The sequence below is a fragment of the Eleutherodactylus coqui genome, chromosome 1 (genome assembly GCF_035609145.1).
Source record: "Eleutherodactylus coqui strain aEleCoq1 chromosome 1, aEleCoq1.hap1, whole genome shotgun sequence".
Classification (NCBI taxonomy): Eukaryota; Metazoa; Chordata; class Amphibia; order Anura; family Eleutherodactylidae; genus Eleutherodactylus; species Eleutherodactylus coqui.
This window is the reverse complement of record NC_089837.1, coordinates 226276206-226348294: the sequence shown is the minus strand read 5'-3', so window position 1 is coordinate 226348294 and position 72089 is coordinate 226276206.

Genomic DNA, 72089 nt, shown 5'->3' with positions numbered 1-72089 from the left:
TTGACGTTCCATCTTCATTCCAATCCTGTGCCACTTCCGTCAGGAACTGCAAACATGGGCATAAAGGGGACTCAGCTGCCAGCCCAGCACTTCTACACATCTCCACAATGCAGCAATACTCGGTGTGGGAAGTATGTGAGCGGGCCCTGGGTCAGCCTCTGTCCCAGCATACACCTTGTGTGGCCCAAGGTGCTGCGAGTGACATAGCAATGGGGACTCCATGTGTCCACACACTATTCATTCTGTTTGGGTGTCGGATACCTCATCGACAACGCAAGGGGTAAACCATCTGCACTCTGCACCCTACCCAAGTCTGTCAGTGTTTTGGGGACAGACAGGTACAACTCCGCTATGACAAGTCTGTGTGCACCCACAGCATGGGTGGCTAGCAGGAACCCACAGACGGTACAGAAAGAAATCCCATTGCAGTGCCCCGGATAGCTGAGGTTACGTGAGAGGAAATACATGTTGGCTGAGGCCCACACGCCATGTCCTAGACATTCTGGTTTCTTTTAAAAGTGCCAGGCAGGTACAACTCCGGTATGGCAAGTCTGTGTGCACCCACAGCATGGGTGGCTAGCAGGAACACACAGACGGTACAGAAAGAAATCCCATTGCAGTGCCCCGGATAGCTGAGGTTATGTAAGAGAGAATACATGTTGGCTGCAGCCCACACGCCATGCCCTAGACATTCTGGGTTTTTTGGGGGGCCAGATAGGTAGAACACCGTGATGGGAAGACTTAGTGCACCTATAGTATACACAGACCCCTGTAATATTCCAGTAGCAAAGGTATAAGCTGACCCCAGTAACAGTTATGATGCAGAAGTCTAGGGAGACCCCAGCAACATTTTAGTAGCAGCAGTATAGGCAGACCCCTGTAACATTTATGTAGCAGCAGTATTGGCAGACCCCTGTAACATTTCAGTAGCAGCAGTATATGCAGACCCCTGTAACATTTCAGTAGCAGCAGTACAGGCAGAGTCCAGTATTTGTAACAGTATAGGCAGACCCCAGTAACGTTTCTGTAGCAGCAGTATAGGCAGACCCCTGTAACATTCTGTAGCAGCAGTATAAGCAGACCCCTGAAACATTAATGTAGCAGAAGCATAGGCAGACTCCTGTAACATTTGTGTAGCAGCAGTATAGACAGACCCCAGTACCATTTCTGTAGAAGTAAAGGCAGACCCCAGTAACATGTCTGTCGCCGCAGTATAAGCAGACCCCTGTAACATTTCTGTAGCAGAAGCATAGGCAGACCCCAGTACCATTTTTGTAGCAGAAGTATACGCAGACCCCTGTAACATTTACGTGGCAGAAGTATAGGCAGACTCCAGTAACATTATTGTAGCAGAAGTATAGGCAGACTCCTGTAACATTTAAGTGGCAGCAGTATAGGTAGACCCCAGTAACATTCTTGTAGCAGAAGTATAGGCAGACTCCTGTGACATTTAGGTGGCAGCAGTATAGGCAGACCCCTGTAACATTTATGTGGTAGACATATAGGCAGACTCCAGTAACAGTTATGTAGCAGCAGTATAGGCAGAGCCCTGTAACATTTCTGTAGCAGCAGTATAGGCAGACCCCACCACCATTTCTGTTGTTGAAGTATAGGCAGACCCCAGTAACATTTTTGTAGCAAAAGTATACGCAGACCCCTGTATCATTTCTGTAGTAACACTATAGACAGATCCCAGTAACATTTCTGTAGCAGAAGTATAGGCAGACCCCTGTAACATTCAAGTAGCAGCAGTATAGGCAGACCCCTGTAACATGTAAGTGGCAGCAGTATAGGCAGACCCCTGTAACTTTCTTGTAGCAGAAGTATAGGCAGGCAGGCAGACCCCAGTAAAATTTTCCGTAGTAATAGTATAGGCCAACCTCAGAAACATTGGGATACCATGAGCGTAGGCGAAGGCCGGAAAAATTAGTTGGATAAGAGTGTAGGCGTGGGCCTCAAAAATTAGCGTACCAAGAGTACAAGTGTACCTCTGAAAAATTTATCAACAGAGAGGGCAGGTGAAATCCATAAACATTTTTTTTAAAGATACAGCTCACTGTTGCCTAATTTGTAACAGAGCCTGGAGGCAGCCCTGTTAAAAAAAAATGGTTCATGTAACAGTCTCAATACTTTTGAGACTTAGAAAAATTGTAAAAACATTGGTAGATGCAATGAGCCTTTTTGGCTGCAGAAAAAGTGGCTGTTCAGCGCCATGACGTTGTTTCTGGGGGAGGAGTAGCAGGAGGAGGACTAATGTCAGAGACAGATTGACAAAGAGAAATGCCCCATTTTCCCGGTAATACATAAGAGTGCTTTTAGCTGCGGTTGCAGCGAAAAGATTCTTTAGGTTCCGCTGCTCTCTCCGCTGGTGGAGAAGAGAAGTCTGGGGGAAATCCAGGCTTTCTTCATTTTTATGAGTGTAAGCATGTTGGCACTGGCAGTTGACAGGCGGGTATGCTTGTCCGTGATGATTCCCCCAGCTGTACTAAACACCCTCTCTGACAAGACACTAGCGGCAGGGCAAGCAAGCAAGCACCTCCAGGGCATACAGCGCAAGCTCGTGCCACGTGTCCAGCTGTGACACCCAATAGTTGTATGGAGCTGAGGCATCACGGAGGATGGTGGTACGATCGGCTACGTACTCCCTCACCATCCTTTTACAGTGCTCCCTCCGACTCAGCCTTTACTGGGGAGTGGTGACGCAGTCTTGCTGGGGAGCCATAAAGCTGGCAAAGGCCTTGGAGAGTGCTCCCCTGCCTGCGCTGAACATGCTGTCCGATCTCCGCACCTCCCCTGCTACTTGGCCCTCGGAACTGCGCCTTCTGCGGCTACCGCTGTCAGAAGGTAAGTTTACCATCAATTTGTTCACCAGGGCCCTGTGGTATTGCATCACTCTCGAACCCCTTATCTCTTCGGGAATGAGAGTGGAAAGGTTCTCCTTATACCGGGGGTCGAGAATGGTGTACACTCAGTAATCTGTAGTGGCCAGAATACGTCTAACGCGAGGGTTACGAGAAAGGCAGCCTAATATGAAGTTAGCCATGTGTACCAGGGAGCCAGTACGCAAGACATGGCTGTCCTCACTAGGAAGATCACTTTCAGGATCCTCCTCCTCCTCCTCATCCACAGGCCATACACGCTGAACAGATGGGAGGCAAGCTGCATGGGTACCCTCTGCAGTGGGCCCAGCTGTCTCTTCCCCCTCCCCCTCCTCCAAAACGCGTTGAGATATAGACATGAGGGTGCTCTGACTATCAAGCGACATACTCTCTTCCCCCGTCTCCTGTTCCGACCGCAAAGCGTCAGCCTTTATGCTTTGCAGCGAACTTCTTAGCAGGCATAGCAGAGGAATCGTGACGCTAATGATTGCAGCATCGCCGCTCACCATCTGGGTAGACTCCTCAAAGTTTCTGAGGACCTGGCAGATGTCTGCCATCCAGGCCCACTCCTCGGTAAAGAATTGGGGAGGCTGACTACCACTACGCCGCCCATGTTGGAGTTGGTATTCCACTATTGCTTTACGCTGCTCATAGAGCCTGCCCAACATGTGGAACGTAGAATTCCACCATGTGGGCACGTCGTACAGTAGCCGGTGCTCTGGCAGATTAAACCGATGTTGCAGGGTCCGCAGGGTGGCAGCGTCCGTGGTGGACTTTCGGAAATGTGCGCAGACGCGGCGCACCTTGCCGAGCAGGTCAGACAAGTGCGGGTAGTTTTTCAGAAACCGCTGAACCACCAGATTAGAGACGTGGGCCAGGCATGGTACGTGTGTGAGCTGCCCAGCTGCAGAGCCGCCACCAGGTTACGGCTGTTGTCACACACGACCATGCCCGGTTGGAGGCTCAGCGGCGAAAGCCAGATGTCGGTCTGCTCAGTCAGACCTTGCAGCAGCTCGGGGGCCGTGTGCCTCTTGTCACCTAGGCTGAGTAGTTCAGCGCTGCCTGCTGACGCTTGCCCACCACTGTGCTGCCGTGCCACACCGCCTGCTGGCGACGTGCTGCTCACATTTTTTAATTGAGAGGTAGAGGTTGCGTAGGAGGAGGAGGAGGAGGGGAAGGGTTTAAAGGAGGTGGCATAGACCGCCGCAGATACCAGAACCAAGGAAGGACCCGCAATTCTGGGTGTGGGTAGGACGTGTGCGGTCCCAGGCTCTGACTCGGTCCCAGCCTCCACCAAATTCAGCCAATGTGCCGTCAGGGAGATATAGTGGGCACGATTGATGTTGCGGGAGACGTGCTGGTATAGGGCTGGGATTGCACACCGGGAAAAATAGTGGCGACTGGGGACCAAGTAGCATGGGACCGCCGCCACCATCATGGAATTAAGAGGAATTAAGCAGTAACAGTGATGCAGCAGAATTGGGATCACCAGCTCTGCACAGGAACACTGAAAGTAATCAAACAGTACAGTAGCTGTTTCTTCACTATAGTAGTGATTCAGCACAACTATATAGCTAGTGTGATGATAGCTGTTACCCACTTGATCCCAGCTAAGGTGAAGCAGCTCTCTGATATGTAGAAGGAATATTTGACTAGCTGCCCGCAGCAGCTCCCCCCTAGATCCCCATGTGCTGTGGAACTCAATGTCTCAACAATCCCCCTGTACCCCTTTTATAACAACCACCATTTGCATATAAGGTTTTTCCTCACCAGAGATTCAGGACAGAACCAACTTATTCAGACCCAGGTAGGGGGTGGGGCCAAATCCACTACACATACTTTTAAACCAATATAACAGCAAATTTCCACAACTACATAATGCTGTAATGCTGCAACAAACTTTTCATAGTCTTGTATCTCCAGCCTACCATTCAGACTGGAGGCGCTGCTTAACTCTTTTGTTATTGTCTTTTGATTTCTTTCTTTTTGTTATATTATTTGAGGTTTAGTATTAGCTTAGGTTTTTTAAACCAAATAGAAGAAATAGTTTAGGCACAGAAATTTTCCATTCTAATGTAAGCTAGGTCTGGGGTCCTCTGGGCTATTTAATAGGGGTTGCTCTCCAGTCCTATGGTCCTTCACAGTTGATATTCCTTGAGTGATTCCTACCACTCTACATACTTCTTTATCACTTGGGCTATTTTCTTACATTACATTAAGAGCATTATCAACAAACGTTTGTTGCGACTACTGTACTTAATGGGTTCCTGATAAGTTGTTTATTCAACATAAATGCGTTGAACCAAAACATACAAACAAACTCGCTTAAAACGAAAATTCTTTAATGAAATATCTTTATCTTACATGGATATACTAACAAAATTGAGATAGTTTATCTATAAATATCTTTGTAAGATGTTATACAGACAGGCATGGAGGCTCTAGTACCCTGTTGTATCACCTCTAGCTTGAATACAACATGTGATACGGGTGGGCATGGAGGCTCTAGTACCCTGTTGTACCGCCTCTAGCTTGGATGTAAGATGTAATATGGGCGGGTATGAAGGCATACAGCTTCTTTATGGTATCCTGTGGAATATCACTCCACATTTGCTGTAACTGAGCTTCAAGTTCATGTAAACTTGTAGGCTGCTAAAGCTGGCATCACAGATGGTCGCATATATGTTCTATTGGGGATAAATTTGTCAACAGAAGTGTGGTAGTGCTGTGGAGACATTCCTGTGACATTTTTTTTGCGTGCGACTGAGTATTATCCTGCTGAAAAATGCCTCTTGGAAGCCGCCATGAGAGGAACATATCACTGAGCTGTCAATGTCTGTTGTACCAATACTGTGGGTGACCAAATGTCATATGCGATGGCCCCCAAGACCATCATATCAGCAGTAAGGTCAGTGTGCCACTTCACATCAAAGGCAGAATTGAGGTGCTCACCCCTAGGTCTTAAGACACGAACACGGCAGTGCCATTTTAATGCATGGGACTGATGGGCAGTTGCCTGGGGGTCCCACAAGCACAGGGGCCCCATAGTAATCTACAGTACGTATGTTAACATTTCAATGCACCTTGTATCATATATGAAAATGGTGTGTGGCAGGATATGAACTTGGCTCCAATCTGTTCATGCCATGTGTGAAGACTTTAATTTTGTCACTTTCTGTTTCACTTTCAAATTACCCAGAATTCCTTTTGTAAATTATCCACAATTCCTATTGTAAATTACCAATAATTTGTTTTGTAAATTACCCAGAATTCTTATTGTGAATTATTAATAATCTCTATAATAACAATACAGATTTCCCGCCGAATGGATGTGTGGATCATCTTGTGAAGCGCAGTACATCATCTCGTTACCTTCTAGTGTAAAGTAGCCTGGCACTATGAACAAAGAGACGTCTACAGTGCAAGAGGAAAATGAACCCTAGAGACTTGGACTTCTGGTTCTCCGGTCTAGGTCACCGGTTACTAACTTGCTCGTCCTCCCGAGTTTTCTTGACTTCGTCCCATGCCTGCTGTATTCCCATATAATTTATATTTCCAGGTGAATAATCCTTTGATCATGTTGATTAGTTATCAATGCACAGTATGTTTTTAATGTTTCAACGCCTATTTTGTTGGAAGTGCCAATAAAATAATTATATGTCTCATTTTATCAACAATTTTATTTGTACACTGCTTTGTCCGGGGGCTCATAATGCTGTTAAGACGGCACTGGAACACAGCTGTCATTAGTAGTGATGGTGCCACCTGTCTTTGGATGGTGGACAACGCAACAGTTGTGGCTGCTTGTGCTAGTCGGACCGTCAGATGTTCTTCTCTATTATTGATCTGTCAAGGGTGTCCTGAGCCCGGTCACCTTGTGTACATGACCACACACATCCACTGGTCCCAACACCTGTCTAGGCCCAGGTGGCGGGCAATTTGTTGATACGACTATCCAGCTTCTCACATTCTAATATTGCCCCCTCTAAAACTCTGTTAACTGGGTGAAATCTCTTTGACTGCGTCGTAGAGGCGTCTAGCGGTCAACAAGCTCTACACAAGCCGAAAAAGAAGGCCGGTATGCACAAGAAGCCTCTGGGTGCCTTTATATGGGCCAAAGCTTGAACCACTTTTAGGTCTTCAGGTGGCAAAACCATTCATCTAACCACACCACAACTCCAATCATTTGTATATCTGCCTGAGATGGTATTACATGCCAAATTGTGCGGCAAAATCACAACTCCTCATATATATATCTATATATATATATATATATATATATATATATATGTGCTTATTTTGGACAAAGAGATAGATAGATAGATAGATAGATAGATAGATAGATAGATAGATAGATAGATAGATAGATCGATCACAATGATAAATATTGGCTCATGGGAAGTTTATATGCTTCCACTAGTTCGTATCTGCAAGTCTGTATGGGCAAGAGGCTGCATGAGGACATAACAATAAAGGCAGTCATACAATCATGATAGTCAAAGCTATTTTCATGTGTAAATTACTGTATTGTGATATCATTATGGGGTAAAAGACATAACAGATTCTGAATCCGTATCTAGAGTTTTAAAGCTTTCACCCTGGTAAACAAACAAAGTCAAATCCAAAATTGTGTTAACAATACACTCATAATACATTGCTATCTATGAAGCAATATTTGTATTTTGTTACTGGGTGCAAAGTTTAGAATATTGGGTCTGGTCTCTTAGAATTCCAGATGTGTCAGTATCTTGTCCATTCTCAGCATTGATTTCAGCATACCACAGCTGGTCCATGTAAATGTGCCATATTGCAAGCCATCTGCTCAGAGAGTGCACAGTGGTTCATCTCTTTCTGACGGTGGACCATTTTATAGAATACTATAAATATTGAAATTCAGAGGCATGAAGCAGCAGATTTTTAATGTTACTTGGAGAGTCATTTAAGCCACAACCTTTGGCAGCAGCTCACACTGTTAGAGTCTTAGTAAAATGTGCACCATTTGGTTCAGGCTCATGAACAACTTTTCCAGAGATTTCATGGCTCTCCAACCCCAGGTAAAATGAAGTACAGAGCCTGTGGGATCATATTTAGTGTGAATGTCACCCTGCATACAATGTGCATCAGGGATATGGACTTTCCAGCCCAGAGCTGTGTTAACCATATGTTAATGTTTTTATATTCAGAATAGATTGGATTAGGGACCAATAAAATTTCATAACTACAAATAATGGTCTTTCAGTTATAAAAAATGTAAGTTATTCCTTTGAATTATTCTTTCAAAAGCCTGTGCATTTTCCCAATTGAAAAGACAATAATGCAATGTGTTGCCAAATGTAATAGCATCTTATTTATATTTTATAAGATTGTGTCGGCTCATTTTCTGCTAACACGTAAACATCCTCATTAATAGCGCACTGTGGCCACATAGCACCGTCACATACTCCTCTACCGACTTCTCTTACATGGAAGTTAAAAACGGACCCCTTCTATAAAATGATAACTCTGCTATAACTCTGCTGATACATCTAGTCTATTTAAGTAAATCCTGAAAAATGTGTGCAGCGTGTTTCCCGATAATATTAAATATTGCACAAGGCTTGAAATCCACAGTTTAACGTATGCAGGCAGCAGATGGGAACTCATGATTTACATATAGAACTGTTTATGTTGTATCAATTGGATCTGAAACTGCCATTTTTATTTTAATTAGAAAGTTGCCGTATTAATCGGCAGAATGGGGGATTTACAAGTTTGCAGGGTTTTTTTTCGCAGTTATCAAAAACAAACAATCTCATTAATGTAGCAGAACCAAAGGCGAGAATTGAACTTGACAGATTAACCCCGTGCAGGTTTCTGCTTTTTCATTTCAGGAGGATAAACTTCTGCTAGGATAGAATATTCTGAGACGACAGCATTGTATATTACCTTAATGGATTTGCAGTCAGCTGACTTGTGCGAGGTGGCAGGTTAATCAATGCGACAAACTGAAATCATTTGTACCAGATTATCTCCCTTTCCAAACTCTGACAGATGCTAAGTCCAGCTGGTAAAAAAGTTTATAGGCGAGCTGGATCTGGGGTCTTCACACACTCTACAATGTTGGCTACCAATGCTTGTTTTAATGAGTCACGAATTGCCTGTTTATCTTCTGCTCCCTGCTGTTTCTGCATTTTCTCTTCCAGAACAATCCCAGAAACACATGCTGCTACAGACGCTGGAGCAATGTGTACAGGAATTTGAGCCAAATTATTACAAAGATCTTTTTTTGTCTTTGTGATATTAAAAAGGCAGAGAATTGCACATTGCCTAACAAATCGTTAAGTCAGATGTTTCCTGTGACATGATCAATATGGCTTAGGAGAGAAAGTTGGAGATGCCTGAAACCTTAACAACTCGGTGAAATTATACTGTAATTGTTGGGTTTGTTGTTCATGTCCTGGCTCTGATAGTTCTGTTCTAAACACTTTGGTTAATGATTTTACATTATGACAACACATGCCATCTACAGAGCAAGTCATCATGTTCTCACATGGACCACATAAAGGACAGATGGGCCGCCTGCAGTAGACACACATACTATGCAACTTTCATTGAAATGTGCTTTTCTGTATAATGCTTCATTTACAATCACACCCATAGAACTCGGTACTTGTATTATGATCAGCATACAGACATGTGTACTAACTACAAAGACCTATTGTGGCACTTACAGTAAGGTCAGGCTCACACGAGTGTATTTGAATTGCGCAATACGTTCGCAATGTATGCATGTATAATAAGCAGTGCATCGCGGCGATTCAAATACATTGATTGTCGCTGCTACACTTACACTAGCGTTTGTTTCATCGCATGAAAAATGTGATTAAAAAAAGAATGCAGCATGTTCTATTTTACTGTGTATTACGTGCAATAGTTCTCTATGGGTGCTTACAAAGTACTGTACATACGCAGTTGCAATTATACGCAATGTTGCAAAGCGACAGTGTGGGAAATTTAAAAAACATGAAATCAGGAAGCCTGTGCATGACAGCATATGTGAGATACACTGTCATGCACAGCCAAAAAATGCTGCTATACGTGGCGATACGTCCACATCGCGGTAAAATGCTGTGTTTTATACAGAGCATATTACCACATACTCGTGTGAGTCTGCCCTAACGCTATACAAATCAGCATTGAGATTGGTCTATTCAACATATTGAGTATACAGTATAGTTTTCTCACATTAAACTGCTTACATAATCTATTGCTGAACTTGTTACAAACATGGTCCAAATACCTGGTTTATAGAGAATTTGCACAACATGTTTAAGAATTTTTAAAGATTAAACTTTGACAGGAAGGACTAATTCATGAACTAGATCACCAGCACCATGTAAATGTCCATTATTTAAAAAAAATATGCAAGCACCTACCTAGCCTGTAATGGCTAATGAATGTATTGTGGGAGCTCCAGGAAGCTACCTCATATATATGCTTCAATGCTATGGGCGTTTTTCTCAGCCCAGGGCATGGCCACTACAATAGTGGAGTGGGCTGTTACAAATTCTGAAGGATCCTTGCTCTGTAACCTAATCTGATAGCTTATTTTATTAACCTTGACAAAGTGGGTTTAGATGCCTTCTTTCCTTTGTTTTTGGAAGAAAAAAGGACTAAAAGATTTTTTGACACCCTAACGTTCCTTGTTCTCTCCAGGTATATCCTATTGCATCTGGCTAAAGTGTTAAGGCTACACTCTTCTTCTGAAGAGGGTTGGGAATAAAATGTTGACAGAGAAATTACTTGTTTCATGTTTTTGAAAGTTTAGATATTGTGGTAGAAAGATACCTAAGTAAGATTTTGTCAGACAAAAATGTTAAATATAGCTTGGCATCTACCGGTGCTTAAAGTTCCCCTTGCTTCACTCATTAGGAGAGCTTTAAACCAGAACAATATGGGAAGTGAAAGGCCAGGTAAAAATATACAGCTAACTAAAACATTTGAGAACCTTGCTATTAGAAGTGGAAAGAAAGAACAGAGCCAAAAAAATTCAGAAGGAAAGTAGAGGAGTAAGAGACACCGATCACAAACTAAAATATTTAGACACAAATGCAAACAGCAGGGGAAACAAACAAGGAGAACTGGAGCTCCTAATGCAGGAAGAAAAATATAATGTCATAAGCATCACTGGAAACTTTGGTGGAATGATACACATGATTGGAATACGAGGCTTGAAGAATACAACATATTTATAAGAAACAGACTAAAAAAAAGGGGAGGAGGTATTGTGTTGTATGTTAGGAAAACATTAATCTCCACAGAGATTCAAGCTTCAGAGCATGGTAGTTCTGTAGAAACTGTTTGGGTAAGAATACAAAGAGAGAACAACAGAAATGACACTATTGTAGGCATTTAGTATAAGTCGCCTTGACAAGAAGAAGATATTGATTAACTCTTTCTACATCAGATGGTCAAGCTCTCAAAAACGTATCAGATAGTGATCATGGGAGATTTTAACTATCCAGACATTTGTTGGGAATCTTACTTTTGAGCGAACATCTTTGTCTCTAAATGCACCTTTAGTGAATCCTGCACTGAGCAGGGGGTTGGACCAGATGATCCTGGAGTTCCCATCCAACTCTACCATTCTGATTCTATGATTCTATTCTTTTTTCTGTAGTAATGGCCAGAAGAATGGTAACTTTTGCAGAAAGTAGAGTAGATTCTGCCTCTTGGAGAAATTCAATGGGGGGGAAGTGTCAATGCATTCAGGACTAGTGATAAATCCCATTTTAAGACTGGTCTTAACACAACTGGCTTTAGCCGGGTGATGCCTTTAAGGAATCTCTTTATAAGAGGTTCTTAAGACAGCTGTTTCTGCAAAAGAGCCAACATGGCTGCCAGCTGTACCCTTAGTGTAGAGATGCTTTTTCTGAGCCCTCTCATAGAAATTCCAAGATTTCTTCCAAGGCGTTTGTACTTTTAGTACACCAGGCTATAAATGTTCTCTCTATTCTATAATGGGTTAGTGTTTTAATTTCTGCCTCAGATAATCCTCTAGCTCTTAGTGCTCAATCTCAAGGCTGTCAGATTGAAGCTCTTCACATGAGTGCAGAGCTGAGTGCCCAGAGATATCAGGTTGTGCATTGAGGGAAGCCTCCAGTAATTGTCTTAACTCATGTATATGAGCTGAGTAAACCAGACCCTCTTTGGCAAGAATGGTATGATGGCTATTACTTGGTCCTGTATGATCTTTGCCAATATTCTTGGTATCATCGAGACTGGAGGGAATATATAGGCCAGTATGAACCTCCGTGGAATGGACAGAGCATCCACTGCCAGGGGACTGTCTTCCTGATATAGGGAACAAAACACCTTCACCATGGCATTGAACCAAGTTGCCATGAGATAGAACTATGGCTTGCCCCACCTGTCTGAGATCTGCTAGAATATCTTGTTTAGAGACCATTCTCCCACTACAGGGAGTCGTTTGCTCAACCAATTGGCAACTATATTGAGGGCACCACGGATGTCTACGTCTGACATATGGAATAGGTTCATCTCTGCCCATAATAGGATCCCTCTCCACTTCTGCTTGTTGATGTATAGGATCGATGCCATATTGTCCCTCCTTATCCTTACTGCCATCCCTGGAAGCTGTAATGAAAAATGCGTCAGGGACAGACAAACAGCTCTGAGTTTCCTCTGATTCGAAGACATGGCACTCTCTAGGGTCATCTAAGTACACCTGACTGGCACTTCATCCAGATGAGCCCCCCATCTTGTCTGTGATTCATCTGTAGTCAACAGAGTCCAGCAAGGCTGGCTACAGACTTCCCCTCTACTAGTTTTCTCCACCGCTTCAGGGAGTGATGGGTTTGCCAAGACATGGTGGCTATTAGATGTTACCCTCTCAGGGTTCAATCCCATTTCTCCAAGAGCTGGCCTTGTAATTAACATAGATGAAATAATCCCCAGGGAATGGCATCTACAGTAGTAGCCATAAGCCCACAACCTTCATTAAGGTCCTGATGAAGACCTTTCTGTGAATTTCCAGGAATGTAGTTGCTGCAAGAATTGTGTCTTTCCTCTCTATAAAGTAAAGATATAAAGTCAAAGCTCACCTCCACATCTGACATCTTGTTTTTCCTTTTTGAATTTTTCCTCAGCACTGATTAATCTCCATATGGTATGGAAGTGTCCTCAGTTCATTGCCATTCGATCCAGATGGCTATTTGTCCAACAATGTAAAGAATTTCAGGGAGCTTGAACTTGCTGAAGCAACTTCCATACTTTATTAAATACAGCTCAGTACATCACGGCAGGGATGTGCCCACAGAGGACACGTTGCAATCTTAACTTCGGATCTTACTCATCTCATCTCCATCATGCATTGTGCAACTTTAATAACCTTTTCTTAATGGCTCCCCCCACCTGATGTTTAACCCTTTGTGAAATTCATACGATTTGCATCAGTGCATACGAAACTCCCTTGTTACTCATATGATGCCAATTAGAGATGAGCGAGCATACTCGTCCAAGCTTGATGCTCGTTCGAGTATTAGGGTGCTCAAGATGCTCGTTACTCGAGACGAGCACCACGCGGTGCTCGTCTCGATTAAACGAGCACTGACCATTGAATTCAATGGAGCCGGCAATACAGCCGGCTCCATTGAAAGCAATGGGCTGCCGGCTAGCGCAGGATGAATTTTCGGGAAGGGCTTAAAAATATAAGCCCTTACCTGAAAATCATCCTAAAATGTGTAAAAAGTAAAAAAAAATATATACTCACCTTGTCCCGGCAGAACGATGTTAGCCCATTGAATTCAATGGAGTCGGCAATACAGCCGGCTCCATTGAAAGCAATGGGCTGCCGGCGATCACACAATGAATTTTCGGGAAGGGCTTAAATATAAAAGCCCTTCCGTGCAATTCATCCAGAAATGTGTAAAAATAAAAAAATATATATATACTCACCTGGTCCCGGCAGACGGAGTTCAGCTGCGGTCAGCTGGCAGTTCTCTGAACTGCTCTCTGTAGTATTCAGCAGCCGGGGATTTAAAATCCCCGCCTGCTGAATGAGCTGCCTCTGATTGGTCACAGCCTGACCAATCAGAGGCAGATCTCACTCACACCCATTCATGAATTCATGAATGGGTGAGTGACTGCTGCCTCTGATTGGCTCAGCGCAGCTCTCAGCTGAATGACAGCAGTTCAGCACCACAGTGCAGGGGACAGCAGGAGAAGAAGCGGCTGTGTCCCGGCAGCTGAAGGGAGGCGAGTATCTATTTTTTTTGTTTTTTAAATCACTTTTAATTCATTTCCAGGGAATGGCTTATATGTAAAGCCCTTCCCTGAAAAAGAATTCAGGTGTGCCAGCGGACCATTGTCTTCAATGGAGTCGCCGGCAGCAGCGGCTCCATTGAAGAGAATGCCTGCATTTTTATTCTTTTTTACACTAAAATCTTTCTTTTTCAGGTAAGGGCTTATATTTTTAAGCCCTTCCCGAAAATTCATCCCGCGCTCGCCGGCAGCTCATTGCTTTCAATGGAGCCGGCTGTATTGCCGGCTCCATTGAATTCAATGGGCTAACATCGTTCTTCTCTGCCACAGCTGTTACATTGTGGTTGTATGCCTGGACAGACTTAATAAATGTATTTATTCTCTCCAATGGAAAATAGAGCTTCCCAATATTTTCTTCTCCACCTTTAGATGATGATGCAGAGGAGTATACCTCATCCAAGACCTAAAGATTTTCAGAAGAGAATGCGAAAAATCTGGATTTTCTAGCTTGATGCCCAAATCTTTTAAGCTTATGATTGACAGAGTCCTTTAATTCTTGCATAGAATTGTGTATTTTAGGTTCGCCTGTTGGGTCTCTTGGACGGCACCCATGGCAGTTCTTATGCTCATGACTGTGAAGAAGCGGTGTCTCACAATCTCTGCATGCAAGATGCCTTCTTTAGTGATTGATTTGCATGCACTTGTTCTGCTGACCTCAGATACAACTCTTAACATTCTAAAGACAATAAACAATCATGTTAATTATCTGAGTTGCATGCTGCAATACTTTCCCTAGCAGGCTTACTACCTGGTATTAAATGTAAGCATGTTTAAAGAGAATTAAATAGGCCAAAAGAGAGCCATAGATATTCAATGCTGCTGCTGTTGCTCAGGGAGGAAGAGGAAGGGAAGCTAGCCTTCTTAAAAAGGGTGGACCAGAAGTCCCATTACTTTCCCACACCAATACCAGTGCTGGATTACTATCCTAAAGTATAATAAAGGCTCTCTAGCCTATGCAAACTCTTCCCTTACTTATCATATAAGTAGTGATTATCTTTACGATTTTCTCATACATGGTAAATTGATTTTAATATCATATTTTAATAGCCAATATAAACCACCTCCTGAAGAATGGTGGAGAAGAATGCAAGTCTTCCATTATTGGTCCTTCATTATACTATCATCGACCAAAGTAGAGATGAGTCGCATGGAAGCCATATGTAAATTCTGTCCCATTCATGACCCAGGCACCTTGCCTCACTTCTATAATATTTTGAATGGAATGTTACAAGATTCTTAGCTTCCCTTCATGCTTCAATAGGAGTCAGAATTGCACTCCTCTCTCTCATTAGACCATTTGCACCTCTGCTGTGAGACTGTAAGCAAAAGCAGCTGGCAAATCTCTTTGACTGAGACATCCTTAAAAGTGTTACACAGAGCTTATCTGGTACCCGAGAGGCTAAATGCTATCTACCCGGAGCTCTTCAATTTATGTTTTCGAGGCTGTGAGGACATAGGTTCACATCACCACGTTTGGTGGACATGCCCAATAGCACAGGCTTTTTGGAGAAGGGTCTCTCACCTCATAACTTCTGTGACTGGGAAGAGTCCTGGACTCAACCCCCATGTCTTACTGCTGGGAAACAAACCTGCGGGTATTTGCAACGCTCCCTTTAAACTGCTGTACTGTATTACCATGGCAGCATGTATTTTAAAAGCACAGCAGTGGAGAAAACTAACTCTCCCATTTGAACCTCTTATATCTTGCATAAATAAAATCCTCTTAGATGAAAAACTCATAGCTATACGTCAAGATAAAGATATGAAAGCCTTGGATAACCTTTGTTAATGTTCCCAACTTACATTATTTTGTGTAAATGAATCAGTAACATAATTGGAGATTATTGATAATATTTAAGTGGATCTGGGCCTTTATGCTTAATGTGATTTAAACACCACAAATAATGGAGACATTGGGATTTATCCCTTTAGTAGCAGCAGTTTGCATCTCATGGGCTGTTATAATCATATTAATCTTGACATTAGAGATACACAGTAAAAGAAATCTGATGTGTCAGTGATTTTTGGAGTTTCTGCAGATTAGTATGATTGCAAATTTCATCATATCACAAATCAGCTGTAAACGCTGCTAAAGTCTTTACATTACTATTCTATGCTATAGGCAATTATCACTTATAATCGTTGTGCTTCATTAAGGTTTTCAAATACATTCATAAAAAATGTTGGCAGTCTGTGACTTTTAAATAAGTTATTTAATAAAGATAAAAAATGAGGTTGGCAACCCCAGTGATAGGGGGCCTCAGTTAACATAAATCCCTTCCTTATTGTTCACAATGTAGGATGTTCTGATAGTCATCAGTTTGTTCAGACACATTTATCCTACCTGCCCTTCTTCCCCTGAATTGATAATGCTCCACGTGTTTCCAATGTGCCATAGATCACTAGCAGAGCTGAGTTCAGGTGATAAATATGGGGGTGGGTTTGTTGATGACAACAGACATTCACCAATCTATTTTACAATTATCAGAAAACAGATCTTGATTGATATGTGGTTTAAGGCCATGTTCCCACTTAATGTCTGAATAACAGTTATACCGTGTTTCTATTGTGTTTTCTAAGCCTTTTTGATGTGCATGCTGTTTGCTGATCAGGGTCGTGAAGGTTATCGTTTCTCCTTAGGGAGAGCTTCTAGAAGGTGTGTGAGGAGACTTATAAGACCTTCCATGCTCCACTGGGAAATATGCAAATATGAAGAAGGCACAATGCCTCTACAGCACCACCTATTGGAGGGCAGCATTCATACAAGTCACTGTCAGAACATTTAACCCTTCTCTCATCAGTATGCAGTATGTTTCTGGCTTGGCTAGTGAGAGGCCTATAGATGTAGGTCAGGAAGGGTTTTGTTTTTCCTTAGGGAGAGCACCTAGAAGGTGTGAGGAGACTTAGAAGACCATCCATGCTCCTTAGGAAATATGCAAATGGAAGATGGAACAGCGCCTACCCCTAAGGAGAAGCAATACCTTTCTCTACCCACATGTATAGGTGTCTCACTAGATAAGCCATAAACGTACTGAGCACTGATGAGGGGCAATAACCCTAAACAGCTGTATGTGCATGGTTATCTTTTCCTTCTGGAGAAGATCATGGCTTTGTCTCACAATTATTTGTCATTGTTACAAGGTTTATTAAAAGGTCTAACATTGACTTGTAGCAATGCTACCTTCCAATAGGTGGCGGTGCAGAGGCATCGTTCCATCTTCAATTGCAAATGAAGATCAAAAACAGCAAGCGTTTTACTGTGAAACATGGATTTTGTGATGCAATTCTCTGCCGATAGGTTTCTGTAGGTGAAGCACATAATTTCAACGTGCTTAATCTGTAGAAGCTGATTGCCAGAAAAAACAGATCACAAAACCAAGCTGTAAAATACATGCGCTTCTGACAGCATTTTTGATGTGCATGTTGATTGTAATTACATGCACATCAAAAACACTTAGAAAGCACCATAGAAACATGGTAAAACCGTGATTCTGATGCCATGTGGGAACACAGTCTAATTCCAGCTTCAGCAGGGGAATTATCCTGCTTCTGTAGCAGTTCTACTATTGCTTTATGTAAGAATGGTAGTAGCAATGAAAATATTGGACTTGCTACAGTGTATGCAAAATTACTGTTTTTTAAGTAATCAAGGTAACTGTCAAGAATGTAACAATATGGGCAGATTGTATAAGTAACATATCTTGTGTTTTCCTGTACAATATTGCTACTAGTTTGTTCCATTCCTAGTCCCCTCTTCATATATGCAAAAATATCACCAGATTCCAGACTACTTTATGCACAGTGTACTTCAGCACTGATGACGTCAGCAGTGTGTCCATCCTCTATCTTTCCTTGCAAGGGTCTTGCCTTAAAGGGGTTGTCCCGCGCCGAAACGGTTTTTTTTTTTCAACCCCCCCCCCCGTTCGGCGCGAGACAACCCCGATGCAGGGACTGAAAAAAAGAACAGCACAGCGCTTACCTGAATCCCGGCGCTCCGGTGACTTCTATACTTACCGGTGAAGATGGCCGCTGGGATCCTCTACCTCCGTGGACCGCAGCTCTTCTGTGCGGTCCATTGCCGATTCCAGCCTCCTGATTGGCTGGAATCGGCACGTGACGGGGCGGAGCTACACGGAGCTACACGGAGCCCCATAGAGAACAGCAGAAGACCCGGACTGCGCAAGCGCGGCTAATTTGGCCATCGGAGGGCGAAAATTAGTCGGCACCATGGAGACGAGGACGCCACCAACGGAGCAGGTAAGTATAAAACTTTTTATAACTTCAGTATGGCTCATAATTAATGCACAATGTACATTACAAAGTGCATTAATATGGCCATACAGAAGTGTATAGACCCACTTGCTGCCGCGGGACAACCCCTTTAAGAGCAAGCGGCAATGTCTCATACTACCAAAGTACCCTGTACATGGGGTAGTCTGAGACTCAGGCAGGTATTTTACACACATGAAGAGATGACTATAAGATGCATTATGGCAGCAACACTTAAAAGGTTCTTGTAACTTGAAACACGTAGGTATTCCACATCTCTAATGAGATCATGTTTTATAGGTTTTAAGAAGATTCAATAAAGATAACTTTATTTTATCTGGATGTGCCAGATATCCATTTTTCATGATTTTCTATCCGCACTGTTTGCTATTGGTGCATCATGCACCCAGCAACGTGTGAGTCGGGCACCTTCAGTGGTAACAGTAATGTTTCCTTTTGGAACTACTCTGCATGTATAGTGACATTTTTAATGTAAAGTGGAGGGTCACTTTAAGTACTGTTTAATCTATTATTGTATTTTTCGCTATTATTACTGGGTATTAAGGACACTCTCACACGCAGTGTCGGTAAAATGCTGCGATTTTGATCATGGCATTTTACTGCAATTTTTATCTGCATTCATTAGTGCTTTTTAACAGACCCCATCATTGCGATGAGTGATGAGGTGTGTTTAAAAGCGCAGAAAAATGCGCCAAAGTAGAGCAGACAGCGCTCAAAAATTGTGGGCTTAGAAAATGCTGCATTTGAGCACAAGTCTGTGAGGCCCCATTGAAATCAGACGCTGCGGTAATCGCGGTAAAATGCGCATGCGTGAGAGTAACCTAAAACTCATTCATTTGTAAAATAAATTAATTTAATTTCACATTAGTATTTAGATTAATTGTATTTGTCAATAATTTAAATAATCAATATATTTTACAGGGTCATTTCTTGGCAATAAGGCCCAATGTCCATGGGCAAATTTGAATTGTGGAATCTGCACGGGGCCCCCACGCAGATGATCCACAATTTAAGTCTCCCATGGGGAATCATGGACATCCGCTGTTGAATTTAAGCATGGGATTTGATTTGCGGATCTTTTGGTCCGAAAAACAAAATAGAGCATGCTGCATTTTGCTGCGGTTCCCTGACAGATGGCTTTAAGTCAATTCAATTGCAGACATACCGCGGATTCAGAGGGAAAGCAGGAGATTCTACTGCCCATGTGCAGCGGCGCATCCGCACGAATCCGCAAGAAGACGCAGGCAGGTACATGTGGAATCCGACCCCCCTGTGAACATGAGGCCTAAGGGAACAGTAAGTAATGACAAAACAGTAGCAAAGGTTATGATAACAGTTTGTGGAAGTACATGTTAGTATTTATTGCGACTATAAGAGCACAAGTGCAATAAGGCTGGGTTCACAATGGGTGGATTCCGGGCAGAAATCTCATGGTTTGGTCACAGTGAAAAAACGTGAGATTTCCCCTGGGAATCCGCTGCTTCAAAACCGGAGTTTTGAAGCGGCCTGGCCGCTCGCCTATCCACTGCGGCCAGCGCTGCTATAGAGGAGAGCGCCGGACGCAGCGGAAGAAAAAAAAATGAACATGCTGCGGCCGGCAAATTCATGCCGCAGTGCCAGCTTTTCCGCTGTGGATTCCCCGTCCCGTGTGGACAAGATTTTTGAGAAATCTCACATGACTGGCTAAACCCAGGAATAACGGCCGCAGGCAGATTTGCTGATTTCTGCGGCAAATCCTTCCAGTGTGAACCCAGCCTTAAGGCCCTTTTACACACAATGATTACCGCTCAAAATTCGTTCAAAAGCCATCTTTTAAGTGATAATCATTGCGTGTAAATGTGTGCTCATCATGCGCTTACCATGCACTTTTTGTCCAACGCTGAGTTCAGTTCAGCATAAAATCCGGTGTCCCTGATAAGAGGAACCGCAGGCTGAGTTCTCAGTGGGCAGCGCTGAAAACATTTCAGCTGCTGCTCTGCTGGAGAACAATAGTGATGTATTTAGAGAACAGACCACCCGCTGTTCTCTAAATACATCCAAATGAAGCTAGTTACCTACTAAAGGGCTGATTAGCCCATTGGCACCTATGCAAAATGATCGCTGAAAACTGTCAGTTTCTGATGAATTTTGAGTGATCATCTGTGTGTGTAAATGCACCTAAAGTATCTCCAAGTCCAGACTGTTTTATTTTGTTATAAATATACGATATTGTTTGTAAATAAAGTCCTGCTCCTTTTCTTCAAGCCAGTTCATCCTAATCATAATTTGGGAAGATGGAGATTTGTCTTTGTTGAATGCCATAGGCCAATCACATTTTTCCCTTAATATGGGCATGATAGAAATGGTAAAGCTAAAAGTAAAAATATAGTTACCCACAAATGTATAAATTAAAATAATTAATCTAAGCTACCCATTCTGCTTGTAATGTTTATTGTAGTAGGTTACATCAGTACGTATCATGGCTTAATGAAACTAACAATGGGTCATCCATATCCTATATGTAGTACAACCTTTCATTTCACTAACTTGTAATGTATGGAAACAAGGTTTTCAAATTAAACTGTGATCCCATGCCATTTACTTGGAGATGACAACTGAATGACAATGCATACATGTGTTTTATGGCTATGTTCTGTTGTCTTAACTGTTTTCAGGATATGCTAATGGCTGAAATAAACTATGGATATAAAGTACTTGACGCATAAGGAGTTAGTGTGGGCAGTTACTACTGTCTCCAAACCATGAAATCTCATTCTGTCGTTGCATCTATAATGGCGTCTCTATAGGTCATCAGTTCTGAATACTGTGAATTGTTTGAGGTCGCTCTTCCTGCATTGATACAGAAGAATAGAATCAGCCAAAAGAAATAAAGGCAAAAGTCACCCTTAGCTGCCCCATCTACTGTGCTGTGCAGTTCATTTCAGGGCTCCCCACCAAGATGTCACTCTCTGACCAGTTTACTTTAAAATGGCTTAATTAGCTGAAAGAAAAGCTGTGTCTGAGCATGTTTGTGTTGCAAAAAAGGCTTCTTCCTTTCAGATTACTCATGCTCCATCTTGTCGGAAATCTAAGGTTTTGAAATGAAACAACATTCCTTTCATGCAAAATTAGGTCCCTGACAACATATTTTCCTGCATTAGGATAACAACAGGTTTTAAAGAATTTATTGAATCTAATACAACCGGCACTCCGGACAACACCCGCTCTTCCATGGGTTTATGTTCGTGGACTTTTTTCTTCTCTGTGGTTGGCACTGTTTAACTTGTACAGAATTTTCAATAAACTGTATAGTTTTAATTGCACGTAGTTTGGCTTTTGGTGTAACAAATACTATATTGTTCACAAGAAAAACAAAGCTTATTTACTAATACTGGGGCTTATTTACTATTCAAAATATGACTGTTTTAATCGCAAACTATGCCAGCATTTGCTATGCGACACATTTACCAATGCTTCTACACCAGTTTCTAGTGTAGAAAAGTAGCAAGTTTTTACACAAGACTTTTGCTTGCATATAGATTTTGCAACTTTTCTTTCTCCTGCGCTTTTCAAAAAAGTGGGTGAGGCTTTTTGGGAAGTGGCATGGCCATGGACAGATATATTTACATACAATTTACACCAGAAACTGCCATATGTGTACATCTGGTTGGAAGCAGGCGTACATTTCTGAGAAGAATATAAGGAAGATGGAATAAATCCTCCACAGTGCCACCTACTGAAAGGCAGCATTCCTTCGAGTCAAAGTGGGACTTTTTATACAAGTCTTGCTACAATGACTGGGAATCAAAAGCAAAGCCAGACCCCATGTACATACAGCTGTTTCCGGGTTATTGCCCATCATCAGTGTACAGTAGGAGTCTGGCTTTTGCTAGTGAGAGGCCAGGGACAGGGGTCAGAAACGCTCTTTTCTCCTTAGGGAGAGCAACTATATACTATAAATAAGTGAGGAGACTCAAATGGCCACGCACGCTCCTCTGGGTAATATGCAAATAAGGGAGATGGAATAAATCCTCCACAGTGCCACCTACTGAAAGGCAGCATTCCAGAAAAGAGCGTTTCTGACCCCTGTCCCTGGCCTCTCACTAGCAAAAGCCAGACTCCTACTGTACACTGATGATGGGCAATAACCCGGAAACAGCTGTATGTACATGGGGTCTGGCTTTGCTTTTGATTCCCAGTCATTGTAGCAAGACTTGTATAAAAAGTCCCACTTTGACTCGAAGGAATGCTGCCTTTCAGTAGGTGGCACTGTGGAGGATTTATTCCATCTCCCTTATTTGCATATTACCCAGAGGAGCGTGCGTGGCCATTTGAGTCTCCTCACTTATTTATAGTATATAGTTGCTCTCCCTAAGGAGAAAAGAGCGTTTCTGACCCCTGTCCCTGGCCTCTCACTAGCAAAAGCCAGACTCCTACTGTACACTGATGATGGGCAATAACCCGGAAACAGCTGTATGTACATGGGGTCTGGCTTTGCTTTTGATTCCCAGTCATTGTAGCAAGACTTGTATAAAAAGTCCCACTTTGACTCGAAGGAATGCTGCCTTTCAGTAGGTGGCACTGTGGAGGATTTATTCCATCTCCCTTATTTGCATATTACCCAGAGGAGCGTGCGTGGCCATTTGAGTCTCCTCACTTATTTATAGTATATAGTTGCTCTCCCTAAGGAGAAAAGAGCGTTTCTGATTTCTGAGAAGATGCACGGAGGTGCCATGAATGCTCTGAATATATGAAGAGGTGGGCCATGGTCTATATTGCGCAAAAGATTGCACTACATTGGTGCAAATTTTAGCGCAATTATTGTTGGGTAAACTAACCCAGGTAATAAGTGGTTGAAACTTAGGGCTGACACTCACTGGCATTTTTTTTTCTCTTGTGCTTCTAGAGCGAGTGAAAACACTGACCTTGTAGCGCAAGAAAAACGCTGTAATATCGCCAGTGTCCTCAATGGGGCCAGCGGCAGCAGCGTTAGCCCCATTGAAAACATAGGGAGAATATCGCGGACTTCTGCCACAGCTGTCACAGCCCTAAGGCTGTATTCACAAATCCTCGCCACTACCACACTTAGAAAACATACTGCAGTGTTAAAAAAAATGTAGTTCTGTAGTGATCATTGTAGAGGACTGAAATGTTCCTAGGTCTACTTCTATTGGAATCTGCAAGTACAAATAGTCCATCGTGTTTCCCCAGGTTTCGTTATTTCCCCGTGAAATCCCATTTACTACTATGAAACGATATGTGGGCATTTTGAGGAGAATTTACCAAGCTACATGTGCTTTTTAGACACTTTCTACATATCACTTGTCTTGCATTTGTACTTTTAAAAAAAAAAAATTTTTAAGAATCATGATTTTGTTACTTTACATGGGATGTGTTGAGTGCACGAGCGCCCCACAGTCGTCTCAACGACTATCACTCTTGTACTTTCAGAGTGGAGCGATATTTGCTCAATGAATAGAGGCAGAGCGTGCCGGAGATTCCTTCTGGCTGCCTGCCTCCATTCAATGTGAACAGACAATCTTTCAAAGATGAACTGTTCACACTGAGCGAGAACTTGCTCACTAGTCGCTTTGTTTCAGTGAACTGAAATACAGCAACTAGTGACTACTAGAAATTGCACAGCACCTTGTCGGGTCCTGTTTGTACATGAGACAGCTACCACTGAATATCGCTCATTTGATATCATCGTCCTGAGTAAAGTGTAGTGTCCCAGATTTGGACACTACATAAGCAACGTAGTCACTTCTGATTAAATAGGTGTGTACGACCTAAAACTCAATGTTTGTCACTCAATGTATATTCTGCCTTATGACCGACTCTGTACCCTATTGGCTGATAGGACTCTCATCCCCAGTGGGCATTTCACCACCCAGCAGCAGCTCAGGAAAATGACTGACTGGGTAGTGGGGAGATAGCAGGCCTGTGATTGGAGGTTGAGCTTTCTGCACGGGTTGGTTGAGAGAAGTCAGTTAGAGAGAGAGGGAAGTGGCAGTTGAGGAGTTGGAGTTTACTCATTGAAGAAAGAGGGAGCAAGGAGAATAGCGCGAGATCGAACAGCCAGTGTGGTGAGAATGACGAGGTGTGAGTACACAAAAAGGGGTTACCACAAAAATAGACAGAGAAAAGAAAGAAGAATCAGTTTATATAACAATAGAGGAAGAAAGAGGTAGCGGAGAAAAAAGGAGATCTATATAAGGATACAAACTGAAAGGGTAAAGTAATGTGTACAGATGTGTGTTCCTGTACTTAGCTCTCGAATGCATACAGATGGGGTCCCTCTACTGACCTGTAAAACCTACTCCAAAGAAAATAATGCCAGTAAGATTATAGTTTATATATTGAAGATCCACCTCAGCAAATAAACTGTTTATTGATTTTAAAGTTGCTCCTACCCTTCTCACCACCCCACCATCTGCACTAAAGTGTATCACACCACACTTTAGGGGAAAGGACAATTCCCTATTTTTATTTTATTTTTTCATTTTTTTATTATTTTGCCTGGAACAGGTCTTGACCTGTATACAGGCTGGCAGTATGAACCTTGAGACAATAATACCACCATACCCTGCCCGACTGAAAAAGAGTAAACAACATACTAGAAATTTAACTTTAGATAACTCTCGCTGGGGATACTGTAAAGCCAACACCGCCATACCACAAACCCCTTCAGAATATGGTGTGCTGCAAAAGCCAACCTTACACGAATATAAAAATTTACCAGCGTTAGCTGCCAGGAACATGTAAGAGAAAAATTTTCAACATAGTTATTTTAAGAGTAAAATTAGACATAGCATGTGTTCATCAGCAGACCTGTTGAACAATGTTCCACTATATGCCATCTTACTAGATGACTGTTTTGTTGTAATGCACCATTCCATAGACTGCGTACTGTCAAACACACATCAGTATTAACCCTTTTCATTACATTTTACGCATAACACCTACATTACATAATTCGTACATCATGCATCAATATTCACATGCATTATCCTACTCCCAAGCTATGGAAGGCCTTGCAGTCCCCAAACCATGGTGCCATAACTAGATTACACTAATGCTGTCACAGTCCCATGAGTCCATCACCCCCATCCTGAGCAGGGATTAAATCTTACGCAGTCCTGGGGGTAGCAGTACACTCATGCTTCTACGACACATCTTCAGAAGCTTGCTTCTGTATCCTTCTTTGTCTGGGCAGCTTTCAGACCACAGACCCTTTGAAGCATCAATTATGCATCCTTGGCACCACTGGCGTGGCATCTGCCATTGTAGGGCGGAAGACTTTTGCTCCGTGAGGCACTTCACCCCGGGATCTGGCCACTTCACCTTTGGCCCTTGTCAGGTCCTCAAGGCTTTTTCTGTAGTTTGTACGGCAGTGGTGAGGATCCTACAAAACGAAAGACACCAAAATCATTCTCCTAAGGTAAGGCAAAGTACTCAAAGTGTGGTACAAGAAAAAGCCTGTAGGCTTATTTATGTAAGATATGCGCCAAAACGTTTCCTCGGCTCTCTGGGTTGGTGGAAAGCTTAGCGCTCATGCTTTCCCCTGCTGGGGCATGATCTTTATAGTCGTGACATGCTAGCCGTGTCACTGCTACATCATTCAGACGGAGCCTCTCTCTTCAGCCTCAGAGAGGCTACAAGAATATGGCGATGACCAGCGCTCTTAAACATGGCACCCTGTGCCCTTCTCTGCCTCTCCTCCTCGGTCATGGCTCTGGCTTGTGGAGGGGAGCTTGTTACATAGCGCTACAGTGCTGATCAGACTGGCGCTGGCAAGTGACAATCTTCTGTCTCCCCAGCTCACCCATCATTTGCTGTGTTGTGGGACTATTGTGTGTTGTACTGCCATTTGTTGTTGCACTGTTTGCCATACTTTGTGTAACCATGTTTTATTGAATATTTATGTGGAAACTAACATTTAACCACATCTTATAGCATCATATATGTGATTGGTCCTACGTCTGTGTGTAACGCTGCATGGGCTCAATAAATAGTCAAGAACGAAATTATAATTGGAGCAGCCTTGTGCATTTTGTGGTGACTAATGATATATTGAGGGCAGCAGTGCCAGAATGCTTATTCTGACTGGAGTGTAAGATCTATATACATTTTCCTATGAGAAATGGGGCAGAATCCAGCAAGCACAAAGCTGAGTTATAGACCTTGGGATCCAAATTAACTGGCTTCAGGCCCAACGTTGGACTATGTTCAGGTGGGGGGGGGGGGGGGGGGGGGCTGGCTGCCTGCTCTCAAACAAGCTGAGGGGCTCCAAACACTGGTTCTTACTGGTTCAGCAGATCTGGTGAGAAGCAGTTGGCCTAATTTTGTAATGCTTTACAAAACAAAAAAGACTGTACACAGAATCACCTTCCACCCCTCCCAAACCTCTCTGGACTAGTCTTCATTCTCTTCCTGTCTTCCAGGGGCCAGGGATAGGTTAGCATTAGCACTGGTCATGTATCTCGGAACATGCCACACACCCACGCTGACGCCGGAAGAAAGAAAAGAATAAGACCTGTCTGGAGAGGATTGGGAGGGGTGGTAGTGGTGGGGGACTATGCTGTGCAAGAGGTGAGTGTACAGGCTTTTTTTTAACAAGCAGAAAAGGTAACATTATTGGGGCAAGTGTGGCAGCAATATCTATCAAGAGGGCAGATAAGGAGGCATTATTAATAATGGGGGTAGAAAAGGCAGCACTATTATAGGGGCAGAAAAGGCAGCATTAATAATTACAGGGGCAGAAAAGACAAAATTATTGATTACGGGGAAACACAGGGCAGAAAAGGTGACTTTATTGACAGAATGCCAGCATTAATAATTATGGGAGCCCAAAGGATTGCATTATTAATAATGAGGGCAGAAAAAGCGCTATTGTTGATCTAGGGACAGCCAAAGTAGCATCATTACCAATGTGGGCAGTTTACCTGCAGGGGCAGAAAAGGTAGAATTTTTACCAATGGGTACAGAAATAGTAGCCTTATCTACTACCGGGCAGAAACAGTGGCATTATTTATTGAGGAAACAAAGAGAAGCAGTATTAATTACAGGGAAAGAATTAGTGTTATTATTTCTTATGCGGACAGTTTACCTACTGGAGCAGAAAAGATGGTGTTTTTACTTATAAGGGCAGAAATTGGGCATTATTACTAATGGAGGCAAAAAAGGACATTTTTAATTATAGGTACAGAAGGGGCAGCATCATTACTGATGGGGCAAAATAGGAAACATTGTTACTCATAGGTGAAAAAACGGGGCATGTTTACTGTGTAGCGGACACTAAGGCCTCATGTCCACGGGGAAAATCAGGCCCGCCGCGGATTCTCCATGCAGAATCCCGCAGCGGGTCCCTCCTTTCCCAGGGACATGAGCCCTGAAAATAGGAATAAACTCACCTGTCCTGGACTCTGCGGGTCTCTCCTCCGTCGCAGCCGGATCTTCTTTCTTCGGCCCGGCGGATGTGCTCGGCACGCCGTCCGCGTGCATGAGCAGGGCACATCTGCCGGGCTGAAGAAAGAAGATCCGGCCGCGACAGAGGGGAGACCCGCAGCATCTAGGACAGGTGAGTTTTGATTCTGGTGCGGGTGTTCCTCAGATCCGGACGGCTTCCATAGGCTTCAATAGAAGCCTGTGGGAGCCGTCCCCGCGAGAGACCTGCACTAAAATGGAGCATGTCGCGTTTTTTTTCCGGCACGCGGATCCGCGCCTGAGGGGAAAAATGACATCCGCAGGTATTTAAAGGGGTTGTCCCGCGCCGAAACGTTTTTTTTTATTTCAATAGCCCCCCCGTTCGGCGCGAGACAAACCCAATGCAGGGATAAAAAAACAAAAACGGATAGTACTTACCCGAATACCCGCGCTCCGGTGACTTCTTACTTACCTTGTGAAGATGGCCGCCGGGATCTTCACCCTCGGTGGACCGCAGGTCTTCTGTGCGGTCCATTGCCGATTCCAGCCTCCTGATTGGCTGGAATCGGCACACGTGACGGGGCGGAGCTACGAGGAGCCGCTCTCTGGCATGAGCGGCCCCATTCAGAAGACAGAAGACAGGACTGCGCAAGCGCGTCTAATCGGGCGATTAGACGCTGAAGATTAGATGGCACCATGGAGACGGGGACGCCAGCAACGGAACAGGTAAGTGAATAACTTCTGTATGGCTCATAATTAATGCACAATGTACATTACAAAGTGCATTAATATGGCCATACAGAAATGTATAACCCCACTTTGTTTCGCGGGACAACCCCTTTAACTACCTGCGGGTGTCCAATGCATCCCTATGGGGCACGGATCCGCGTGCGGGAAAAACGCTGCAGATTTTAAATCAGAATTGTCCCGTGGACATGAGGCCTTAAAGTAGCATACTGCATGGGGACTAATTAGTATCTGGGACACTATGGATTGTGTGCAGGTGTGAAAAACGTAGAGCGGGTGATGGAAAATCAAGGAGCCAAAGATTTCATCTGGCCAGGAGATGTCATTATGACAGTCTGGGTGCGGATAGAGAAGAAAAGGGAAAGAGAATTACACCAATCTGAGAGGACGCCACTTGTGATCACTGAAGGTAAATCAATGTTAGTATGTAAAGCTGGTAACTGACTATCATATAGAGATATACTATTACTATGAGTGGTCACTAGTAAGCACTACTGCGGTGAGAATAAAAAAAGTGCATGGCTTAACATAAAAGGGATGAGGCCAAAAAAATTGCAAGATTTCAATGCCGACGGAGTTCAATATGGGGAGTCCCATCATTATTGATTCTTTTGCGAGGCTCAGGCACTTGAGTCCTCTCAATGATATGCATGTGCAGGGTAGTCCTCAAATTTCATGTCACTATAAACCTGTTGACAAACTCTTTAACCCATTTTAAAGGGAATCTGTTAGCTTGAACATGCTGTCCAGACTGCATAGCTCCACCCATTGGACTGTTCAGCTCAGAATGAGATAAATGAATAAAATACTGAGTCATACTGAGTCTTTCTCCATAAAACTATATATCAATCTGCTCAGCTCCTCCTGGTCTATAATATGCTGCCAGCTGCTTAGACCCCATGTTCAAGCTGATAGATTTCCTTTAAATGTGATCTTTTTATTCATTTGCATTGTATTTTTATATTGTGAGACTTCCCTTAACAGAAGCAGAAGTTTGGAACATTTTATTTTGAAAACAAAATTCTCTTTGCTTGCCTTGCAGCTCTGGCAATAGGCTATAAACTTTAATATTTTCCACTTAGCTTCTCTTTATTCACGTATGTCATGCAATGCAGCTAGAGATAACAGAGATTGCAGTAAATAATTTAAAGCTCTGCAATCAGACAGAGTCCTAAGGGGCCTTTCACACAGGATGGAATATTCTGCAACAATGTTGTCACTAAGGCTCCCGCAGACAAGCGTAGACACAGATACACTTGTGATAGTGCAACTCTTTGTGCTGTGAAGGGGGCGCTAGTGGGCAAATATCTGTTTACTGTATTTTCTGCGCTACTGTGGCCAGCTCACATCATCGCAGGACTTGCCGCACCGTTATTTTTAAAGCTGTGCAACTCAATTAGATTTCAATTTCCCTGCAAAATTGTGCAGTTCATTGCAATATTACGAAAGGGATTCAGTGACTCTTAGCCTGGGTTCACACCTACGGAATCCCGGCGAAATCTCGCGGTTTGGCTGCAGCGAAAAAACGCAAGATTTCCGTCAGGAGAAGCCCTGCTTCAAAACCTGCGGCGCTTAGCCGCAGGTTTTTGAAGCGGCCTGGCCACTTGCTCTTCCGCTGCGGCCGGCGCTCCCATAGAGGAGTGCGCAGTCGCAGCGGAAGAAGAAAAAAATGTACATGCTGCGGCCTGTGAATCTCAAGCACATGGTCGGCTAACCCCGGGATTAGTGGCCGCACACGGATTTGCCGTGGCAAAATTTCGGACGGAATTTCCGCGGCAAATCCGCCCTGTGTGAACCAGGCCGTGTGGTGCTTTAGGCATGCAAACTTTGCGCAAAAGCAGAAGTGGAAATGAGTCCATTGAAAACAATGGTCTCTATTCTCTGCGCAACACATGCGTAAGCACGCTCATGTGATTAAGCCCTAACATGCAGATTTTTATGCAGAATTGAAAATAGCAGAATTCTGGCAGCAATTCTGCATCAAAATCCAAAGTTAGACACGTGGATTTTGGTGCACAATTCAGGGACATTACTGTTGTGGAATATATTTTCCTGTGCGAAAGCACCCCAAGGGCAGGTAAATCATAATAGTTACGCCTTAAATAGACGAACATATGCGCAAATACGTTCACCGCTACAGAGCATATTTGCGCATGAACAAGTTAAAAGCCTTCGTCGATGTTCAAACCCTGCACTATTGTGCGCGCGAAAAAAAAACTTTGCCGTACTTTGTGGGCGTAATTTTCACGCGCGCAAAAACCGCCGCCAAATATGTATCTGTTTAAGCCCTAACTGTAAGGCTGGGGTCACACAGGGCGGATTTGCCGCGGTTTTGCCGCAGCAGATCCGCCCGCGGCAAAACCGCCCGCGGCCGCTAAGCCCGGGATTAGCCAGCCATGTGGACGAGGTTTCTCAGAAACCTCGTCCACACGGGACGGCTAATCCGCTGCGGTAAATCCGGTTGAAACCGCGGCTGCGGCCGCCGCTGCCGCGGTTTCAAAAGAAGCAGCATGCTCATTCTTTTTTTCATTCCGCTGCGGCCGCGCTCTCCTCTATGGGAGCGCCGGCCGCAACGGAAGAGCAAGCGGCCGGACCGCTTCAAAGCCGCCGCGGCGTAAACCGCGGCGGCTCTGCCGGCGGAGATCTCGCGGTTTTTGCTGCGGCCAAACCGCGAGATTTCCGACGGCAATCCGCCCCGTGTGACCCTAGGCTAATGGCTGTCGTGTAGTCAGAACTCTGGCACAACAGCTACCATTGATGTGACAGGCTTAATAGCAGTTTGTTTTCTGATTTTCATAGTTGGAACCTTGGTTATACAAAAGTAAATACTGGTTAATAGACATTGTGGAGTTCAAAGTAAAATGCACAAGCTCCTTCTCCTGGTTCATGAGGGCAGCATTTATGTGGAATCCAATCTGTTTAATGTCTTTTATCTTGCTTTAGAACAAAATTTATGTAAAATGGCAAAAGGCGTGCACAGTGAATAAATAACAATGACAACAATGTCACAATTTTAGTGACATAAGTTGTGTAGCGGACAAATTCAGACTACTGTATTGCAGGCACATTTTAGCACCCGTATTATGGACAAGTGTCCTGATCAAACTGCTGGTCTACTAATCTGAACTCACAGCTCTACATAGCTTGGGTTGTGAATGCATTAGGCTAACTTCACACAGACGAGTGCGATATAGGGCTGTGAATCCTAACCCATATCGTGCTTGCCATCCATGTGAAATCCCCAAGGTGCGATCCTCCAGCACGATGGTCAGCTGCGGCAGAGGATCACAGACTTTCTCCCATTGTTTTCAATGGGAGTTCCCACATTGCATCGTATTCATCTAGCACGTAGCACGATGCTGTTGCTGGCCCCAATGAAAACAATGGGCGCTGCGATGCGAGAACACGCACAGAGATAGAACATGCTACGATTTGTTTCCTGCACATCTTCACGCAGCCATACAGGCAAACATTGCTCATGTGTGCAGTGACCAAGAACTAGGCCTTCAGCCGAAGAGACAGCGAGGTACAATATAGCAGGAGTTCACAGTGGCTCTACTGTCTCCTTTCCCAAAGACTGAAGTATAGCACTCCTCCATCATTAGCAAGGGAGATAAGATTTTATCAAACTTGATAACTGCAGTTCAATCCTAGATTATTGTCGTGACGCTAGTGTCCCTAGATAAGTCATTAGTTACTCGCGATAAATAAATGAGTTTTCTTTTACTCATGATCCAAGGTGGATTTTCCAACACAGACAAATTACTTGTACTCGTCAACGTGAAGATAGAGGCTTCGGAACAGATTTTTGAGCTCTACCTTTCTGAACGCACTTGACAATAGAAGGTTCTTCTCCCAAAATAGACACATCCTCAGTCACTGTTATATGAAGAATACTTTCTTGTGTTACACTGTCTCTCAAATTACTCTCACTTTAGCTGTTAGCTGTAACAGGCTTCTGCACTTCCCCCCTAGATGCAGTTCAGCAGGAGCGCATGTGGCTCTTGCATTCCCATACCAACTCTTAAGCAGCATCTCCTGTGCTTTCATCCCCGAAGGAGACTAGCTTTCTAGCAGCAGAGACATAGCCACGGCCAAGCCCAACAGGAGTATCAACTCGACTCTCCTGCGCGCACCTCCTTCTCTGATCACCAACACCACAATTTTTTTTCAATTCTTTCCCTCCTTACTATTCTCCCAAACCACATCACAACACACTTATGGGACATGGAGACAATCGAACTTACTTAAGGACAAACAGACTTACAAATGATGGAGAGACCCTACTCTGGGTCACTACATGCGTATGACCACATTTAAAAGAATGGGGTCTGTATTTGTGTGAGATTAGCACCTGTGTGAAGCCGGGCTTAGGCTGGAGATACACCACCGTAATGCAATGTGTTTTTGTGTCCATAGTACAGACATAAATCTCAACCTGATCATGTGGTTGGGCTGAGACACACGTGTGTAGCACAAACGCAAAAATGCATCTGAAATATGGTGGTGTCTCATTGGCTTAAATCAATTTTTCTGGTACATTAAGGGAGCCTTGAGTGACACAGAGTGTTAAGGCAACAGAAGTGCAGTCCTAAGCTCTCGGCCAAAACCTGAAGGTTGTGAGTTCAATCCCTGCATGATTCAGGTAGCTGGCTCAAGGTTGACTCAGCCTTCCATTCTTCCGATGTTGGTAAAATGAGACCTGTACTGGTAGACAGGATTAAGTCTGTGTTATTTAGTCAACAGACAGCTAGGGACTTGTATGTATTCCTACAAACTGTGACAAGTAACAACAGTTAGAAGATTCTGTTATGGTTGCTGTTGACTTACCACAATAAAAGGATGGATTTATCAAGTTTTAATAACATTTTGACGTGGACATGGTTTATTGGTGTGCAACCATCCATCTGATGGAGGAAAGATGGCAATCTAATGAGCTAATAACCCCCAACTTGTCACAATACATATCATATATTACATGATAACCTACTCATTCTTTTTGATTGCATTGCTTAAAAGAGCCCATAGTAATTGAATGCCTAAGGCAATACCCCTTATTATGAAAATCTAAATTGTTATTGGAGACATGACAGACTTGTTACCAATATTTCTTCCAATTATCATTGGTGTTACAACACTTCACTTCCAGTAGTCACAGCAGTTCTCCAATGTGCAGAAAATGTAATGCTTTGGTACTGTACTCAATGTATGTAGCTCCTGTGCCCACAGAATCTACAGCAATGTTCTCCTCTCTCACAATCATTAACAGTAGTATCCCCTTTATAGCAGTCATAGTAGGCCTCAGTTGCTTTTTTCAGGTGGTTGTAATAGAGCATTCCCAGTAGGCGCCCATTTCCCCAAGCAGACCCTATCTTTCCAATAGTAACAACAGAGACTCCTTCCTCCAGCAGTTGCAGTCAGAGCTTCTCTCCCCCAAGTAGTCACAAAAGTGCCCCTTCTCCCCCCACTACTCCCAGCAGTGCTGATCTGCTTAAAACAGAATTCAATTCGTGCCTACCGTGCCTTTTAGCAATGTAGCTTGGCATGGGGAATTGATATGCAAGTCAAAAGACTTGAATGTTGTCACAGCTGCATTTCATTTCATCATTTGCTGATGATGTGATTAAAAATTCTTTGAACTTTACAATTTCTACTGTAAGTCCCTCAAGATTGCACCACGTGACAAATCTGGTAAGTTCTTTCTGTTTTCGTCCTTAGTTACGTTTGTTAGCACCTTTATTTAGTTTCATGTCTAGGGAAGGAACCTGTTAAGGCCCAAAATGTATTGTGTAGTATTTTCTAAATAAAACATCACTATGTTGCTTGTAAGCACTGTCTCTTATCCTATCTCAAACCAATTATGATGCTGGTGCCCATACACACCCTTGTATCCAAGTACATTGAGTAGGTAAGAACAAAGATTTTGGTCTTAGAAGTTATTTCTGTTTTTCTAATCCCTCATTAATCCCATTTTTATCCAGTCCCTTTCCTATTGAAATAGTATAACTACTAACCTTAGCTGCTGCTATAAAGTCCTGCAGTTCTTTGGCTTCATTATGATTTTAATGGTACTGCCCTTAGAGCAGTTTTGGTAGGTCATCTGTGAAGATGCCTCCGTTATGCGTGAAGAATAGAGATGAGCGAGCATACTCGCTAAGGACAATTACTCGAGCGAGCATTGTCCTTAGCGAGTACCTGCCCGCTCAGAAGAAAAGATTCGGGTGCCGGCGGGGACGAGGAGCGGCGGGGGAGAGCAGGGGGGAACGGAGGGGAGATCTCTCTCTCCCTCTCTCCCCCCGCTCCCCCCTGCTCAATCCCGCAACTCACCGCTCAGCCGCGCCGGCACCTGAATCTTTTCTTCCGAGCGGGCAGGTACTCGCTAAGGACAATACTCGCTCGAGTAATTGTCCTTAGCGAGTATGCTCGCTCATCTCTACTGAGGAAGAATCCTGAGTAGGTTCAAAAGCTTGCTATAACATCATGTATTGTTGTTAGCCATTAAAAGGTATCATATCTACAAGATTACTTGGTTTCTCTTACTGAGATCAATCACACTGTGAAAACTAGGCACTGTTCCAAGTTTCTTACAGGTTCAATTCCCTACTGCTCCAATGCCAGTGCTCCAGTCTACCAAACTTGGTTTTTATTAAATGGCTGCGGTGGTAGCATACCCGTTTACACTAGTGACTACAGCAGCCAATCACTGGCCTCAGCGGTCTTGTGCCATATATATTTTATATCTTGGACAACCCATTTAATGTGGCTGAACTGTTATGACATGCAAGGTGGCACTTTTGTCACCAACATTATGTAAATGTTGTAAAATGAAAAAAGTTTGGTACTGTGTTAGCAAGTAGAGCAAAATTGGATTGTACTCAGCAAGAGAAACCACGTAATCTTGTAGATATGATCCCTTTTAATGGCTAACAAAAATACATGATGTTATAGCAAGCTTTCCAACCTACACAAGGTTCTTCCTCAGGAATAATTAAATAGATCAGAAGAGGCATGCATATATATATACACACATACATTTGACAAGGCAGAGACATGATGTAATTAATTTGCACTTAAAAAAATATTTCCATAGGGAAATAAATAAATACTTAAATAGTCCACTGCTAAAAATGTTTCATGGTCTCTGAATCAGTGTTGGGGGTCACCGGGCCAGAGTGTTATCTGTGCTATAGATTGCTTATACTTCCCAGTCACTCATGAATCTTCTTGAACAATTTCGGCCTCTGTTGAAGGTTTCAAAAGCTGTTATAAGTTTGTACTCCCAAATTCTTCTATGGCTTTGTGACTTGAAATTAGCTTTTAATATGGTGACTATCATGTGTTCTAGGTTGTGCTCGTGACTAGAACAATGTCGGCCACAGATAATTCTGTCTTTCTTTTTTTAATTGTCTGGTGGTTAGACCTCATCCCTGCTTTCAGTTTTTGCCCTGTTTCCCCAACATAAAGCCCTCCACATTTACTGCACAGGATCTGCGATTAGTACATGTGAGCAGGTATTGCAGCTCCTTACCTTGCAGTTCCTTTTTGTGTGTTAGAGGGCAATGCACTCCTGATTATAAAGTTACTCAAATTCGGAGGTTGCCTGTAACATAGGAGGAGTGGGTCTGGGAATATGGTTTTCAGACGGTCATCCTTGTGTAGGGTATGATGGAATTTCTTTGCGATTCTGTTTAGTACCTCTAGCTGTGAATTGTAGGTCACTACTGGGGATACACGATTGTTTCCTTCCTTCTCTGTGTATTGAAGTAGTTGATTTTTGGGTATCCTGGTGGCTCTGGTGATTTGGTCATCAGTTGAGGTGGGATGGTAGTCCTGATTTAGAAATGTCTTTTTAAGATGGTATAGATGTTCTTTTCTGTTTGTTAGGTTGGAGCAGATCCTGTTGTATCTGATGACCTGGCTCTGGACGATGGACTTTTTGATGTGCTTAGGATGGGAACTGTCCCATCTGAGGTATGTGGGTAGATCAATTGGTCTGCGGTTTAGGGATGTCTGTATTGAGTTTGAAATTTTTATGGTGGTGTCCAAAAAGTTGATTTCAGTATATGACTAGCTTAATGTCAAGTTTATGGTAGAAAGTAAAGCATTGAATCCTCATGGAATTTTATTAGTTCTTGTTTGTTGTTGGTCCAGATGATTATGATGTCATCAATGTAGCAGATGTAGGCCAATGGTTTGCTGGAGCAGGAAGCCAGAAAGTCACTCTCCAGTTTTGCCATCACCAGGTTGGCATATTGCAGTGCCATTTTACTGCCCATGGCGGTTCCAGTGTGTTGCAGGAATATCTCTTTGCCAAAGGAGAAATAATCGTGTGTTAAGGTTTTAAGGTTGAATCTTGTGAGTTGTAACACTGATTTAGAGGCAACCTCATTGGCCATCGTAAATGTATAAATATGTACATTACACAAAGCCAATAATTATTTTGAAAACTGTTTACTCGGGTTCTCTTCATGTAATATTTCATTGCCAAATTTCATTTAATCTAAGACAGATCACCCATTCCATGGGATGCTTCTACATAAGAACCCTTTTGCAGCGAAGATATAATGGTAGAACTCTGAGGGAAAACAAAGGGTTCAGTGGCAGGACAGCAATCTGTCATGTAGCACGCCTGCCCTCAAATTAAAAGGAGGGAGTACAATGATACACAGCTTTTACTTTTCAAGTACGACTTTGAAGCACCTTGCAGCTACCATGCTTTATGCACTGTGATGGACCACCTGCCAGGAGATGTGTAGCTGATTGACCTCTCAGCCCTGTGTGAATTATTTGAGAAGGCTATGTATCATATAATGCTGTAGACTAGAAAACAGCTCAAGAGAAAAGATTTCTAGTGATAAACTATTTCCTTCTTTGAAAATGAAGCAGCTTTTCAGAATAAAGGCTCCATGTTTTCAAGGGTCAACATCTCATGACAAGTTAAATATTTAGCCCACCACTGTTATATACAACCATTTGAATACAAATCATGGAACCTTTCATTCATCATTTCCCAGTAGAAACGTCTTTACTGGTTCTCAAGTAAAATCTTGTTGACTGAGGAAAGTCAATAAATAATAATTAGAAATAACTCACAATGTAGCTTATTATATAGGCGAATATTTTGATTGCCAGCAAGCAAGAAAATGTTCTCCTCCTACCACTACTACTACTAAACATTTAATACATAGAGTGCTAAATTGCCATTGTGAGCAATCTTTTAGCATTCAAGGGAAACAAAATATCAACTAAGAAGGCAGTATGGAAGTCATATATTTTGGATGGAGATACCTCTCCATTTCAAAACAGCTGTTTCACAGCTGTATGATGTGATTGTTCTCAGCAAGAGAAACGACGTAATCTTACGTCGTTTCTCTTGCTGAGAACAATCACATTTTGCTCTACTGGCTAACACGGTACCAGATCTTTGTTTTCATTACAGCTGTATGACAAACTTCAATAAGGCCCTCCTCTGTCCATGACCGTGAATTCGCCGGCGGTAAATCGCCGGCAAATCACGCAGGCTGAAGCTTTCCATAGCGTTGCTATGGAAAGCGCCGACCCTGTGTCCACGAGCGGAGAATCACTGCGATTCTCCGCTCGCGGCGGGCCTATCTATTAGATTAGGCTGATCGGCAGAGAAACTTGTGTGGCTTCTGCTCCCGGGCGGCGGCTCCCGCAGTGGAGATCTGCCAAGGGACTTCACAACGCCCGTGGACAGCCAGCCTAACAATTTAGAATGTTTTATGGATGAATCATTCCAAATCCTTACCATGCTTGCAATGATCAAACACAGCATATATGTACTGAGAGAAAGTAGAAAAATTAAGAAATATATGCATATATATAGTATGCAACTATTAATTTAAAAAGGTTGTCCAACGTAATTTTTTATTATTGTAATCACCAACCTATGCCACCCACAGAAACTCTTTAACTTACCATTAGGGTAATGCACCCATTCTTCTGGATAGTGGCATGTCACATTACCTGTGATCTTACTACTTTAGTTTGCCACAGTGACATCCCGTATACAAATCTCATGGGCTAGGATAGGATAGTCCTAGCCCTATATTCAGAAGGTCATTGGTGACATTTCGTTTAGGGCGGACAGATGGAAGGAGATTGGCTGCAGTGGTCATATGATTATATAGAGAAAATGACCACAACAGCCATGTAAGGAAAGTCCATCAGAAAGGACCAGAGTGGCAGTCCTGGAGCAGTTGGTAATTTACTGTGTTTTTTATTAATTTATAACAGCGAATCAGGTATCGTATTAACTGTATGAGGGATTGTAGGCCTAATCACTTGTCATGGTGTGTCACTTCCCTGGTCAGCTGCACAAATTAAAAATGGTATAGGGTGATTGTAATATGCACTAGGGCTGTGCTCTGCTCCCTGGTGTAGATGGTGTTGGTATAGTGCATCACCCCCAAATGAAGTGATGGCAAAATTGATAGAGGAGTTTAAGAGGGACTAGATCAGGAGAAGGTGGCGAGAATATACGGAAGATCTATATAGAAAGTTAATATCGAGGATAGCTATGACGGTGTGGTGAGTGAATTAGAACCAGACATCCTGAAGAGTGAGGTTGCATGGGCCTTAAGAAGAATTGCTAATAACAAGGCAGCAGGAGACGACCGTATCCCAGTCGTACTGTTTAAAATCTGGAAAGATGATGCTGTAAAGGTAATGCATGCCATATGCCAGCAAATATGGAAAACACAAGAATGGCCATCAGTGTGGAAAAAATCAATTTATATCACCATACCAAAAAAGAGAAAAACACTTAAGAATACTCTAACAATCGCACAGTGGCCCTCACATGCCAGTAAAGTAATGCTCAAGATCCTACAAGGTAGACTCCAGCAATTCATGGAGAGAGAGTTGCCAGATGTACAACATAGCTTAAGAAAAGGCAGAGGAACTAGAGACCAAATTGCCAATATCCAATGGATAATGGAGGCTGGCAGGGAATTTCAGAAAATCATCTATTTCTGTTTTATTGATTATTCTAAAGCCTTTGACTGTGCGGATCATAATAAAATGTGGCAAGTTCTTGGTGGTGTGGGGATACCAAGTCACCTTGTATGCCTCCTGAGGAATCTGTATAATGACCAAGTAGCAATGGTAAGAACAGACCATGGAACAACAGATTGGTTTAAGATTAGGAAAGGAGTACGGCAGGGGTGTATACTCTCACCCTATCTATTCAACTTGTATGCAGAACACATCATGCAACGAGCGGGGCTTGATGAATCCAAGGCTGGAGTTAAAATCACTGGAAGAATCATTAACAATTTTAGATATGCAGATGATGCAACTGTGATGGCTTCAAGCGAGGACGAGCTGAGAAGCCTTATTACCAAGGTGAAAAAAGAAAGTGCAACAGCTGAGTTGCAGTTAAACATCAAAAAAACAAGATTATAGCAATCAGATTGATTGACAACTGGTAAGTAGAAGAAGAAAACGTGGAGGCAGTGACAGACTTCATATTTTTAGTCGCAAAGATTACTGCAGACACGGATTGCAGCCAGGAAATCAGAAGACGTTTACTTCTCGGGAGGAGAGCAATGACCAATCTCAATACAATAGTTAAGAGCAGAGACATCACAATGACAATGAAGGTCCACATAGTTAAAGCAATGGTATTTCCCATAGTAACCTATGGATGTGAGAGCTGGACCATAAGGAAGGCTGAGCGAAGGAAAATAGACGCTTTTGAACTGTGGTGTTGGAGGAAAATTCTGAGTGCCTTGGACTGCAAGAAGATCAAATCAGTCCATACTCCAGGAAATAAAGTCAGACTGCTCACTGGAGGGATTGATATGAGAGGCAAAAATGAAGTACTTTGGCCGCATAATGAAAATACAGAATACCTTGGAGAAGATGCTGATGTTGGGGAAAGTGGAAGGGAAAAAAAAGAGGGGCCGAGCAAGGGCAAGATGGACGAATGATATCCTTCAGGTGACGGACTGGACATTGATGGAGTTGGGGGTGGTGACAGCCGAGAGGAAGTTCTGGTGTAAGCTGGTCCATGAGGTCACTAAAAGTCGGAAGCAACTGAATGAATAAACAACAATAAGACATTTTTTTAGAGTGCTATGATATCACAGGATATAGACATTAAATAACCAGCGGGGTTGTTGATACGGATCTTGGTGTCAGGTAGGAACGTTTAAACATTGATCTAGGAATTATTCTGACTGCTATAATGAAGTTGAGAAGCATTTTTTCCCCCAAAATAGGCTAAATTGGCTTCTGTCTCATTGGGTTTTTTTTTGCCTTCATCTGGATCAACAAGGAGGAAGGGTCTGCAAACAGGCTGAACTAGATGATCATTGTCTTCCTTCAGCCTAACATACTATGTTACTAAGTTCAGAGAGTCAGGAGAAGAAGGTTAAACTCACGTTTACTTCACATTGAAGCGTAACAGTACAGCATCCATAGATGAAGGCATAGTCTTTGAACAACATCAGATTCATGGTTCCAATACTGTGGTGGCTGTAATACCTCAAAAGCTATCCTTAAACTCTGTACTGTCCTACTGTAATTTTCTCATGGCCCTGGAGTCTCCTGATCTCGTCATGCACTGTTGTGAGGTATGCGTGGTCATGGAGTCTGTAGTTTTTTCTAGGGAACCTTTCCACTGGAACGCTTTCCTGTATTATCTTGTATTTTACGTGTATGTCAGGATAGCATGCTTCTTGTCTACTCACAAGTAGTCATATGCATTTGTAATAAGAAGTTTCCTGATGTGAGCTAACTCAACCTCTAACCAGCAACTAAACTCATGAGGCTAGGTGACCAGTTTCCAGAAGGAGAGCAGAGTTTGACAGGCTTCTGAGAAAGCAGGAGGCAAGCCAGTCTTCTTTCCTGTACTACACATACTGGCCCCTACAGATGACCAGTACTGAGGCCTTATGGGTAAAGTTCAAGAACTATACTTTTTCTGCAACTTAAAAGTGGAGTGGACATTGCTGAGTGGCTCTCAGCAAGGACTTCTCATCACTGAAAGTATAGGGAATTACCGTTATCCACCGATACATTGCATAGTTGCATCCGGAGACTTCCATAGTTATTAACAGTATTTGGACTATTAGGTTTCAAGTACTGTGGCCAATTATGGCCAAGTTGTTTTACAGTTTTCTTCTGCATATTATCCCCTATTACATGGAAAGTGAACGAATTATGCGACCGGATCAGCATAGCTTTCATTTTGTTAATATAAGTTTGTTGAGCAACTCAAAGATGTCTGAATGGACACAACATCCTTATTGAATACATTGGGTGCTGTTCCCTAGGAGCCAGTACTAAGAGATGGTCAACTTGCCTAAACCATCATTGCCGTGGCCAGAATTGGAACAAAAAGGGTTAATGACACTGCTGCCCAGTATGTAGGGCAAAAACAAAATGACCCCTTCTCTGGTGCAAACTCAGACCAAAACTACTGTGGTAAAACTAGTCACGTGATAAAACTAGTATGAGCCTTACCAGCTTGACCGAAGTCAGGGAATAGGGAGTCATCCCAGCCATCAACCCAGTCTATCCTTTGAATGTGTTATCACAGCCACTTAAGACAGGGCTGTGATAACACATTCATCTGTCAACTATGATCAAGACAAATACAGTGGCGATATGAAATCACAGATGTAATCAATATGATCTTTTCACATGCACAATATTTGTGACATATCAGAAGATCAATTGATATTGATTATTCCCCATCACCATTTTTCATATTGTGTTATATTCATGGATTCAATTGAATGATGCCTTAGTTTTTGAAGAAGCACTCTGTTTTTTCTTTCTTTAAGAAATCCATCACAGTATCAGTGACCTCAACTGTGAAGAATACATTTCTATAGCTTGTCCCCTCCAGACTGTGTATTCTGCACTTTTCTTCTGGTCCCCAGGCCATATGAGCTGCACTCTGACAATGTTCTGTATCCTATAGGTAGTGGGGCAGAGGTATGACAACTGTCATAAAAAATCTGTCATTCTAGCAACCAATAACAAAGCAGTTTTTATTTCATATTCTGCTCCTGAAAATGAAAGCTGCTCATGTAGAAGACAAGGCTGAATTTTGTGTTCTGGGGATAGGCAGGGGCATAAACCCTAAAGAATGTTGATAAGCAGAAATGATGGTTATCATACACATATGAAATTCAAGAGGATCACAGTGTAAATTGTATGAAGAAAATAATCCCACCTAACAGATTATAATATAGGAAAACATATATAAAGTACAGTACGTAGCTATACAAAACTGGTCAGTAAATAGGAAGATGGGGAAAGTCTTTGATGGCTAGTAGTGTTGACTAATTAATGAAATATTCGGGTCAGGAGTACCTGACCCAATTTCATAAAAAGTATTGTGAATCCATTAAAATCAATGGGAGTAAAAATTGTCTTCAATAATATGTGCGCCTTTTTCATCTATGCATGTGGCTCATTTGCTAGCCTCCTTGCTTTTCAGTGTTGTGGTACTAGGGGGTCCATCAAGGATAACATCTGCATGGAGTTTGAAAAACTCCATTCAGATTTTGCTTTTGATCTGATTTAAACCTACAACTTTAGCAACAATTACAATTGAGCCACCATACTTGGTTGTTCTGCCCTGGATAAGAAGAAGAACAACAAGACTAAACACAAAGAAAACATTAAAAACTCACTGTTGCCCTTTGTCAGATTTGAACCCCCAACTACAACACTGCAAGGCAGTAGATTTAACACCTGGGCCACCACACCTCTTCTTTCGGTTCATGAGGGTGAAATGAACAGGAAGAAAATCCCAAAGAGAACATAAAAACTCCATCCAGATGTTGTCCACGATCAGCCATGAATCGAGAATCCCAGTACTGCAATGTAACAATTTGAGCAACTGACCCACCAAGCTTCTTCTCTCGTTCTCCTCCCACTTCTTCTCTGAAGTAGGTGAAGGAAAAAAATAAGGAAAAAGAGGAGTAAAGGACTATATTATTATTTCTTCTTATTGGACCAGCGTATGGCCGAGATTTTTGTCTGTGCATGACAGCCTATCTGCATATTGTCATGCACCGGTTTCCTGTTTTCATTTTCTTTTAGATTTACAACATTGCATATAAACCCCAAACATAAGCAATGTAATTGCGTACTTACGTTATGTACACTGCCAAAGTAAACAATAAGACTCCATAGCGGTAATACATGGTGAAATGCAACATGTTGTGTTCTTTTTTACTTGCATATTATATGCAATGAAAAAAACACTGGTATGAGTGTAACAGCGAAAATCAATGTATTTGAATTGCTGCGATATACTGGGTATTATACATCTGTACATTGCGTGCGTAATATACAATTTAAATATGCTCGTGTGATCCTGGCCTTTTACTTATTTTTTTCCTCCTACTCCTCTTTGTTCTTCTACTTCACTTTCTTCTTATTCTCCTTCTCCCCTGAAAAGGAGGAAGAAGGAAGAACGAGGATGGTGGCTCAGTCATTAGCATTGCTGCCTTGCTGAATTTTTAAGTTCAACTGTTTCAAATGGCAACATATGGACTCTGTTTTTATGTTCTATTTGTATTTATTCTTCCTATTCTTTTCCTCCTCTAGAGCAAAAAGCACAGGTGTGGTGACTCCGTTGTTAGGACTGATGCTTTGTAATACTTGACTTCTAGGTTCAAATTTGACCCAAGGGCATTATCTGGATGGGTTTTTTAGGTTCTCTTTTTTTTAAATCTTTCTTTTCTTTCCCTCCTCTGGAGCAGAAATGTCAGGTGTGGCAGCTCAGATGTTAGTACAGCTACTTTACAGTGCTAAAGTTGTAGGTTCAAATCTAAGGACAACATCTGCATAGTGTTTTTATGGTCTCTTTGTGCTTAATCTTGTTATTGTTCTTCCCATCCTGAGCTGATCAGGCAAGTGTGTCATTTATGTTGTCTTTGTATTTATTCTTGTTGTTCTTCTCATCCAAAGCAGAATAGTCAAGTGTGGTGACTCAGTTGTTACTGCTTGTTTGCAGTGCTGGAGTTGTAGGCTCAAATTTGACCAAGGACAACATCTAGATTAATTTTTTTTGTTTATTCTTGCTGTTCTTCTCATGCATAGCTAAATGGAAAAGTATGGTGGTTCAGTTAGTACTGCTGCTTTGCAGTTCAGGATTTGTAGGTTCATGTCTGACCAAGTGCTACGTCTCAAGGAGGATTTTTATGTTTTATTTGTGCTTATTCTTGTTCTTTTTATTCTTGTCATGAGCAGAATGCACAAGTGTGGTGGTTCAGTTGTTAGCACTACTGCTTAGCAGTGCTAGAGTTGTAAATTCAAATTTGACCAAGGGCAACATCTGGGTGACTTTTTCATATTCTCTTTGTGTTTATTTTTGTTTTTCTCATCAAGAGCAGGATGGGCAAGTGCGGTGGCTCAGTTCTCAGCAGTGCTCGAGTTATAGGTTCCAATCTGACCAAGTGCAACATCTGGGTGTTTGTATTTATTCTTACTGATCTTCTCCTCCGCTGGGCAGAAAAGACATGAGTGGGGCTCCGTTGTTAGCATTGCTACTTTGCAGTTCTAGAGGTGTAGATTCAAATCTGATCAAGGGCAACACCTAGGTGGGGGCTTTATGTTTTCTTTGTGCATATTCTTGTTGTTCTTCTTCTTGTCCAGAGCAAAACAGCCAAGTATTGTGGCTCAGTTGTCAGTGTTGCTGCTTTGCAGTGCTAGAGTTATAAGTTCGACTTTGATAACGTGTAATGTCTCAAGGTAGATTTTGATGACCTCTTTATGCTTATTCTTGTTGTTCTTCTTATTTGGAGTAAGATGGGCAAGTGTCGCGGCTCAGTTTTTAGCACTTCTACTTTGTAGTGCTGGAGTTGTATGTTCAAATCTGACCAAGGTCAACATCTGGATGGAGTTTTTCAAAGGACTTGAGTACTAAAAGGCAAGAGTGCTAGCATAGCAACTGAGATATACATAGGTTCTCTCTCTCTCTCTTTGTAAATCAATTTTTGCTAAAAATCAGGCTTGGGTGATCCAATCCAATTTTATTGCCTGGCCAATCAAGACGAGCTACACTCAAATAAGGTATACTCTGGAATGTGTTGAAACGTTGCTGCTTTGCTGCTCTGTTTTTTATGGATTAATAAAGCTGAACTTTTTTGGATGCTGGCTGTGCTGTTTGATCTATACCTTATTTGGATGAACTTTACAGTCCTAGGAGTCAGGACTTTTTTGAGCTTTGCACATACCAGCTCCACACCTCAAACCTATTGGTGTACTCCAGAGGAGTGCTGCTGCTTCTATAATTGTTGTTAAGGCGAGCTACACTAATGGCCAGCCCAATAACCAGATCTTATTCTTGTTGAGTTTATGTTGGCTGAGCATCTGTATAAGGTCACAGATATTTACCCTACATGCCAGTTGTACCTTTGGGAAGAGTTAAAGAAGTAGTAGGTTAACATTTGCCCTAAATATCTCGAAAGACTGAGAACGACAGACATCTACAAAGCTGTAATGGATGCAAACAGAGGATTCATTGCTGAATGTAAAGTTTAATAAATAGAACTGTGCTAAGAGGTAAAAATGATTGCATTGTCAATTATAATAGCCAAAGTCAATTATTATCAATTTCGGAAATCTCTTAATTTAAAAAAAAATAATCAAAATGACTGTAAAAGTTTGCACACAATATGCATTTTGCTTTTTATAAATTTTCACTGTTCCCTATTTTCTTACTACACATAAGTGTGCTTGTTAGATAAAGGATGGCATATATGTACGCCCTGCCCATCCAGGCAGCAATCCAAATCTATTGCTACTAACACGCCCCTGCTGGTTTTCATAGTGCAGAAGGTTGCCGCCGGCCACACTCATCATACTGAATTATCGTGCATGTCTGCTTTAGTATGGCAGCTCTGCACAGCAGTTAATGGCAAGAAGATTTATTGCTTTTTTTTGACAATCTGTTATTCGCTAACTGAGCATGACACGTCTGGGATTCTGAGTCTTCGACCTGACATCAAACAGCAGAACAAAACCATTCCTTATTAAGGGAGTGTCAATTGTGAGCTCTTTATCTTTGCTGAAATGTCCCTAAACTTAATGGTCTTGTTTATAACCAGGAGTTCTCAGTAAGGCACACCTAAAATATGAGGGAAATTCTGCAGAAATAAATACGCCTTCACATTACGGCAATATGGTGATTAACTGGCATTGAGGAGGTAGACTCATTACTGTGCAGCCAGTCTTGTCAGCTGGCATAAAAATGTAAGAAAAAATAGTTTATTTTATCCTTATTGACCTGTTGGGAGCAACTGATCAAAAGGAAATAAATATGAATTGCTGGCGTGTCTAGAGTATCGCATGCAGTGAAAACAAACTAGGATTTTAGCTCACTGCTGAGAATAGACTAGATCAACCATGTACCCATTGCAGGTTCATTTATCTTCATTTAACTTCTGAATCTGTTAACGTGCTGTACTAAACAATCTCTAATATCACATATAAAAGAAATCTTCATATAATAACAACATTTTTGGACACAATTAACTGATGTTTCTGAAAATATATAAATTTGTTTTCTAAGAATTGCACCCCCCAACAAAAATTGCATGTATAAATATAAACTATTATTCACATTATTGGTGTTTTGGTGCGTGGTGTATTTATTATTTCTAAATGTGAGAACTAGTTAGGCCTCATGTCCACGGATGGGTCGGAATCTGTGTGCGGAATCCCACACGGAATCCGGCCCGTGACCATGGCGGGAGACCTGCGTGCCTGTGTCAGTGCAGCAAGCCCCAGAGATTTTACTGTGGCAATTCGAAGTGGTAAACGTGTAGAGTGGCACAATAACTGTGTGTTCTGGCCAGCATTTCAGCACTAGAGTTGTCCACGGAAATCTTCTGGGGTTTAACTGCATGGTCAGTGCAGCAAGACCCATAGATTTTCTGGGTGTGCCCCTAAAGAGGTTAATCCTGCCCAAATCTCTAACTTCATTTGCTGAAGTGCAGCCCCAAACTTGCAAGGAACCTCCACCATGCCTCACTGCTGCCTGCAGACACAATATTGTCCCACTCTCCAGGCCTTTGGGGGAACAAACTGCCTTCTTTTACAGACAAATATTTCACATTTGACTCATCCGTCCAGAACACATGCTGCCATTTTTCTGCATCCCAATTGCTATGTTTTTGTGCCGAGTTAAGACTCTTGTCTTTGTTTCTACATTAAAGGTGCGGTCTTTGGGCCGCAGCTCGTCCATGAAGACCACTTGTGGCCAGACTTCACTGAACAGAAGATGGCTGTACCTTGGTCTCACTGGTTTCTGCCAGTTCTCAGCTGATGGTAATTATTGGTCGCCTTTTGACTAATGACAGCCTATGATTCCATCCTGGGGCTGTGTCTAAATGGCATTTTCAGTATTTCTGATAAATCCTCGAGGCAGAATTCATAGTCAAGCTCATAAACACAATGTGAACCTAGCCTAGCTTCAAAGAGACTTTATAGGGGGCATAGGAGTAACATAGAAACATAATATTCTAGGCTGAAAAAATACTTGTGTCCATCCAGTTGAGCCTATTCTCCTGTAATGTGGATTTGGAAGAAAGAAAAAAACCCAATGAGGTATAAGCCAATTTTCCTCATTTTAGGGGAAAAAAAATCCCTCCTGACTCTAAGTATGGCAATCAGAATAAATCCCTGGATTAATAACCCTTCTGAAGTAATCAGTGATTATAACATGTAATATTGTTGCACTCAAGAAACACATCCATGCCTCTCCTGAACAATTTAGTGAGTTTGCCATCATATACTGCTCTTACAGTCTAAAGAACCCCCTTCTATGTCGATGTAGAAACCTTCTTTACTCTAGATGTAGAGAATGCCCCTTGTTACAGTCACAGCCCTTGGTATAAATACATGAGGGAAGAGATCTCTGTATTGTCCTCTGATATATTTATACATAGTTATTAGGTCACCCCTCATTCCATGTATTACTTTAGTTACCCACCTTTGAACCCCCTGAAGCCCTGATATGTCCTTCTGGAGTACTGGTGCCCCAAAATGTACATAATATTCCATGTGTGATCTGACCAGTGACTTGTAAAGAGGAAGAACAGTCTTCTCATCATGTACCCCTAGACCTCTTTTGATGTACCCCATGATCCTATTTGCCTTGGCAGCAGCTGCCTGACACTGGTTGTTCCAGTTAAGTTTACAGTTACCTAAAACCCCCAAATCCTTTTCCATGTCAGTGTTACCCAGTGGTTTCCCATTTAGTGTGTAATAGTGACATTTATTTCCTCTGCCTATGTGCATAACCTTACATGTATCAGTATTAAACCTCATTTACCACTTTTCTTTCCAAACTCCCAACTTATCCAGATCCAGGGAGGCTCAGAAAGAACCAAGTTAGGAGGAGGACACTATTTTCAAGAGTGCATACATACAGTTCATATATACATAGATTAATATTTGTGAATTTATTACACTTTGGAAAATGCATATGTGCCCGGAACAATCAAGAAGGAGTGCCACCGGAGACAGTGTTAACCTGCCCTCATTGATAGTGGACCCTGTTAATAACTTTGTGATGCTGTTTAGCTCTTAGTTTATATTCATGCAGGAGTTAGCAAGTATAATCAGTTTTAAAAGCACTAAAACTATGTAGTATAAAATTTGTTGTATCCTTTACATATCCTCTCACCTGGGGTTTACATATTACCTGCACAACATATTTAGCCAACAAGGGACCCTGAAAGCCAACAGACCAATCACCTAGACATATAAAGATGCAACCAATTTATCATCAGCCTGTGAAATTTGATGAATTTGTCGCAAATAATGGCAACGTGGCCTCCAGCAAAACTGACTTTAAAAACACGCACATGATAAATTACCCTCCCAGATTTCAATGGGCTGCCACTTATGTGTTAATGTTCTGTGGCTTGGGAGAACTTGCATCTTATTGCTTGCAGTGTGTGGCCAGTGAGAATTCCAATGTATTCATGAGATGCAGGCTCCTCTGGCTCTGCAGTCACTGATTGACAGAGTCCTACCTAGTAATTTTAGAATTACTTTTACAGAACATAAGTACACTGCCAATGCAAATAGGCAAAAGGGTATATTACTTAGATAACATAGGTAGTTTAGGGAAACTGGCAATATAGAATTCACTAAGGAGAACACTACATTGCAATGTTGCCACTAGATGGTGTTGTAAATACAGTATAGTTCTTAATCAATAGCCTGCATCCCTTGCCTTATACTCAAAGGTTCCTTAATATAGTTGGAATCGTGGCATTTAAGGAACAACAAGCAAGTGTGTTTTTTTCCAAAGCTTTATTGATTTACCTACATACTACAACAGATGCTGGAAGTGGTCCCTGTTCACTTCTCTGCAGCTTTGGGCATGTCGCAACACGTTGGCTGATACCGCTTGCAGCTCTTCAGTGGTAATGCTGCGGAAAGTGTTCATGATGTTTTCCTTGAGTTCATCCAGGGTATGCAGTTTATTGATGTACACATTCTGAATTAAATTTCCCCAGAAATAAAAATCATAACAAGTCCAGGGAGAATGGTGGCCATAACCCCTTGCTAATAGTTTGATTTCCTGTAAACCGTTCATGAACCTGTGCTAGGTCACTGCAGGTGCGGCATGTTGCCCATCTTGTTGGAAAAAGCATATTTTTCTAGTGTTAAGTGTTTATAAAACTGTACAAACATGTCCAGGTAAAATGCAGTATTCACAGTTGATTCAAAGAAAATTGGCACCAAAGCCAACTTTTCTGGTTGCGCAGTGGCATTTTGTGAGTACCTCATATTCTGTGAGTTCACATGACCTGATAAATAAAACCATGCTTTGTGTGTCATAAAGTATAGCAATGGGTTCAAACATCCTCTAGCAATCATAGTCAGCAACCATGTGCAGTAATTTTACGTGTTCAGCTTTATCGCTCATTCCGTACCTTCACACATGTTATTCAGTATGGTTTTAAGTTCAGGGACACTTTGTTGATGATACACCAACTTGCTGGGATTGTCTGTGAGTTGATTTTTGAGGGTTATTTGCAATCTGCTGCTGATTCTCATGGACGACTGACGGAGACCTCGGTTTTTGGGCGCCATTTCTGGACCAGGCTCTGAATACAACATTTAGCAGGTGGATTTTTACCTGGATACTCGTCGGCAAAGGTCTCTTTGGCTTTCTTAATAGATACGCTTCAAGCCTTCCACAACAATTATTCCCTGTTGCAGGAAGAACACCATCTTTCTGACATGACTTGCACAGAAGTACTAAATAGCAGGGTAAAATAAATCCGGAACACTGCACATGGGGCAAATATGACTTTAGCACACAGGGTCAGTAATCGTACAATTTTCTAAGTAGCTTCATTACAGAGAAAATGAAACATTACACACTTTATTTCTTGTTTGCATCATTCAAGACAAGACAGGTCCACCATAAAGAGAGGCACTCTTTATAACCTCTGTCCACTTTGGCCAAGACAGGAGGATCCTGAACGAAGGAAATTCTCTGATAAAGTATTTGACAACCCCTTTAATATACTTTGGATGGCCTTAATTTTTAACCTATTTAATTTAACTCTTTGCAATCCAATTTTGTATTCAGGGTTTCCTAGGGGGCTTTCTCTTTCTGCCATTCTACAATGGCACCCTCTGCTGGCAGGAGCCAGTATTGCGGTATGAGACATGCTGAAGAAGCCCCCGACAACAGAGTGGCCAGTAATATACAGTATGAATACCCTGCCGGGCGTCTTCCGACATCAGAGCTGTACAGCCTTCAATCAGAATGTCTTCAGATGTCAGACAGCGGCTTGGAAAGGGTTAAGGCTGCGTTCCCATACTGCAAAAACTGCTTAAATCCTGCCCAGCTATTGGCCACACAATCTACCTGATAATGTCGTCAAGATCGTGTGGCTACTGCCAGCTGCGGCGGGGTGGAATTTCAGTTGCAGAATGTTTCCGCAGTTTGGGAACGCAACACTTAACTGTTCAGTTTTATTATGGAGTTTATTATTATTTTTAAGTGGTTTGGTTTAGCTAAGCATTTTACCAAACCCTTCTTGCAGTAAATAATTTCCTTGCTGATTTATATGCAGGTATTATTATTATTATGTTAATGTACAAGTAGCAAAAAATAAATATTCAATATGTATCTCAAAATAATGGATCATTTTTTAGGCCATAAAACACAAGAATTGATGTTTTATTCCAGAATAGACAAAAAATTCTAAAGGAATGTAAAATAAACAAATAATTTGCCTGAATTTAGAAATATTTTTACTTGTCCACATAGATGCTTTCTCTTTAAACCGCATGTGAAAAGCACATGGCATAAAACTGAATGAAAATATCTTCTTAACGCTGACAGATCATTTAACATCTTGGAAAGGTCTGTTTTCACACCACTCAAGACTGTACTGGGGAATAACGTGTAGACGTCTTATTGCCAAAAGCATTTTTCACCCAATTTACCTTCAAATGATGACTAACCTCAGGTCTTCCCACTGAGAGGGACTTAAGCTATGATTAATGAGAAGTGTTTTACCTTCCTCACTAGAGGAAAGTCCCATCTGCAGTAAACACAGGTAACATAGATCAGGATATGAGAAAACAATACATGACACTGTCATTTTCTCTTACATTTCTCTGGGATTAGGGATCTGTCACGATAAGACCATAATGACTGCATTTGGATAGTAATCTTTGGAATTGTGAGTGATGAGTTGCATGATTGTGAATGATGAGTCCACTTTGCATTTATCTTTCTTATTTATTAGTCCCTGACTAATTAAATTCTTCTGTGTCTGAATTCTCTTCTAACAACATTTTATTCAGCTTCTTAACTATAGGCAGTCATTCGTTCAATGAGATAGATAGATAGATAGATAGATAGATAGGCATTAGATAGATAGATAGATAGATAGATAGATAGATAGGCATTAGATAGATAGATAGATAGATAGATAGATAGGCATTAGATAGATAGATAGATAGATAGATAGGCATTAGATAGATAGATAGACATTGAATAGATGGATAGATATTAGATAGACATTAAATAGGTAGATAGATAGACAATTTTAACCCATTAAGGATGCAAAACCATTTATTTTTTCTGCGGATGCAGTCAGTAGTCATCTGAGGGTTTATTTTCTGCAGGATGCGTTATATTTTTTAGTGGTACCATTTTTGGATACTTATTATGTAACCTATTGATTTACTTTCATTCATCCTTTAAGGAGGCAGTGCTTGATACAAGGATTCCAAGAAGCTAATTGTGAATCCGTGTGTTATGCATCAGCCCTTCTGATCACAAACCCATACTTTACCATGGATGCCACATTCTGTATTGTATTGTAAAAACTATTTCTAGAAATTTCTAGACATAAAACAAAAGCTATTGTAGTTACTGTAGAATAATATCTACTTAAATCACAAAGTTTTTGTAAATCTCCCTTTTCCGTAGAAAAGTTAATCAAAAGTTAACGTTTCTTTCTTTGTGAAGGCAATATCCATTTAGAGCTGTTTATGTAAAATGTAACTCCTAGATTTTAATTGGATTGTTGTAAAGTGAATCAATCGCCTTTGCAGTTACTTAAACATCTTCTATTGCCAACAACATGTTTACCATGATTTAGATGTCTATTATACGCATCAGTGACTTGTCTACTTAATTTCATCAAAAAATGAACCCTAGTAAGTGGCACAGATGCTAGTATGACAGTAATCAAATTAGTTTTTGGACAGGTTTATGGCCAATAGCTGTCAACTAAGCCCCCTTCGGCTATCAACACTTCTAATACTGTTTTGATGGTGATTAATCTCCCCATTAATACATTGTTTGTTTGTTCTCTGATAGACAATGTGTTCTTGGCTTTTTTGTTATTCAGATGTGCATGCCATTTGTGACAAATACGTTGTACCCTAGTCAGTAATAGAATTGTGTATTTGATATTATAGGGAATATTGCCACTTGCAATTGCAACAATAACACAGGAAAATGACTGAAAATAAAACCAATCCGGATTTGAATAACCATCAGAATTTTTGGAAGTTAAAATATGCACAAAACTTTTGTTGTACTTCAGAATTTCCTCTTCCCTTACATCTTACCAGGAGCACCACAATAGGATATTACTACCCTATGGGCAAGTAGGACAGATGGAAGTTAGAATAACTCTAAAAACCACAAGCAATAGCACCTTAACCTAAGCTATAGGCAGCACCAACTTCCCACCACTATGCTTTTTTTCTGTACTTGGACAATGTAGGACAGATGTATAATTCCTTAAAATTTAGCAGGAATCACTTTATCTGCTCCATTGGTGCTTATGAAGAGCAACCCTTTTCGAAGTACTCCCTGTCCTTTTAGAGTCTCCAGTCCCTCCGGTGCTGAGTGGAATCATTAAAAAGATGGGAAATCCATGGTACCAGCAAAGCTGGATTCTGTTGGCCACCGACACATTCCAGGCAGGCCTGCTAGATAAACTACTCAACCTATCAGTCCAAGGGACCTAGAATCATTAGGAGAGTTAGAGGGCAATTTGCTGCACCGAATCTCTGGGAGATATGCCGGGATACAATCAGACAATAAAATGTCAATAATCTATATTACAAAAAGGGAAAGAAGTGATCAAAACTGGTGTTGAGCAATTATTCAAATATATGGGTCAGAAATACCCGATTTTCAAAAATATTTGTTAATACGAATTGAAATCAATGGGCATAAAAAGCCGCCTCACTAACTGAGGGATGTTTGTATGAATGTGGCTCAGTTGTCTTTCAGTGCTGTGGTCCAAGGTTTGAATTCCATCAAGGTTAACATCTGCATGGACTTTGAAAAACCGAATCCATATGTTGCCCTTGATAAGATTTGAACCTACAACTTCAACACTGTAAAGCAGCAGTGCTAAAAACTTAGCTACCACACATGTCCTTTCAGCTCCAGAGGAGGAGATCCAGATATTGCCCTTGGTCCAGATCCTCTGGAGCAGAACAGACAAGTGTGGTGGCTCAGTTTTTAGCACTGCTGGTTTGTAGAGCTTGAGTTGTACGTTCAACTCTCTTGAAAGGCAACATCTTGAAGGTATTTTTATGTTCTCTTTGTGTTTATTCTTCCTGTTCTTCTCGTCCTCTAGAGCAGAAAGGATAGGTGCAGCAGCTCAGTTTTTAACACTGCTGCCTTGCAGCGCTAGCATTTTAGGTTTAAATCCCCCCTATGGGAATATCCAGCTGTTTTTTTATGTTTGTTTTTGTTTTGGTTCTTCTCCTCCTCTGGAGAAAACAGACTAGTGTAGTTGGCTCAGTTGTTAGCACTGTATTGCTGCCTTGCAGTGCTAAGGTTCTATATTCAAATCTGTCCAAGGGCAACATCTGGACTGTAAAATTTGATTTCTTTGTGTTTATTCTTGTTGTTCTTCTCTTCCTTTAATGCAGAAAGGATAGGTGTGGTGGCTCAGTTGTTAGCGCTACTGCCATGCAGTGCTGGAGTTGTAGGTTAAAATCTGTCCAATTGTAACATCTAGATAGGTTTTTAATGTTCTCTTTTCCTGTTCTCTTCTGCTGGTGCAGTACAGACAAGGGCAGTGCTGGAGTTAGAAGTTCAAATCTGTCCAAGGACAACATCTGGATAGAGTTTTTAAAGGCCATATAGATGTTAACCTTGATGGGATTTTAACCTAAGACCTCAGCATTGAAAAGCAACAGTACTAACAACTCAGAATCCCACAGCTTCCAACCCCCCTTTCATTTGTCAAACTATTTTCTGTTGATTTTTGCTAAAGATTGGGGGTGGGGGGTGGCAATGAAGGGCTGGTGATACAGCAAGGAGAAGAAAAAAACATCACCTTGGGAAAAAAAAGTAAAAAATAATTAAAAGAGAGGTGAAACTTCATCATCCATTGGCAGACCATTTGGTTATGGTGGGGCAACAATCGCAGTAATTTTAAAAGATAAAGACAGAATAATAGAGAATGTGAAAAGCCATACCCCAACGAATGCTACGATTACCACCATGCAATGCTGTGGTTTAATTATTGAGATGGAAAGGCTTTTGACAATTTGGATAGAAGACCAAAATTAGCATAATATGCCTATCAGTCTTCCTGGGTCAGGGAGCGTATGGTTAATCCTTAAGGAGAGCATCTAGAAAGTGAATGAGGAGACTTATAACAATAACAATTCAGGAAAGATGTTGCAGTGCTTGGGGGGATTCAAAGAAGGGCAACTAAACTAATACATGGAATGACGGGACTGGAATATCTAGAGAGGCTATCAAAATTGGGACTATTTACTCTAGAAAAAAGAGGGCTAAGAGGTGATCAAATAACTATGTATAAGTGCATGAGGGGACAATACAAGGATCTCTCCCATGATCTGTTTATACCCAGGATTGCGATGGTAACGAGAGGGCATTTGCTACGTTTAGAGGAAAGCAGGTTTCATCACCAACATAGAAAAGGGTTCTTTACTGTAAGAGCAGTGAGACTGTGTAACTCTCTGCCTGAGGATGTGCTGATGGCAAAATCCATAGAGGAGTTTAAAAGGGCACTTGATGTCTTTTAGAGCGGAAGGATATTACAGGATATAAATCTTGGGTCAATAGTAAATCCAGGTATACAGGCAGGTAGGAACTATTAGGGCTTGATCCAGGGATTAGTCTGATTGCCATTAGGGAGTCGGGAAGGAATTTTCCCCCAAATGGGCTAATTGGCTCCTGCCTCTTGGGTTTTTTTGCTTTCCTCTGGATCAACACCATGGGAGGATAAACAGGCTGAACTAGATGGACATTGTCTTCATTCGGCCTTACATACTATGTTACTATGTTACTCTTACATCATACTGCTGGAGCAATCAAAGCATCGCAAGTAAAAATAAAAGAAAAAAAGTTTTACTATTTATTACAAAAATAAGTAATAAAAGTAAAGAAAAAACTTTTGCCATATTTATAATAAAAGAATCTAAATGAAAAAACAAAAATACATATTTGGTTACGCCATGTCCTTAAAAGTCCGATCTAGCAAAGTAACACATTAGGTACCCCAGAAATGCACTTTTTTGGCACCCTGTCTCCTAGAAAAAATGCAATAAAAAGATGAAAAAGTTGTATGTATTCCAAAATGATACTAACGCAAACTACAGGATGTCCCGCATGCAGAAGATGACAGCAGAAAATAATTTTAAAACATTAAATGTCTTTTAAAAAAAAAGTTAAAGTAGTACAGCAAAAAAAAAAACTATATAAGTTTGGTATTGTAGTAATCGTACTGACACATACAATAAAGTTATATCATTTTTGTTGCAGTTTGTGCGCCATAGAAACAAGACACACTGAAAGATGGTGGAATTTCGAGGGATTTTTAAAATTTTACTCCACTTAGAATTTTTTTAACGATAAAAAATACAACTCAACCCACAAAAAACAAGCCCTTATACAGCTACATCGATGGATAAATAAAGGAGTTACGATTTTTTAGAAGGGGGCAGGAGAAAATGAAAATGGAAAAATGAAAAAAAGCTCCGTCACTAAGGCGTTAAGGAGAGTACCTAGAAGGTGAGTGAGGAGACTTATAAGGTCATTCATGCCATTCACACAAGGCTTATAACAATAACCAACCCACATCTATAGCCAAGCAGGATTGCTGTCCTCCAATAGGTAGCGATGCAGAGGTAGAATTTCAATGTAAGCAGGGGTTGGTTCATTTGCTGTAAAAAAAAAGAGTACATTTGCATTACATTAAAATGCAAGGTGAAGCAGAAATGCCAATGGAAGTGCAGTCGGTGATTTTCCCAATATATTGGAAGATATTATTTATGATGAAGGTTGTTTACCAGACCAAATTTTTACTGTAGACAAAATTGACTTGTTTTGGAAAAAATGCCTGAGAGGACCTCAGGACTAGAGATGAGCGAGCATTGCCCTTAGCGAGTACCTGCCCGCTCGAGAGAAAAGGTTCGGGTGCCGGCGCGGGGGAGTGGTGAGTTGCGGCAGTCAGCAGGGGGAAGCGGGGGGGAGAGAGGGAGAGAGAGATCTCCCCTCCATTCCTCTCCGCTCTCCCCCGCAGCTCCCTGCCCGCCGCCGGCACCCGAACCTTTTCTCTCGAGCTGGCAGGTACTCACTAAGGAGAATGCTCACTCGAGCAATTGCCCTTAGCGAGTATGCTCACTCATCACTACTCAGGACATAAGGCAGCAAAGGACAGGCTGACCTACATGGGGGCAATGCATCAGGAGATTTAAATCTCAATCCTTTCCTAGTGCACCACTCCCTATATCTGAGGGCACTACGTAATGTCACTAAGGGATTACTTTTTCGAGGGCAAATTCTAAGGCTTGGGATACAGGTCGAATCTTTCAAGAATGGTTTTTTGAACTTTTTTGTCTCTGCTGTTGAACGTAATGGTTGGGCAATAACATTCCTTTCAAAATTTTTAACGCCCCTGGACATCCAAAAAGGTTAGATGACATGCATCCTAATGTAAAGGTGGTATTTCTACCTCCCGAAGCTACATCACTAGTTCAGCCAATGGATCGGGGATTCATAGCCTCCTTTAAAGTCTATTATTTAGGGAGGACATTCTCACTAGCTGTCAGGGCTACCCAAAATGATGAAATGACTGTAAGCGCATTTTGGAAGTATTTTAATATTTATGATGCCATCAAAATATTACTAATATTTGAGTTTATGTGAAAGAGATAAATATGAGAGGAGTTTGTAATAAATTGTGCCCTCAATTCACACAAGAATTTTTGGGGTTTACAGATGATGACATTGCCAAAACCAGGCGAACGATGGTTGCTATTGGACATCCATGAAAATTATATCATAGACTCCCATGTCAAAGAACTAAGCAATGAAGAACCTATGGAACTAGAACAGCAGATGATAACATTTAGGGAAGAAAACCAGGACCTAGAAACTCCAAACTTGAAAATATTTTCTACAGAATAGTTAGCTGAGGCTTTTCATCTTATTAATCCCTTAGCGACGGAGCTTTTTTGTTTTTTTCCATTTTCGTTTTTTCCTCCTCCCTTTTAAAAATCGTTACTCCTTTCTTTATCCATCGATGTTGCTGTGTGAGGGCTTGTTTTTTGCGGGATGAGTTGTAGTTTTCAATGGTACTATTTATTATACCATATAATGTACTGAAAAACTTTAAAAAAATTCTAAGTGGAGAGAAATGAAAAAAAAAACACATTCCACCATCTTTCATTGCATCCTGTTTCTATGGCGCACAAACTGCAACACAAATGACCTGATAACTTTATTCTATGGGTCAGTATGATTACTACGATACCAAACTTGTATAGGTTTTTTTGTACGGTACGTCCTGTCGTTTCCGTTGGTACCATTGTTGCATACAATTGACTTTTTGATAGCTTTTTATTACATTTTTTCTCGATGATAGGGTGACCAAAAAAGTGCATTTCTGTCGTTCTTTATTTATTTTTTTTGGACCACGTTCATCGTGCGGGTAAAACAATGCATTAATGACAGCTGAGAGCTGCCCCTGATTGGTCCCTGCGCTGAGCCAATCAGAGGCAGCACTCACTCACCCATTCATGTATTCATGAATGGGTGAGTGAGAGCTGCCTCTGATAGGTGAGGGCTGTGACCAATCAGAGGCAGCCCATTCAGCAGGCGGGGATTTTAAATCCCCGGCTGCTGAATACTACTCACAGCAGTTCAGGAGAACAGCCGGCCGGCCGCGGCTGAACTCTGTCTGCCGGGACAGGGTGAGTATATATTTTTTTTTACTTTTTACACAGTTTTGGATGATTTTCAGGGAAGGGCTTATATTTTTAAGCCCTTCCTGAAAATTCATCCTGAGATCGCCCGCAGCCCATTGCTTTCAATGGAGCCGGCTGTATTGCTGGCTCCATTGAATTCAATGCGCTGGACAGCGCTGCACTGCTCTGGCCCATTTCTAATGAAACGCGGCTAGGAGCAGATTTTTCGGGCGATTTTTTTGGCCCCGGTCACGCGATTTGCGGATGCGCATCCGTCATGCGATCCGTAATCGCAGCAAAAAACGCCCGTCTGACCGAGGCCTAATAGAGAAAGATTCAGCATATCAATCTTCTCAGCTCCTTCTGCTCTATAACATGATGCCTGCAGGATGGACAGCACTTTCAGGCTGACAGGTTCCATTTAAGATAAGATAAACTGTTGCTAACTATAAGTTATCATAGTTAAGTTAAAATTTGCTACATCAGAACTCCTAACATCTTAAAGTTTTTGGCAGAGTACATTTTATCTTTGCTTTAAAACGCATTTTAGTCACAGATTAGAGGAAAGGGGGACTTGTTCTTTGTATCGCGCCAACGTATTCTGCAGCGCTTTCACGTAATTTATTTATTACCCCTCCCCCAGCAAGCTGGGTACTCATTTTACTGACCTCAGAAGGATGGAAGGCTGAGTCAACCTTTAGCCGGCTACCTGAACCATGGGGGGGGGGGGGATTGAAATTACAACCTTCAGGTTGTGAGCGAGAGCTTAGGACTGCATACTGCTGCCTTAACAGTCTGCACCACACGGGGCAATTTTCTTGCAATTTTTGCTTAGAATCCCTCTTTGATACAAAATTGCCCAAAAGTGGTTGTATTTATAATGTATTAAATTGTATTTTTTATAAACAGCATGTTGTGAGCTCTCTTAAGAATTAGATTTTCAGAGCATAATAGCTGTTTGTGATCTGTAGTACATCTTTTTATTACATTTTTGGATGACCGTCAAATGTTGCAAAACCTCAGTTTCTGCATTTCCGATTACACAAATGCTTGTTGATGTAGATGATTTGGTATATATTAGAGATAAGCGAGCACGCTGATTTAAGGCTGCTATTCGATCGAGTAGCAGTCTTACCGAGTAACTGTGTACTTGCCCGAGCAGCATGCGGGGGGGGGGGGGAGCGGGAGGGAGCGGGGAGAGAGTGAGAGAGGTAATCAATAGCTGATTGGTGAGGGTCTGCTGCCCAGGCCCCTGGCTATTGAGCTGTTTGCTCGGCTAGCTGTCATCCTGTACAAAGCAGGAAGCAGATAGTTCTTTACATTGTGCAGTGGCATATGGTGGTATTGCAGACACCTCTGCCATTTACTTCACCTTATTTATTGCTTGGATCACACTTTTAGCCACTGCTATCATTGTTTACGTGCTGAGTGGCAGTATGTCAATGTTCTAGGTGCCTACTTTCAGAAAATATACTAGTATGTGAGTTTACTTTTTATTAATTTTACAATTTAGGTTTTATTCGTGCATGCCATAAGTGTGAAAATTGTCCTGGCTACTAAAGGTGCAAACTATCCAAAAACCCATGACTACAAAAACCCCATGGCCTTTCCACTCAAAAATAAACAGCAGGGTCTTCCTGCAATGTACACATACATTTAATATTACTTAATAAATGTTTTACCTGTATATTTTGAATGCTACAAGACTACAGCTTCCATTTTTTGAGCCTGGCTTCCCACGACTATTGTGGGATTTATCCTTTGTGCACCATACAAATTATCTGGAATCTGTATCATGTCTGACATTGGTGGTGAGCTGATTAATAGTGATGAGCAAGCATACTCGCTAAGGGCAATTGCTCGAGCAAGCATTGCCCTTAGCGAGTACCTGCCCGCTCGAGAGACAAGGTTCGGGTGACGGCGCGGGGGAGCGGTGAGTAGCGGCAGTCAGCAGGAGGGAGTGGGGGGGGGGGGGGGGAGAGAGGGTGAGAGAGACATCTGCCTGTAGCTGCCTCCGCACTGCCGGCACCCGAACCTTGTCTCTCGAGTGGGCAGGTACTCGCTAAGGACAATGCTCGCTCATCACTACTGATTAACCTTTTTATTGTGTTTTTCTGGATATTCATAGAACTAGGGAGGTTTGTTCACTTTGGGTCAGATTTGTATTTTTCAATGTGTCTGTAAAAAATCTTGTCTGTCTGTGATCTTTGCACAATTGTCCAATAAAAAAAAAAAGTTAACTCAGCAACCATGAGAGAGACTTAGGTCAAAAGTATGGACTATCTCTCCAAAAGAGGGAACATTGGGAGGGGGGCTGGCAACGTTTTCTGTGTTACCATTCCTATGTTGGTTGATGGCACTCGGAGGACAATGTGTCATTCAGAAGGGGCCATTTTCTTGATACCCCTTGTATGTCTTGACAATGGATGTGGCACTGGAAGCACCCTGTAGGTTGGGTTTCAAGTGTATCTTTAAAAGTGTGAGTGGCATTACTACGAATATGTGCACAGTTAGCGCATATTAAGCAGTGAGTCCTGCTGTAAGTTTGGGCAGTGTTCTGGGTCGAGCAAAGAGCACATCAGTGGGCTGTGGAAGAGCGGCCAAGGAGTGTCTGGCTGCTAAGTGAAAGAGTGAACATAGAGAGAAATGTTTTGAAGAGAGAATCCCTCGTGGGCATCACTCATAGACAGAAGAGCTACAAAGGCTGGTGAGCCTATGAGACAGTTGTCAGGGAATTGGTGGCCACGTACTGTCTGGAGCATCCGTTTTAGGCCCCCAAAACATTTTCAATAGGACAAGCTGTCCATGGACTAGAACACAGCCAGACTTACACAAAAAAGATAAAGATCCCTGGTGCAAGCACTGAGTCATCACTGATTCCTAGGGTGACGTCACATTGTGAAGTTTTCTTGGCAGACTGTTTTTGTGGGGTGGTTTACCATTGTCTTCCCCAGTCATCTTTACCCCCAAACAGGCTGGCTACTCATTTTACTGACCTCGGAAGGATGGAAGGCTGAGTCAACCTTGAGCCAGCTACTTGAACCATGTGGGGATGGTAGCCAGCTCAACCTTCAGGTCATGAGTTAGAGCTTTGAACTGCATACTGCTGCCTTAACACTCTGCGGCACACGACGCCCCTAAGGGTTACATATGCATGTGTTATAAGTGAAGAAAGGATAGTGTGTACATGAGAAAATGTACAGAGAAAAGGGGTACAAAGCTGAGTTACTATTAATGCAACTCTCCAGTCTCAGACAAAGCAAGATTTCCACATCAGTTCTCTGACTACTGATGCATTACCAATGCACAGTTTGCAATACACTACCAGCTGCTCCTATTGGCATAGTGCTGCTCACCTGACCAACACTGGCCAATCAAGCACCGTATAGTGTCGTAGACTACAAATACACTGCCAGTGTTCAGTGCGCGTGAGGAAATCAGAGAAGTGGTACAGCCATCTTGGTTTGTCCTGGAGCAGAGGGGTGCTTTAAGTTTCACTGAGAGCTGTTATACAAGTTAAATGGTAGAAAAAGTGGCCCAACTTGAACTGCTTGCAAAGGAGGCTGTGCTCTAGAATAGTCATAAGTCAGTTAGAATCTGGAAATGAGTAGTAATATAGCATTCAGGGGTGTAGCTGAAGGCTTTAGGCCCTGGTGAGTTCAACCTGGCCCCTCTCCCATTTCGTCATGCACAACTTCTCTGCATGGCTGTCAGCCCCAGTGCTTTCAGGAGGAGTAGAAGGAGGATGCGGCCAGACATTTACTCACAAGACCTTAATAATGAGTGAAGAATGCCATACCAGCACAGAATTTCTGGCGGAATGAGTATGCTGCTGTTTAAAGAAAATTGGAATAGTGGTCAGCTTGATCTCTTCCTGTGATTACTTTGGCATAAATTGGATGTTATTGGAGCTCCAGGACACCAGACCAGAGATCCTTGGGGTATCTCCACACATTTCTTTGGACAACTGGAACAACCTTATATTTAGTCTAGTACCCCTACCTAACATAAATGTTTCTGGATTATAAGAGGAAAGTAGAAAAAGTCTACAAATCTAACAATAAACAGCAAAAAAAGCACTTTTGATTTAATTCATTTAAGGGGTTGCCTCCTTACAGACAATTCGCTAACCCGGAAAGTGTCCGGAGAAAAGTAATATTACACGCAGCTACATAAATGTATGTCCAGCAATGAAATACACAGGCAATCCAAGTCCACCAAAGAGATAGCCGCTCTGGTACATAGAGAATAGCCCTGAGAAGAGCTACACCCCCATACATTTGCTGAAGACCCTACGGATATGAGTGTCATCATAGGTCAACCCTTTCTAATTCCTAACAATTTTTATAGAAATTCTTTTGATGTTGTATGGTTTGCTTATTTTTTTATGTTCAATAAAATCCACATTCTTCATTCTTCATAGCTGAAATGCCGAAAAGTATGTAAATATGCTGTCTATTCCTAAGCACTTTATAAAGAGTTTCAGAAGTTTGGTCATGTGTTTCTGTGTAAAAAAAAAAGTTTTATAGCCTGCTATCAACATACAAAAATATCTTTAAAACAAATTTTACCTGTCTCAAGGTTTCTGCTAATGACTACTGTTATGACAGCAACATTATTGTTTTTGCAATCTGTTTTATGTTTCCTATCCTCTTGGTGGATTGCTTTACTGAGTTCCTTTGATTTCCCACCGTTCTCTGTTGTCCCTTTTTGGCTATAAACAAACTGGATTGGTGTTTACCACTTCTATGTGTGCAGAGTTTGATTATTAAAAATAAACACAGCCTCTGCTGCAGCGCTCCCAAAGTAGGCCCATAAAATAACTGCTGTACACAGCGTATACTGGGAATTTGCACAGCTTTTTAATGTTTAAACAAGCAGGTTATTATAGTTAAATATGGTTTTCCCAGGCTCATATTTGAATTTTATGTTCATCTGTGCTTCTGCTGAAGACCCTCTTTCCTCAGTTGGAAGCCAGCAGAGTAGATGTGATTGCTGCTGCTGTTAATTGCAACTGAGAGATTTCTAACATTCATAATAAATCACAACTTACTACTTTACTTCATAGGCTGAAGATTTAGCACTTTTTGTGATCACAATGTCTCAGTGAAATACCGTTGCACCTTAAAGTGGTTGTCCATTTTTAACAACCCCTTAGTAAAAAGCCTTTCCCACCAGTATGAGCTGATCCAGGATGGGCTCCAGGTTTATGCAGGCCATTGGGTGACAGAGTCTCAGTGGGCCCCTTTGTAGTGTGTAATGCACATTTGGCTGTACGTGTGCAGCAGTGCGTACAGTGCCATAAAACAGTAGATACCAGCTCTGCACAAGTGTTTTGCAGACCATATATGTGATTACCGTACAGTTGCATGCAGTGATCACAGGTGATGTCCTCTCTGACTGGAGTTATTCAGTTCCCCTTTTCAAGCCATCATGATGACTTCTCCGGCCACAACTTGTTTCTGTGGAACTTAACACATAGATATCTTTGGCTGCTTGCTTCTCCACCATCCTCCTTACATTATCTCCAACTTTACACAATCCTGCCTTCCATAGTATCCAAGATAGTAATAATGCCACCTGTGGTATCCCACACAGTAGTACTGACCTCATTTTTGTGCCACCTGTAGGCTACTTATAGTGAACCTCACACAGTAAGTGTCCCCACTTAGCAATAATGCACTCAGTAATAACACCCCTTTTTGCCTCCACTAGGTAATACTGCCCCTTTGTCCCCATTCACTAACAATGCCCCTTTTTACAAATAATGTCCCCATTTGTGCCCCAACAGAAATAATGCCCCCATTTGCCACATTTTAGAAATAATGAAATAATCTCCCCTTTCAAAAATAATGTCCCTGTTTTCTGACTTTCAGAAATAATATCCATTTGCCCCAGAAGTAATGCCCCCTTTTAGTAATAATGCCCACTTGTACCCCCTTTTAGTAATGCCACCTTTTCACTATTAATACCTCCTTTTCTGTAATAAAGCCCCCGTTTGCCTCCTTTCAAAAATAATGCCCCCAATGTCCCTGTGTATGTAATAAGAAAACAGTCCATACTCACCTCACACATATGTCACTTCTCGGCAGCTGTAATGGGTGCGTTGTCTCCTGCTCACTTCCGCATTGTGCAGTCATGTGACAAACACATGATTGCTGCAGCCAGGAACTGACTACAGTAATAATGTGTTAGTCACATGACCACACAAAGTGGAAGTGGGAGGAAGACAACGCACCCATTACAGCTGCCGGGAAGTGATGGGGAGGTGATAATGTGCTCTTTATTTTTTTTTTTACCTTAATAAACTTCAAATTAAAATTGGGGGACCCAACTGCTGTGCCTAACCCCACAGCCCAGGCCTCCCTGTGAACCATCTTTGGTCAAAAAGGGGAGTTGACTGCCCCTGGCTTAGTGAGCCTCAGCATGTGCCCCAGTTTGTGACTCCGGGCCTGAGCTGATCGTAAGGAGTAGCACCATGATTAGCTGTTCAGTGCTTATTTTCGGTTCCTGCACGGACAGCTTCCTAGAAGTCAATAATTTTTTTTAAATATGCACAGCGCATGTGTGCCAGCACGCTGCGCTGACCATCCATGGTACAGATTTCCGGGGAGAATAGAGGTCCGCGCGGATGCCACTTGCAGACAGAGTTATGCAGGGTCGGCTTCTGCTGTGGGATCCTGCATGCGGAATCTGACCTGTCCATGGACATGAGGCCTAAAGCACACGTGATGCAAATAATCAAGGGCTTTATTAGTTGCATCAGGTGTGCTTGTTTGAGATAAAACATATCATATGCCTGGACTGGCTAGTGCTTAGTTGACTGTTACATTTGATATTATGTTGGTTTTTATGGGCAACTAGCGGAATTTCGAAAACACCTATATATGAAAATAGAAAAGTGAAATAGCCAAGACGTTTTGCACGGTTTTCAAATTGATTGGTAAGTGAACACACAAGCTAGCAAAATCACCTGTAAAATGGCATTGCTGTTAACAATCATTTTAACCCTTTCCAATCCACTGTCTGACGTCTGAAGACATTCTGATTAAAGGCTGTACTGCTCTGTTGTCGGAAGATGTCCATCAGAGTATTCTTACTGTATATTGCCAGCCGCTCTGTTGTTGGAGGCCTCTCCTGCATGTCCCATACCGCAGTACTGGCTCTAGCCAGCAGGTGGCACCATTGTATAATGGCAGAAAGAGAAAACTCCCTAGGAAACCCTGAATCCAAAATTGGATTGCAAAGGGTTAAAAGCTTGGCTTAACCATTGAACCGTATCTCAGCACAGTTCCTACCCTCTCTTCCATTGCAATGATGGTCAGTGTGGCCTTACCCTAAAGCAAAGTATTCAACTTTTTATCCACTGTAGATTCGAACTAGCAAAAGGTTTAAAGATACATGAAATTCTCTTGGTTAAACAAGCCCATAGCTTAGTGGAAGTATACAGCATTATTTAACTGGTATATTTATAAAGATTTCAACTGTTCCAATTCATGATACTAAAAGCAACTACTAAACAAAATATTCTGCACATTGGATATAAACTGGTCTTCATCAAATAGGTAATATAAAAGAAACCGGTGCATTGTCCTTGACCCTTTTCATCACTGGCTGCATACCAAATAGGAAGTATTGGCTGAGCCAAGCTCAATATAATAATGTAGTGATTTTGTACAGTGGACAGATGTCATGATATGGACTATATTAAAAAGGACAAACCTGTGTTTTAATCATTGCAAAGCATTATAGATTACCTACTAGTTTTCACATATTGCAGATGAATATGATAAGCAGAGCCAAGAGTAAGGTCAAAGTAAGATCAGAGCAGATTTAGCATAAATAGCCAGCATTTCAGTATATTTGAATTAGAAAAATGCCTGGTATTGCCAGGCAAACAGAATTACATTGTATAACCACCGATACAGGAGGGCAGGTAAAAGCAACCCACCCCTCAGCATGCAGACAGACTGCTAAATGGAGGAGCAATTGCACAGGTACAAGGTACTAATGAACAAGCACTCACAGCCCTTCCTTAGGGCTCTTTCACACGAGCGTATATTGGTTGCGTTTTCATGGCCCGCCAATATACGCTGCCCATCTGATGCATTGGTTTCCAATTCATCAGTTTAGATGGGCGCATTTCCAATGCGTAAAAACTGCCAGCCAGCAAAGATAGCGCATACGGTGTGCATTCCAGCCAGACATTTTTACGCCAGCCAGAAAAGATAGTTCTGGAGCTTTCTTCATCCGAAATACGGCGGCCGCTGCCATAGACTCCTATGGGAGCCTATGACAGCAACTGGAGAAGGGAGGGAGTTTAGCAGCGTAACTGCTAAATTTGCTCCCCCTCTTTGCCTTTTGCCGGCAGTCTGCAATGGAAGGGGACAGGACGTGGCAGGAGCTGGTGTGCTGAAGTCCTACTCCCTCCTTCTTGCTGGAGCTCCCATAGGCTTGAGTAGGGAGGGGGAGGGACTAGGTTTGCTAAGCTCCTGCCCCCTCCCCTTGTCTCAAGCTGACAAAGAGGGTGGGAGTTTAGCAGAGCTCGTCCCTCCCCCTCTCTGCTCCAGCCTATGGGAGCTCCGGCAAGGGGGAGGGAGCAGGACTTTGGAGAGCTGAACTTCCACCACTCGGCCAACGGTATCCCTGGGCTGCAGTGTATATGCGCCGCAGCCTCAGCCATCTGAACAGGCGTTAAAATGGGAGTTGCAGCCGTGACTTAGTCATGTGATTCTTGGCTGTGCTGTGGCCGTGATATAGCTGGCCGAAAATCTTCAGGTCTGTGTGAATGAAGCCTTATACTGAGTGGGCAGCTGTTAAGTACTATTCTTGCACAAAAAAAGCATATACAGGGTGTCAGGCCACACAGTACGTGTAGTGCACCATGCAGGCCTACAACCCATTAATAATGCCATATTTAAAACAGATGGCTGTCCTGCACCTCATAGGTGAATCACACTGGCACCCCCAGTGTTCAAAGACGTGTTTTGACAAATTGTATATTTTCTTTAATTCCTTATGTAATCCAAATACTACGCATTAATTTATTGTGGGGTGAGTGGCTTTAAAAATACCATGAGGTTAAATCAGATAACAAAGTGGATGACAAGAGTTCCTACAAGCAACAGAGTGAGGGCTTAAACTGATGGGTGGGTTTTAATCCCGTTATGCTGCCGTGAAAATCATGGCCACATAACGGGATGAAACAAAACCATTGATTTCAATGGTTTCACTTTCACTAGCAGGATTTTCGAGGGTTAATGCTATGTGCGAGACTTGCCCTATCTTTATCGCACATAGTCAATACTATGTACAAGAAAGATATGTGCCGCCCTATCTTACCGCTTTTTTTTTCAAACTCATGTGCACTAGTGCGGGGTTTGAATAGTCCAAACAAAAAATGCTTCATGCTCCAATACGCTATGTAGCGGCGAGTGTATTACCATATGCACACATGTATTTTTGTCCTGAAGGGGAACAAATGTTGCTAGATCCTTTCCTTGTCTATATCTTGTGTCTGCTGGCATACTGGGACCTTGACTGTCCTTCACTAAATTTTCTGATTAAAGTGTACTATTTCAGGACTTATGTAATGGAGCCCTAGGAGAGTAGTGGAGAAAGGGCAGCACTGAAGCCCTATATCATGTATAGTCATTACATATATATATATATATATTAGAGGTTGCAGATACAAACCTGAAAAATATAATAAGGCACCAGAAGTTCAACGCTGAGTTAAATTTCATCCACCAAGGCAGTAGACTGAATATTTATGCACAGAAAATATGCTTTTAGAAGCATTTTTATATGCAGAAATAACCAATATGTTTGCCTTCACCTATGAAATAAGAATATTAATAACTATATTACTATAATAACTAATAACTATAAGTGCTTTGCCGTGTTTTATGACTGACCTATAGCCATTACATAGGCAGCTATGATTGTTGTAGTGCTTTTCAAAGCTTTAGTTGGAGGAGGTGTTGCAGCAATTTCAATGTGGGGCAGGATTATTTAATGCATGATACATTTAACAGCTCAGTCACACGGGCGCTGATCCGCCCGTGTTTCTGTACGATACGACTCTCCGCACTGCCTGGAAGAAAGAACACATGGCGGGCAATGGAGCCGGTCATGCAGAGAGTCGTCCGCACACGGTGCGGCCGTCTTATCATGCAGAAACACGGGCGGATCGGCGCCCGTGTGACTGAGCCCTAAAGGGGTTGTCCCAGCGCCCAAACTGATTTTTTTTTTCCCCATTAAAGGGGTTGTCCCGCGCCGAAACGGGTTTTTTTTTTTTTTAAACCCCCCCCCCGTTCGGCGCGAGACAACCCCGCTGCAGGGGTTAAAAAAACAACCCGCACAGCGCTTACCTGAATCCCGGCGGTCCGGCGTCTTCATACTCACCTGCAGAAGATGGCCGCCGGGATCCTCTGTCTCCATGGACCGCAGGGCTTCTGTGCGGTCCATTGCCGATTCCAGCCTCCTGATTGGCTGGAATCGGCACGTGACGGGGCGGAGCTACACGGAGCTACACGGAGCCCCATTCAGAAAAGAAGAAGACCCGGACTGCGCAAGCGCGGCTGATTTGGCCATCGGAGGGCGAAAATTAGTCGGCACCATGGAGACGAGGACGCCAGCAACGGAGCAGGTAAGTATAAAACTTTTTATAACTTCTGTATGGCTCATAATTAATGCACAATGTACATTACAAAGTGCATTATTATGGCCATGCAGAAGTGTATAGACCCACTTGCTGCCTCGGGACAACCCCTTTAATGCCCTGTAGAGTAAAAGCATCACACACTACAGCTTTACACATAAAAATCGATATTCTGCTAACCTTTTTATTCCTTTTCTTACCCTTATAAAGCTGGTCTGAAGAATTTTTCAAAGATGGCACCACTGGGTAGTTCCCATGATGCACTGCTGTCTCTCTCTCCTCAGCATGCGCACTCTCGATGATGCCGGTCACATGTCTGGAGGACCGGCGTCATAATGGAGACGCAGCTGTCCCGAGGAGAGTGATATCGGGCTGTGAGTGACAGCCCGATATAGCTCTCCCCCTTCGGGGGTCCCTTCACTGCTTTGAATGGAGCTGGCAGCCGCCCGGCCCCATTCAAAGCAATGGGAGAGCAGTGCGATCTCCTGCTACTGCTCTGACAGCTGTAGCAGGAGATTCCTTTATCTCCCTGGCATGTAACCTTATCATTGGACACTGGGACACAGTGCCCCTCCCTCCAAAGTGCCCCCGCACAGTGCCCCCACACACACATGCCCCCTCACAGTGCCCCCCCAGTGTCCATCCACAGTTCCCCCACACACATGCACCCCCCACAGTGCACGCTCCAATGTGCCCCTCCCCCACAGTGCCCCCACACACATGCACCCCCCACAGTGCCCCTCCCCCCACAGTGCCCCCTCCAAAGTGCCCCCCACAGTGCCCCCCCAAACACATGTCCCCCAGTGTCCCCCCCAAAGAGCCCCCAGCCACACAGTGCCCCCACACACATGCACCCTCCACAGTGCCCCCTCCAAAGTGCCCCTTGCTCTAAATTTCCCCCCACAGTACCCCGACACACACATGCCCCCCCACAGTGCCACACATGCCACCCCAAAGTGCTCCCTCTACAGTGCCTCCCCCCACAGTTCCTCCTTCACAGTGCGACCCCCAAAGTGACCCCACATACATGCCCCCTCACAGTGCCCCCTGCCACACGCTGCCCCCACACACATGCACCCCCCACAGTGCCCCCCCAGTGCTCCCTACACAGTGCCCCCCCACAGTATCTCCCCTCAACATGCTGCCCTCTCCACAGTGCTCCCCCACCGTGCCATCCCTCACAGTGCCCCCTCCCACAGTGCCCCCCCACAGTGCCCCCACCACACATGCTCCCCCCAGTGTCTCCCCACAGTGCCCCCACACACATGCACCCCCCACTGTGTCCCCTCAGTGCCCCTCCCCCATAGTGCCCCCTCCAAAGTGCCCCCCCACACACATGCTCTCCCCAAGTGTCCCCTCAGTGCCCCTCCCCCACAGTGCCCCCTCCAAAGTGCCCCCCCACACACACATGCTCCCCCCAGTGTTCCCCTACAGTGCCCCCACACACATGCACCCCCCACTGTGTCCCCTCAGTGCCCCTCCCCCCATAGTGCCCCCCACACACATGCCCCCCCAGTGTTCCCCCATAGTGCCCCACACACATGCACTACCCCCTGTGTCCTCTCAGTGCCCCTCCCCCCACAGTGCCCCCTCCAAAGTGCCCCCCCACACACATGCCCCCCCACAGTGCCCCAAACACACATATGCCGCCCCAAAGTGCCCCCTCTACAGTGCCTCCCCCACAGTGCATCCTCCACAGTGCCCCCTGAAATGCCCCCACAGTGCCCCCTCAGTGCCCCTTCCCCACAGTGCCCTCCAGTGTCCCCCCACAGTGTCCCTTCCACAGTATCCTCCCCCACAGTGCTCACACACAATACCCCCCCACACAGTACTGCCCCCCTCAAAGTGCCCCCCCAGCGTCCCCCCCACAGTGCTCACACACAGTACCGCCCCTCCACAGTGCTCCCCCCAGTGCTGCCCCCCCCAGTGCCCCCTCCACAGTGCTCCCCTCACAAGTATAATGACAGCACCCCCCACCCCTCCCCGCCACAAGTACAGTGACACCTATATATAGATAACACAGCTCACCCCCTCCCCTCCCTGCACAGGCAGGA